Raw genomic sequence first — 60,948 nt, 5'->3', positions numbered from 1 at the left:
CAACGCACTAAATGTAGCTGCTCCAAAAAATTACAATTAATTAATAAAAATACAAAATTTTAACTAAGAAAATAAATAAAACAAACAAAAATAAACATGTTATGCAGGCAAGCACTGCTACTCCGTCCACTTCCGCCCTCAGACTCTTATGACGTAACAGGCGGGTGCTCAGACTGTCATGATGTATGGTTCAACAACAACAACAACAACGCGACGTTCTTATCCTCACAATATGAAAATTATATATTAACGACATAAAAAAATAAACAATATATTTTTATATGTTAAAATATATTTATATTAATAATATACACAGTAATATATATATATCAATATTGTTGTATTGTTGATATTATTAAATATAGTAATCAATAATAATAAATATAACTATTATTATTATATGTTAAATAAATATTACAAGTAGTATTTTCAAATCGTACACTAGTACTTTAATACTGCTTCTCTTTGTGTGTGTCTATGCGAGTGTGATATGTAAATATAGGTTGTGTATGTGTGTGTGTTGGTTTGGTCTCGCGTCAAGATGGCGGTGGCTCCTGACAGCAGAGTGCTCTCCTACAGTGTTTATAAATGGAGCTCGTACTCCTCTACATATTTACCCGAGTGAGTAACGCACACCAAACGTTCATGTCGTGTGCTTATATCTGTACTTTTACATATAAACACTCAAGCGATGTTTTATTATACAATCATTTGAATCAGGTCCGTGGTTTTAAGTAACGGGCCGAGACACGGATACAGACACATACAGCAGCAGACGTGTATTTATTGCAAACATCACAAGAAAATTCTGCAGATTTAAAACTTTTTTGCGCAGCTAGTTAGACATGGATCTGAAAATAGCGCCAGATTTGGCGCAAACGTGTGTAAATGTGCTGATGTAACAGTCATGTTAGCATTTACCTCAGTTAGCTTATGCTAAGCTAGCGCTTGTATGCTAAAAACAAGCGCTTCAGAGTGTTTAACCTGTCATTAAACAGCTAGTTATAATCTTTTTAACAAATGTCAAGTTGTTTAACCGTGATGCATTTGCTATTTATTTAAAAATACAAATAAGAGTTAAAGCCTTTAGCCTATTAGCTTTATGGCTAGTTTACTAATGAAATGTTTTATATTAGTCTGCACAGTGTGGAAAGTAATTTCTTGATTTAGTTAATTTTCGCTTTTTTCCTAATGATATCTGGAATAAATATAACACAAACTCGCTGGGCTGTTGTAAAGTGTATAATACATGAAGATGTTATGGTGGGAAATGCTAAACTCTGGGAATATGACACCTCTTTTTAATCTTCTGGTAATGTTGTTAAACTAAACTGAGTTAGTCTGTAGATATTTGTAACTAGTATTTTGTTCCAGTGTGATGTTTTTGTTGTGTTGCATATGTTTCACTTTCAAAACATATTGAGCATCCTATGATGTCAAAAATGCTGTCAAGGTAGGCAGCCCACATTGAAACAGTCAGTGAGTTAGTTATTTGTGGTTTAACATAATAAGTAACGTGGATCACATGTTACTAATTTCAGTTTTCTTTAACTTTCTATATTGGATGCAAAAGCTAAAGGCCAATATGAGTTTCAATATGAGTTAACAGTAAATTTTCGGAAACTTTCCATGGGAACTTAATCTGGGAAATTTTTGAAAATATTTCAAATTGAAAACTTTATGGGAATAATTTGGGGAATGTATATAAATTATATCATATACAAACATGAATAAACAATGCAAGGTAATACACATTTTGGTAAGGAGCGTCACATTTCCGGCTGACGTCAGAGGTATTCAGACCAATCACAACGTACAGATTAGCTGGCTTTTCAAATCCGTGCATTTCAGGAATAGAGTGAAATCTGGAGCTACAAAAATTTACAGTTTGTGGAAAATAATGTGTTTTTTACCATAAACCACGCAAACACATTGTATTATACCAATATAAATATAGTCATCTTTCAAAAACACAAAAAATAGTAATGTGTCCAAACTTTTGGGTGTTTGTTTGTGCTTTTTTTAATCATTTCACCTAAATGTTTTCTCAGTCATTGTATTTGTCTTTACAATGTATGTTATTGCACACTAGTTTACACACGGCACAATGAAGTTTTAAACAAATATATGTAAATGTATACAAAAATGTTTTATATTGTTGTAAATAAACTTTTTGACCCAAGTTATTTTGTTAAAACTAAGAGAAAAGTATATTTGACCTCATCTGAGCAAGACTAAAAAGTTGAAATGTTTCACTCATCTGCGTTCTATTATTTGTTTGCAGGAATATTTTAGTGGACAAACCTAGTGATCAGTCTTCCAGATGGTCATCAGAGAGCAACTACCCTCCACAGGTAAAATCAAATGTAAAATCAAACATCTTCTCAAATGTTAGCCATCAATTTTTTTTTACTAAAATAAATTTCCTTGTGTAGGTACCAAGATTTCAAGAGTCTGTACCAATACCAGTGAAAAGTCATGGTTATCGATTAAAAAAAATTATTTGTAGCAAAGCAAAACACAAAAACATGCAAATTAAACAACACACTATTTTATTAATAAAGTTAAAAATCAATATAAAATAAAAATATAAAAGCATTGCCATTAGGGCTGCTTGATAATGGGCAAAATCATAATCACAGTTATTTTGGGGAAAAATCATAATTGCGATTGTTTAAAACGATTACTCTGTGACTTTGAAAACATGCATTTATTTAACCTTTATGTGTTTGCAATAGACTACACTTGTCAAAGCTGTGATGCCTTTGAAGTGCCTTAAAAACACATCAGGACACAATTTATATTTTAATCGCACAAATTTTTTTTCAGCGATAATCTTGTATTTTTAATTGGTTGGATCAAAAATTGAAACTGAAAATCAAAAACAATACAGAATTGCCATTCTGTATTTACTTTACATTTATATAGGGATGGATATCATTAACATTTTAACGGTATTACTACCCTTACCGATATAGTTTATTGTTCCGGTACTTTAACGGTATTCTTATAAATACTTTACTTTCTATACATTTATACTTTTAACAACTCTAGTTGCTTGTGTTGTGTCTTTTAATTTATATTAGTAACCATTTCTGGACTAATTTCAGAGGTTTAAATTTTTTTGTGGGTTGAAACTTCATTCATGGACAGTGTGCATTGCTTTCATGTTATTTTGGGAAGAGGAAGCCTTTATTCTTTGCTGGCCTTGTGGCACAGACCATACATGGCAGACAGACTTGTGGTTACACAATAAGGAAATCGAAAGTGCGTGTTGGCGGTACAGTAGCACGCAACCTCAACTTTTAACCTCCTACCCAAACTCAAAGGCCTTTGTTTTCTCATTTGTGTCCTTCCACTTTCGCCCTTTCACTTAACAAAAGAGCCAAAGTACATTTGCCACACACACCCTCCACCCGACACAGACAAAAAGTTTACGAAAAGAAGCATTCTAGTTAGTTCCTGTAATAGAAAAATGCTTATGAGCACTCTTTAAATCAAACTGTTACAGAAATGATATGAGGTCGTAGCGTTGTCAGTCCGACATTTCTCATAGTGTATTGTTCAGCATTACCTAACAGCCGTTGTCGGTCTAAAGTAATTGAATTGTTTTAAAGATCGTGCCTTGAGCAATAGATTAATACCTCTCCTGTCCGACTGAATCTGAAGAGGATGTTGTCACTCGCAGTCATCTGCGGTTTTGTTCAAGTGCCTTCTTTCTGATAAGTATGTTTGCGCTATATATAGACCGTTTCATCGGACGCATTCATTATTTGAATTAAAGGAACAATAAGTAGGAGTGTGAAATTGTATTTTGCATTCAAACGAACAGTGCTCCCTAGCGCCTCGTTTTTCCAAATGCTTGGCAAGTGCTTTTTGTTCCTCTCTGCTATTATAGTTTATCAGTACGGCGGAACAACATGGAAGCCTCCTTAGACTTACTGTGGGTTCACACCAGCCGCGGAAGAGGCGGCAAAAACGCGCTATTTGCGCGTAGTTGGACGCTTGAACATTTGAGTTCACTCGCTTAATTCTCGCGTGAAAGCCGCAGGTGAAATTCTAGTCATTCGAGAAATTCACGCGGAAATCCGCGTCATGGGAGGGGCTTCTGCGACTCCGCGGAGACTACACCACTCCGCTCGCTTCCTGTAATCACGTCACTACTACAGCAAGCTCCTGATTGGTTAACGCGGCGCGGAATTCCGCCAAAGTTCAGATTTTTGAACTCGCGCGTTTCCCGCGGCAATGCTCGGGGCGTTCCGCGCCATCCGCGTCGCGGCTACCGTGTGTACCGCGCCGCAGGATGCCTAATCGCGTGTTTGCATTGACTTAACAGGTAAATCCTCCGCGCTTGCCGCCTGTTCCGCGGCTGGTGTGAATGCACAGTTACCCGTTCAATGTAAGTTAAGAGAAGAAATTCTAAGCTTACAAAGAAAAGTCAGCTCCCTGGCAGAGGTCGTTTGACACAAATGAGGACATATTTATGAAAAAAGACATTGATTTTGATTAATAAAACACTTAAAACCCTACTTACTGTCCCTTTAAGGTAATCTACTTGATATTTATTTAGCTTGTTATCAGAAATAAACTACTCTTAAAAGGACTCTGTTGTCATTGATTCTTTGCAAAGTTTACCGGTTTATGCAAAACTTTTTGTTACTGCTAAAACCGGCTATATTCTTTGTTGTCTCTGAACATTGAACTAGAATTGAAAAGCATTTTGAGATTGCAAGCATACATCTTCTTACAAAGATGTGAATAATGTAGCACAACCAGTTCTGGAGGTGTTTAATGATGAAACTTAAAACTGGAAGTATAGGTCATGTTTTACAGTCGAACGCAAGCATACTTTATTTGACGTGACCAGGCATTGGACTCATGCAATACCTCTCCTGACCTACAGGGGTCCATTGGGCGCAGTTAAGTTGGTCTAAAGGGCTGATGCCATGAATTAAAACTCGTGTAGACATCTTCATGACCTCTTCGTACAATCTCTCATATATGGCCTCCACTGTCGATAAGGCTGTGACGATGCATCGCGTTTCCCATAAAAAATATGCGATTCTGTGTTGCATGCACAGCTCTTTTATGTACTACAACTCTTTGATCAGTAGGAAGTCTTTATCAATCTAAAATCATTATGGTGTGGTTTCCCAGACAGGACTTATCCTAGTCACAGTCTAAAATGCACGTTTGAGCTACTTGAATTTTAAAACACCTTGCATTGACATACATTAACATATATATCAGTACCGTTATTTTGTCTCAAGATGCACACCAGTATTGTTTTTGTAAGGTTCGTTTGTAAAAACTACTTAAATGTCCTAAATAACTAAGTCCTAGTCCTGGATTAATCTAAACCCTGTACGGGAAACAGCCCCTTTGAGTTTGAGTCATTTATAACATGCATTTGAAAGAGCAACCCTTGTTAAACACAATTATTATAAATATTCTTTATTATCATAAAAACTATTTGAAGATTAATATATATGCTTCTAGACATTTCCTGGAATATCATTTGTAATGGTACTTCTTCTGCGGCACAAATGGAGTTTCTGCACCAGAGCGCCCTCTGGCTTTTGGATGTGGTGGCATTTTACCATAATTCATTCAAATTCATTCACTCAGAACGCGCGTTTACACGATTAATTGTCTCAGCCCTAATTGTTGATGTAGCTTGCACGCGTTCTGGTTTATTTTTTTTCAGTTTTCTACCTTGTGAATTGCTGCCCCCAGTGCACTGTTGCCACTTTGTGGATAAACTTAAATATAATGCTAATATGCGTCCAGTTACAAAAATCTGCCGATGCATGAACTAATCTGATGGCAGTATTTACTAGGGCTAGGTATCGATTCAGATGTTCCAGATCGATTCAATTTAGATTCACAAGCTATTGATTTGATTTTCGATTCGGATTCTCAGATCGATTTTTATACTCTATTCTCGATTCAACTCCATGAATATAGATTTAATATTACTACAGCATTTCACCTCTGCATTAGCTTTGTTCTTGTTTACAACACTATCGTCGTTGTCTTTTTGCAAAATCTAAAATTCTTCCATACCTCAGACTTTTTATGTGAAGGTGGCATCAACGTCGATGAAGCACTGAATGAATGAATGAATGACAGACTCGTTAATTAGGTTTACGTTAATCTTACGTTCAATGTTTGCGGAAATAAAAATAAAAATAGTTTTGTGGCCTTTGAGAATACATTTTGAATCGACCACATAAAAAAAACGAATAAACAAAAAATACGATTTTTCCCAACCCTAGTATTTACATCGCGCTGTACGCTGACCCTCGTGTATGCGTAAAAACTGAACTATAACCAGGCCTTAATGCTTAGGTTTGTGATTTTGTTCAAATCCTCAATCCTGAATATGATCAGTAAAAAATTGTAACACTTGCCACTAAACAAATCCTGTGTGAGCATGTTCAATGTATTGTTTTCTGTTCTTATCTGCTGTTATTGTGGTTTCTCATAGGGGTGGGCCGATCCACTTTTTCCATTAGCGATCCGATTTCGATTCCTAAATTCTGAGTATCGACCGATCCCGATCCAATTCTTGTATTTTTCTTGATCCATTTAGAAATGTGTGTGTGTGTGTGTACACACATAAATATATATAAGGTTATTGTGTTTGCGTGTGTCTTGTGTGTGTATGACGCGTTTTATTCACTGCTACTCCAGTGCATTAACTCCGCGAGCACCAGATCAACCAGAGTTTTTGTGACCTTAAATATCTTCATATATGCAATTGTTTTTCACATAAAGCTGTTGAATATATTAGGAAGACTTTGAATATAGTGTGTAAAAATGTTTATGGTGCTTATATGGTGTTTATGGTTGTAATAGTCTGACTTTTCTATAGCATGATAGTAACAACAATGAGTAACGCACAGTATCGAATTTGGATCGGCCCCGTTATTCCGATATCCGATCCAGCAAAAAAGGTCTGGATCGGCTCGATATCCGATCCAAAGTATTGGATCGGCCCACCCCTAGTTTCTCAGCCATGATTGAGCAGAATTTTTAAAGTATGAGCTGTTAAAGGCGCAGTGTGTACATTTTAGCCGCGTTTAGTGGTGAGGTTGCGAATTGCAACCAATGGCTCAGTTGACTGCTCACCCCTCGCTTTTGAAATGCATAGAGAAGCTACGGAAGCCACCACCGGACAAACATGTCATTTTCGGAGACAACTTAATAAAAAAACTTTGTCCGTTAAGGGCTTCTGTAGAAACATGGTGGCACAAAATGGCGACTTCCATGTAAGGGGACCCTCGGTATGTAGATAAAAACGGCTCATTCTAAGGTAATAAAAACATAACGGTTCATTATAAAAGGTCTTTATACAACCCTGACAATATAGTTTTGTATATTACTTTGCATTTTTGTCAAGAGACCCTTCTTAAAATTACACACTGCACCTTTAAACATATTTTATTTGTTGGCTGTGATTTTTGTTCATGTGTATTAGCTCAAACAGAGACTAATATTGAAGGCATTTTCTTCCACCTGTAGTACTTAATCTTAAAACTGGAGAGACCAGCTATCGTCCTGAGCATCACCTACGGCAAGTACGAGAAAACCCACGTGTGCAACTTAAAGAAGTTCAAAGTGTTTGGAGGCATGAGCGAGGAAAACATGACAGAACTGTTGTCCAGGTGAGAGCGGATGGAAGCGATTGTACGTGATTACAATCTGCTTAATGTGCACTGTGAGGTAATCTTTATGTAAGATCTGCCTTTCAAACCATAGCGTTAGGACGGTCATCAGTGTCATATCTCAGCTCACAGCTCTCTTTGCTTTGTTTGTTTTGCTGTCAAACATTTTCACGAGCTTTGGGATGGGCTGTTGTTTCACATGGGGAATTTGTTGGGGAATTGGCTTCTCGTAATGCGATGAGGTCACTTACCGTGTTTCTGATCTAATCCTAGTGGCCTTAAGAATGACTCTAACAAGGAGACATTCACACTAAAGCACAAGATCGATGAGCAGATGTTTCCCTGCAGGTTCATTAAAATAGGTGAGTGTTTACAGTACAAAGAAGCTAAAGGCCACGTGAGCTCACAGACTAATACATCAACCATCACGTGATTTCAGAGGAAGACAATGAATTTTTTTCAGAACGCTTTTGAATGACTCTGCAAGTCTTTGAATGAACAATTACGTACTTGTGTTGAACTGATTCATTTCTCAAATCACGTAATGCAGAGTTGACCAAACCCACTGGCAAACATATTGGCTGTTTTAGATGCGAGACATTACATGAAGTCACTGCTGGGGATTTTACAGATTTTTTATTGATATTACGTTTTGACGCAATTTTATGTAAATCGAGGAATCAAGTTCATTACAGTCAAAGTGAAACATCAAAGTGCAGACATCATCTGATTACACAGCAGGGTTTTTTCTGCATTGAAAATGAAACGGTAGAATTTTTAATAAATGATAAAAATCTAATCGAATTTTAAACAAATCATGAGAATGTTATGAATAGTTAAAAGAGAAAGAATAGTTGAATTGTTTCATTTAACATGTCATGTAAGATTATGACTGTGTACTTAAACTACAATCAAATACAACAAAACATTATAAAAATGTCTGAACATAGGTTTTAGGTTTAGTTTTCACATTTAGGCTACCATTCAATTTCTAAACTGTGCCTAGTTCATGCATAAATGTGAATTTATTTTATATTTATATAATTTTGATAACTCTCCTTTAGTGCACTTAACTCTTTCACCGCCAGCGTTTTTAAAAAAAGTTGCCAGCCAGCGCCAGCGTTTTTCATGATTTTCACCAAAGTTTAATGCCTTCCAGAAAATGTTCTTCTTTAAATATATAGACATACAATATACCAAATGAAAGAACAGACCCTCTGCTTTCAAACAAAAAACCTGTTTCATCCTACCTTTAGTGGTTCTTTTGCAATCAGCTTTTGAATATGGGTAGGTTTTTGCAAAAACACCATATTTTGAGCAAAAAGCAGAGATAATTCCATTTTTATGACGGACTTTTCATAGAGATCCGATTCAGAGCGATCTTTAAAACAGACACGGACATGCAGCAGCTTGCCACAGGGCAATACTTCCGGTTTGAAAAAGTTGATAATAACGGTATTGCGGAAAGACGGAAAATCTCGTCAATGGCGGGGAAGCGTTTTCTCTTAATTGACGAGATATCTCGTCAATGGCGGGGAAAGAGTTAAATAAGAAATGTCGTTTTTTTTTACCAGATGTTCTTGCATCTTATAAAAAATGTTATTGCAAAGAGAATGTTAATAAAGTATTTAGCCGATCTCCGCGTCTGCCAGTACCACTTTTAGCATAGTTTAGCATAATCCATTGAATCCGATTAGACCATTAGCATCGCGCAAAAAAAATAACCAAAGAGTTTTGATATATTTCCTATTTGAAACTTGACTTTTCTGTAGTTTCGTTGTGTACTAAAACAAACAGAAATTGAAAAGTTGCGATATTCTAGGCCGATGTGGCTAGGAACTCTAATCAGATTCAATGGATTATGCTAAAAGTTGGACCGCCAGACCCGAAGATTGGCTGAGTGAATTCCAAAACTCTAAAAATCATATATTTAATTAACTCTAGAGTTGGAAAATGAGCATATTTGAATAAAAAGTGTAGTGTCCCTTTTAGGTGAAGAGTAAAAAAATGTAACTTGTGAATCGGTCAGATGTTCGAAATTTTTTTAAATAAATCGAATTAAATTTTTTGTCATATTGCCCGCCCTACATGTAGTGTTTTTGAACCAGTTTTATTTAATAACCTGTAGGGATGTTCACATTGACAGTTTAACCGTTAACCGAAGGTAAGAATTTATGACCGATTAACATTATCAGTTAAAAGAAAAAATATTTGTTAACGCACGGTGTGTGTCTTCATGAGCCAACAGACATTTTGCCACTTTTCTATCTTTAATTTGTGAATGTCATGTAAATGACACAAATTGTTGATAAAGTAATAATTTGTGTGAGAAATCATTTGTGTGCGTGTTTGGAAGCTGAACGGAGACACTCACGTGTCCGCGCAAGATGACGCGGTCCGTCTCCGTCTCGCGCTCTTTGATAAGGTAATGTTGCGTGAATATCTGATAATGTATGAATCCTGGTTCTGTTGTTGATCTGTCGCTGCTGTTTGCACGTTCAAATGAAATCTTTTGTTTTTACTAAGTCACAGTCAACCGTCAACTGTATTTTTACATGACAACTTCATATTAAAATCTTATAAGTTAACGGTTAATGTTCGGTTTATAAGCTGCGGTTGTCGGTCGGGAAAATTAACTGATATGAACATCCCTCATAACCTGTAAATGTGTTAGGTCATGTAAACACCTTGATGTTTTTTATAACGTCATAAATCAGGTTGATTAACGTCATAAATCAGGTTGATTCCAGCTAAACCTATTTGACACGTCATAGGTTCGAATCCCAGGAAATTTGGATAAAATTAATAAATGGAATAAAATGGATTTACAGTGAATACAATATTTCAAAACATAAACCTGCATTTCGTTTACTATTTTATGTGTGTTTGATTTGTATACAGTGCCTCTGATGTCATGGGGGCCTAGCTTTAACTTCAGCATTTGGTACATTGAGTTACATGGAATTGAAGATCCAGATGTTGTCCAACCCTGCCTTAACTGGTACAGCAAGGTGAGTTGTGTCCTAACATCCGCATGCACCAGTATTGTTTTTTATAGGGACGTCCCATGAAGTAATGAAAGGGTTCACGGTCGGTATCACAATGATGTCAAAGCGTATCCAGCATATCATCAGGCCACTCTGATCAATCATGTCATCATTGTATTACATTTCCCTTTTAAGCAATAGTGTCTGTAAATAAAGGAAGTGATTTAGCAATAGATTACAGCTAAGTCGATTCGGTAAACGACGTCATTGTCTATGCACGTCATCACCATTACTAGTTTTTTTTTATTACCAAGCTGTTCCATTAATAATGCATTCATTTTTGCAGCCATTCACACACAGTTTCGCATTAAAATTAAACTCATTACAACAAATGCCTTTCTCCTGGACAGTACCGTGAACAGGAGGCCATCCGTCTGTGCCTGAAACACTTCCGGCAACACAACTACACAGAAGCCTTCGAGTCCCTGCAGAAGAAAACACGCATCGCCCTGGAGCACCCCATGCTCACGCATCTTCACGAGCGCCTGGTCCTCAGAGGAGACTTTGATGCCTGCGAGGAGCTCATAGACAAAGCCGTGAGAGGTACCTCACCCCAAACAAACTATAGGAAGGAGAATGGGTTATAAGGTTTTAAGGGCTTTAGAAATTATTTATAGTTATATTTAAAGGAACAGTATGTAAGAAATGTATATTATAAAATGGCCCTGATATGTCACTAGACATTAAGAAATAATTTTCATTTCAAATACTTATATCACTTACAACAGTGGCCTGGCCAGGATATTCTCATTTAAAAAGTGGAGTTGCAGCCCTCAACTGATGTTTATGTAGTTGTAAGATTGCAGTACCAGTTTGGGCCACAATTCTACATACTGTTCCTTTAAAGGAATTTTTTTTTTTTACAAAGTCAGCGTCAAGGCACGTTTGTGTCAAAATTTTTCAAATAACTGTGACTCAGAGATTTACTCTGCATTCTTGCTAATAAAATAGTGATTAATGGATTTACAAATGGCTTAATTTTATTTAGACATTTAAGACGTTTGTTTGCTGTACTGCTCTAATCCAAAAATGGATTTTATTAGAAATAACAGAGTCATTTTAACAGATGCTCCATGGCATTTTACATAACACAGTGAGTCATAAAGACAAAAAGAATTACCAGCATGCTGCTTTTTGACACAAATCTGTGGGCGATTTCATCAAACACAGTTGAGTAAGTGTTGTGATTCCCATAACTTTGTTAGTAATGTGTTTTCTTTACTATTTAAGTTGCGGTGCGAGTTCACTTGGCTATGATTAAGCTTGCACATATCTGCATGCATCTTACCCGTCCTTGCATTTGCTTTTTTCAAAACATTTGCATAAATGATTACTTAAAGGGTAACATTTGAATAATTTGACTTATTTGAAAATGTTTTTAGCTTCCGGTCTGAGGGTGGAGCATGGTGTACTCGCTTGTTTTGAGCTTAAAAGGCCAGATATATTGCTGGAGGTTGACTAATCGTTGTACTGTCGGTTTCTAGTAGGCATTCCCACTCGACTGCTGTAGTCGATCGTATACTGCAGCTTATATTGATTGCACTGCTGTTAGCAGTCACTACGTCACGTCGCTGGCTGCTCATTTGTTTAAAAACTTTCCATTAAATACTTATAACGTGTCCAAACCAGACGTGATGCAATATGCTTCAAGCGATAGGCAATTTGTCTGTCTATGCCTAAAGAGAAAAAAAAATCATTGTACGACAGTCAATCACAAAACACAACCAATCAGAAAATTTTTCTCTGTTTGTCCAGCTAAAGTGTCTGCATGCATACAGAGACACATTCCTTGATTTATATGCCGTTCCATGTGAAAGTTGAGGAGTTTGTTAAACATTTCTGAACGTTTGTATTCTCTCCTCGTCAATGTTTGATTATTAAAGGTCACGTTTTTAGTGATCCATTTTTTAAACTTTAGTTATTGTGTAATGTTGCTGTTAGAGCATAAATAATATCTGTAAAATAATAAAGCTCAAAGTTCACTGCCAGGCGATATATTTTCTTTAACATAATTCCCCTTTCAAAGCCTACAGCGAACGTCCGGTTGGACTACAGCCCTTTACTTCCTGGATGAATGACGTCAATATAAGAGTTTTTGACTAAACTTCGCCAACATGAATATATCAGTCGCTGGCTAAGCTCAAATGGCTACACACTAAACAAGCTACACAATCATAAGGTGTTACGTATTTCTAAAGGAGGGACTTCGAACACCGAATCCACTGTTTAAGATTCGGCCGAAACCGAATACCGAATCCTACTCGCATCCTTATGCCATTAACACGGTAAAACACATTAATGAAGTAAACAACGTCCACAGCTGTGTATTTTTTCATTTTATTTGATTTTAATTGTAAAAAAAAGATAGGCAACATTATGCCAGGATGACAAGTGGGAAAAACTATTTTGACAATTATCATAAGCCTATGCATAATGAAAGCAATGCGGTTTGATGCGCTATTTTTTTCCAGGTGCGTCCACGAAATGTGAACCGCGGAAAAAATGCTTATCTCCACTTCGGCACCCGATGTGTGTAATCAACAGCCACGTGACGTCGACCAGCGTAGCGCAAGCCTAGGGTTCGGTTCGGTGAAAAAAATCTAAGATTCGGCCGAACCCCGTCATAAAGCCCAGTATTCGGCCGAATCCTGGATTCGGTGCATCCCTACTATAGAGAAAAGTAAATTGTGTGAAGTTTTTTACACACGAAACATCAAAACATGTTATATTGCGCACCGTAAACGCAAGGCTTCGAAAACATAGGAAAAATGGGACCTTTAATATTCATTATGCACAGAACTTTCATTGATTGAGATCTCAGAAATCTTTTTTTTTTTGGTGATACTTTAAAAAAGTTTTAATCAATTTAATCCAAAAATAGTTCTATGATGTTTAGATAAAATAAATTGTAATCTTCTCTAGTCTTCCTTAACACAATTAGACTTTATTATCTCTATGAATATAGCCATGTAAGCTGGCATGACATTTAAAGAGGACATGTCATGAAAATCTGACTTAAATTTCATGTTTAAGTGCTATAATTTGGTCCCCAGTGCTTTTATCTAGTGCTTCTATTTGGTAAACTATTTTCTGCAAGCATGTGAAAAAATAAAACACTAAATTTTGGCTCCCCTTGTGATGTCAGAAGGGGATAATACTGCCCCTTAATATGCACTATCCAACCAGAGCACTACCATTTAGTGCAGAGATCAGCTCATTTGCATTTAAAAGGACACACCCAAAAACGGCACATTTTTGCTCATACCTTCAAAGTGGAAGTTTTTAACGTTATAATAAATTATCTATATGGTATTTTGAGCTAAAACTTCGCATAGGTACTCTTGGAACACTAAAGATTTATTTTACATCTTAAAGTCTTGTGAAATGTCCCCTTTAAAAAAAAGAGAGAAAAAAGATTCATTATGCGCAGAGCTTTCATTGAATGAGATCTGAATGTGGGCGGAGCTATCAGGGCGGCGCTAATGCCGCAGAAATAGAAACTGAATCGCTAATCGCAGCATTGCATCGCATCTGATTAGGACAAAAACTCATTTAAACATGAAAAAGGTACATCATTTTGCGGCATCACATCATGTCTGGTTAGGACGTGGTGTTAAGGTTGCTGTTGAATAATGCATGGTTTGTCATTGACCTGTATCTTAAAAGTAAAGTAACTGCGTAAGTATTTAGTAACCTGTAATTAAATTGTTTCCCAGAATGCATTATTAAATTAAAATGCCACTTGACTTGTTGTCTTCTCTCTTCCAGATGGTTTGTTTAATCAGTACATCAGTCAACAGGATTATAAGCCACGCTGGAGTCAAATCATCCCCAAATGTAACAAAGGTAAAACCGCAGCACACTAAACACAAGATTCAATGTGACTGCTGGACTGTAGGGAATCCATGCTTGCTGTATTAAATAACTTCTCTCTCTTTAATGCATGACAGATTAAGGGTTATTGATATTTAATTCCCTCTCCTACGCCTCGCTTGCTGGCTTTGTTCCTGTATCGTGTTTTTATGTCCCTAACACATGTTCCCACCTTCTCACCTCTCCATACACTTCCTACGCCTCTTTCTCTCATGTAGGTGATGGCGATGATAACAGGCCCGGCATGAGAGGAGGTCATCAAATGGTCATCGATGTTCAGACAGGTACGTTTCACACCGCAATCTCTCAGTGGGCGTAACTTCGCCTGTTCTGGCTTGCATGTATTGGAATGCAAAAGATGCCAGTTAAGGGCGCGAATGTGTGTGTAAACCCGTTTTCGCGGGTTCAATCGATGCCCACAACCCTCCTGCGGCCCCTTATACTCGAATCGACCTCAAGTAACCCCACCACAGCTGAGCTTCGCTCAATAGCTCAAACAACTGTCTGCTTATCACCATGGTGACATCAGCCTCTCAACTCTTATAAAACAGGCTGTGGCTTTGTTGAGCTTCCTTTCAAGATTGATGTTATGTTTTTTTAAAACCTCGATAGAACCGTAATGCTTGCATTTATATAACTTCTCACATAGGTGTACAACACCCCACCCACTCACAATCTCTCTTTGTGTTTACCACATTGTCTGGCAGAAACGGTGTATCTGTTCGGAGGATGGGATGGAACGCAGGATTTGGCAGACTTCTGGGCCTACAGCGTGAAGGACAACCAATGGGCTTGCATCTCAAGGGACACAGAGAAAGAGGTAAAACTGAAAGCGAAAGACAAGAGGGAGTTTTCGATAATGACCTGGTTGAATTGCACAGAAATCCCCTAGACTTTTCCCTCGTTGGGTTTCGCATGCTTCGCTCTTTGTGTGCGAGCGCATTGATAGACGTGCGCATTCATCTGTAGTTCACATAGATGGAGACTGTTGACTCACAGTAATAGTTTGTGAACGAGAAAGAACAGTGATTGTGATGGCAAATGTGTACAGGGACGGCACTGCTGACAACAAATGTTATAATGAAGATGGACTTATTACTATCTTGACCACTTTGTAACTTATTTTAGCCAGGAATAACCCACTGACTTTCTGACCAGTGAGAAATGACTATTTAATTGAAAATTTAAAATATGCCAGTAATAAATAACTCTATAATGTCATGATGCAAGATCCACATCAGATTAAAAAGGTCAATTGTTATTTTGAGAAAGCTCTTGCCATTACCGGTCAATGTGTGTCACATTGAGAAGTAACGATTACCGGTTTAATAGTTAACCGCTTTAACAATGTCCAATGGTTAATATTACCGCGTCATTATTTTAATTACCGTTTAATGTGCCAGTGTCACGGTTCGAAAACCCTTGTCCAGCATCAACCAATTTAAGAAATAACGTGAGACAAACACATTCATTCATGTCTGCTCCCATGTGTTTGTGATTACAGTGATTCACGGACTGAATTTAAATCCCAAAAAATGTAATTTCGGAAAATCTAGTTGTACTGACGCATGTTTACTTAATATTTCTTTACATAGATCCATCTTTTTTCTATTCATTTTCCATTTAATGATGTGATCTGATGAGTTTAAAGGTCCGTTTGTTTCTTCAGTGATTGCTGTTAGCTCAGGTGTTGTGCAGCTTTACTCCTGGGTCATAAAGTTCACCCCATTTCTTACAACATACGCAGACAGCTGATTTGTCTTGTGTTCATATGAAAATCTCATTTACTTGTGTTTTATCTGAACTAGATGAACATGTATCTCACAACCCCAAATGTCTTGTCAATTAAGAGAAAACATTTGCATAAAAAAGTGTTCCTGATTAATTTTTATGTTAATCTGCAATACTGCGATTATCCATTAGATGGCTAACTCAATTTATTAAAGGACTGAAGCCAAAATGTTATTTACTAATTTTAAACTCTGTGTATGTTTTGATAGTCGATCTGAATCTGATCTTTAACAAAATTCCTTCACAAAAATGCAATTAAGTTTTTTTGCACATTTAAAAAAAATAAATAACCATATTTAAGAGTTTAGAAGCAGATAAAAAAATCTATTCTTTCATTTGATATATTTGTATGTTTATATATTTAAAGAAGAAAATTTTCCTGAATCATTTTGTGAAACTTAATTAAAATATTGACGGGCAAGGCTGGCGGGGAATGAGTTAATGTTAATGTTATTTATTTTTAATGTTTATGCGAACAAAAATGCACTTACATGTATATTCAATTTTAAATTTGGTTTGCGTCAGTACTTTTTAATTTTTTTTTTTTAATTGTTCACAAAGCTACGATAATATTGATAACCAACTATAAGCGTGATGTAAAATGTTCAACGTTTCATCTCTAGTGTCACAGAAGGCTAAAGCCTTGTTTATGGTCGCGCTTTGGTCCGCAATGCAAGCCTCCGCGGATCGCGCGCGCGTCTCATCAAACGGACGAGGCGTTTATAGTTGACGCGCTCGCTGTTGCACTATTTTTTGAACCACCAGGGGGCGACGCGAGCAATAAAGTCAAAAACAAACGCAAAGAAGAGGCGCGGAAAGTTACAAAAAATGCCGTGCACAGCGCCACGTGAAATGGGGTCTCGCGCACCCAACGCGCGCGACCGCCCAGTCCGCGTTGACGTCATTTTTACCGCGCGCACCAACGCGCCCGTGCGGACGCGTCGAGTATAAACAATACTTCCGTCAGTTGTATAATGGCGCTTTTCCATTGCATAGTATACAACGGTTTGGTTTAGTTTGGGTCGGGTCAGCTTACTTTTATGAGCTTTTCCACTGGGTGCAGTACGTAGTACCCGATACATTTTTGGTACCACCTTGGTCGGGGTTCCAAGCGTTCCGACCTGATACCAAATGTAAACCTTGTAGATCACTGATTGGTCTAAGAGAATCGTACCTACAGCGTCATCGTTATAATGTAAAAGATTAGCTTTACCTTCATGCTAGCTTGCGCTGTCTCAAGTAAGCCTGTTGTCGTCTGTGCTTTGCTATAAGTTCCCAAACTCCCTTTTTTAGCGATGAAAAACATCCACAGATTGAAAATCAGGGACACCGTACCAGTTTTTTCCAGACTTGCAGTTTGTGGCGGCACATTCGCGATGAGCACGTCAGCATTATATGCTTAAATGGAACTTCAATGAGGCTCAGCAGAGCGCGTCGACTGACGCCATGGGTGTTTGTACAGAAACTGTCATGTGAGCGAGAGGTAGTGCAAACAAACGCAAGGTGCAAACATCTATTTGTGGTGGTCAATTTTAATTTTGTGGCGGACTGAGAAATAAATGAATGTATGGGGATGTACAACGACGTATGATGTCACAGCAGTAGGCAGCACAAATATAAAAACACGCCTGGAAAATCTAACCACGCCAAAGTGAGGTTTGCTGACCCAAACCAAACCGTGGGGTACTATGCAATGGAAAAGCACCATAAGTTGTGGTGTTGATAAATCGTGTCTCTTTCAGAACGGACCCAGCGCACGATCCTGCCACAAGATGTGCATCGACTCGCAGCGGAGGCAGATCTACACGCTCGGCCGTTATCTGGACTCCGCCGTAAGAAACAGCAAGTCCCTCAAGAGCGACTTTTACTGCTATGACATCGATGGCAACACGTGGACCCTGCTCAGCGAGGACACGTCTGCAGACGGAGGGCCCAAACTTGTGTTCGACCACCAGGTATGCACTTATGAAACTTGTATACTCACAAAACACAAGGTGTCTCCCTTTTAGAGATATGAAATAATTCAATTTCGAGTTGGGTAAAAGTTTATGTCTTGCTCATTCACTCAGATGTGCATGGACTCGGATAAGCACATGATCTATACCTTCGGCGGACGCATTTTGACCTGTAACGGCAGCGTGGATGACAGCAGGACGACAGATCCTCAGTTCAGCGGACTCTACGCGTATCACTGTCAGACTAGCAGCTGGAGCCTGCTCAGAGAAGACTCGTGTAACGCCGGACCAGAGGACATCCAATCGCGAATCGGACACTGCATGCTCTTCCACACGGTTCGTCCCTATAGTAACCATCCTTAAAGCGCATACAGTCCCAGCTGCTGCTTGGATAAATTACACGGCACGTCCTGTAGTTATATATTGGGATTCTGATGTGCTCGTTTTTTGAAATGTTTATATAAATAATGTTTTATAAACATTCATTGTGCTTCCTTTGTTTCCATTAGAGAAATCGCTGCCTGTATGTTTTCGGAGGTCAGAGGTCCAAAACGTACTTGAACGATTTCTTCAGTTACGATGTCGATGGTGACCATGTGGAAATCATCTCGGATGGCACGAAGAAGGACTCGGGCATGGGTATGATTATGGAAGTTATCAATATGTATTCGTCATTTTAAAAGTATGTCTGGCGGATGCTTTTCATCATCTGTGTCTTCTGGGAAATCGAACACGTGACTTGCGTGGCTAATGCAGTGCTCAAATATAAGCATAATTTTAGATCTGAAATACACAGGTGTGATGTGTGCGTCTCAGTCACGTAATGATGACTCATATAATGTCATGCTCTGAGACTCATCAAAAGGAGAGTGGAGGAATTTATATTTTAAATATTAGCGGTGACATCATGTTTGAAAATAGAGTTGAATCAGGTGAGGATTATGTCATTGCAATCATGTGTTTTACTGTAGCTTGCTGTCATCAGTCTGACATCATGGGTCTTCCTGGTACTTCTGCTAATCTACAGGTCTGGATTGTGACAACAAACATGATTATATTGATTGACATTTTTCATCATGTTCTTAAATGGGCAGGCAAGGTTTAGAGTTACGGGAGTAACAAAAACACATCGTTTTAATATTTAAAGTTCATTTATTTTAAATAATTGTTTCTAAACATTTTAGAAATGATACAAAGTACTATATAGAACTGAATTGTGGAGTTACACAATTAAATAGTTTTTGCAAATTTTTGTGTTAAGGATTATTTGGGGGGGACTAACACCAGGGTTCCCACAGGTCCTTGAAATCTTTGAAAGTTTGTGAATCTGGGGGGAAAAAATTCAAGGCCCTGGGAAGTTTTTGAAAATGTACATACATAGATACAGGTCATTGAAAGTGCTTGAATCTATTTTATGCAAGAAGTTTTATGAAAAAGAAAAATCCACATAATTCCCTGTGTAGTGTAGGATAATATCATAAAAATTCTAGACTTTAAGCACACGTGCTTAACTGTTTGCTTTAAATGATTATATATTCTGTATGTGACTGTTGATTCATACCAAAATGCTTTTTTGCATAGTTGTGTTTGACACATGAAAACGTCTCGGGTTACGTATGTAACTGTTGTTCACTGAGAAGGGAACGAGGCGCTGTGTCTCCCTTGTCATACTTCCTGCGTCCCTGTAACGCCGTCTTTGGCAATATTTCAGATAGCGATATACTTCCTGACTCCCGCGTCACCATGTCTTTGTCATTAAGCCTCACCATTGGTTGAATTTGATATACACATTCAGACGCACTTACCCCTGGAGGCGTCCCCAAAGTGTCACCGCAGTGACGCAGCGCGAGTCCCCTCGAAAGGAAACTGTAACAATGTATCTTAAAAAGTCACACGATGTAACCTTGCTCTCACTTGAAATGTGTTCCCACATTTAGTCCTTGAATTTGAGGGTATTGGACCTGGAAAGTCCTTGAAAGGTCCTTGAATTTGAAGTCAACTAAGGTGTGGGAACCCTGTACCACAATTATGTTACTACTATTACTCATAGTAATACATTTATGTGAGCAATAATGATAAAGGTCCTTTGCGATCTAAACGTAGCATGTTTCGCAGAAGCGCACAGTAAATGTGAAAGCAGGTCTTGAGAGCAGTTCCTGCCCCCTATTGAAACAAAAAAGAAGATAAACAAAACGTACCAATCTGGTGAAATTCTCAGAACTTTAAATGACTTCTAGAGAACCGACTTGAGTTCTTAGAAAATACTTCACCCACGCACTTGTGGTGATCTGCTCACCTAACACACACACACACACACACACACACACACACACACACACACACACACACACACACACACACACACACACACACACACACAAGAGTCGCGCGCTCGCGCTAGCTGCGCATGCGTAGTCATGAACACAATAAAGATTTATAATAAAGCAGATCTTTGTTTTCTTTTGATCTTAATGTCTACACACCCACACAGCGTCCCCGAAAATAGTTTTCTTCACTTTCTTTATAATCAGCAATGATTGAGGAGATGTTGTCCCTGAATTGAACAGCCGGTTTGCTGCGAATAATGACAGAGAGAGAGAGGAAAGGTGAACAAGTGCAAGTGCTCTGTAAAGCGAGAGCGAGAGAGAGACTGTGCAGACACAGGCCAGTGACACACTTCCTGTACCCATAAACAGATTGTGTAAAATCTCAATGGGCGACTTTGACGCAATGAGAGAATATAAAAAGACCTCTGTGTTCTGTCTGTTATCACATTAGAGAGAGAGAGAGAGAGAGAGAGATGTGTGTGCGATGAGGACGGGCGAGAGAAGGCAGTAGAAAGAGACAAAAATAAAACTGAACATCATAACACAATTTACCAGGAAATAAAAACGGTGAACCCAAACAGTGTAACCAGACCTAATGTTTACAACTTCTCTAAATAAAGGTCTCCATCATCTAAAGCAGCAAGTAAGAAACAGATCAGATGTTTAATTTATAAAACTGTGCATGGAATCCTTACTAATAGTCTATGTACGCACAAAAGTCAAAAATGCAAACGGCAAAAATAATAAATGGATAGTTTATTACCCAAAAATGAAAATAATGTAAGTAATGTCTCACCCTCATGTCGTTCCAAACTCGTAAGACCGCCGTTCATCTTCAGAACACAGTTTAAGATGTTTTATGTTTAGTCCGAGAGCTTGTTGACCCTTCATTGAAAATCTATGAACGTATACTGTCCATATCCAGAAAGGTAATAATAACATCATCAAAGTAGTCCATGTGACATCAGTGGGCCAGTTAGAATGTGTTGAAGCATCAAAAATACATTTTGATCCAAAAATAACAAAAATTACGACTTTATTCAGCATTGTCTTCTCTTTCGCGTCTGTTGTGAAGCGCATGTGCGAGACTCAAGTCATGTGATTGCAGTAAAGCGGATGACGTACAACGCGGCTGACGTGTTATCTGGTGCACCCCAGCTGTTCTTTGGGGTTTTTTTGTGCGCTCGCGCTTCGTTTACAAGCTGAGGGAGACGCACGCTGTAAGTTTGAAAAAAAAAAAAACTTTGCAAAACATGTCTGAGGATAACACGTCATCTGCGTCACTGCAGTCACGTGACTTTGCTTAAAACAAAGCAATGTTCCCTTTTATAAATCACAGATCACCTGAAAGTGTGCGTACATGAATCTTCCTTAGATCCCTCCCTGCAAGCCCCAAGTTTTTATTTATTTTTTATAGATCACAACCTTTGCATGGATAGTGGCATGCAAACGTTTACGGCCCCTGGTGCGTTTTAAAAGCACTGCATTGGTTAAACAAAGTTGATCATCGAAAATGAATTTTAATGTATTTGATCGCAATTTTCGGCATCAGAAAAGTAACATAATGTATTGATATGATGTACCTTTACTTTGACACTTTACGCGTCCTCATTCCTTGACGTAACATCCATCTATGCATTTACACCAAAGCATTTTCGTTTATTTTTGTGTGCTAGTGTCAGCAAGTGAATGCAAAGCAGCAACAAAGCGGTTGTTGCAGCAAAAACACAGCCAAAGATGCAAAAGACGTTTGGAAATATTTTGTTTTTGGAAAATGGATTGGGCAAACAGAACTTTGACTGTTGCTATTATAAGCTTGATTTAATATGACTTCTTTCCCTCATTATTTATTTTCCTTTATTTAAGAGTTTGAGTAAATGTTCATGTTTGGTTGCATTTGTAAGTTATTAAAGATGTAACTGCTTAACTAGGCTCATAATAATAAATTATCGACAAATTAATAAAATTAAACCGTAATTGCATCGAAGAAATGTTTGAATTGCATCGCTGGCGGAGATCACTGATACTGTATCATATCCCAATGAACTTGGGTAGTAAATCTTATATCTGAACAGGTGTCTTCTGAATCACAGCATGGTCTCGTCTAGACGATCTGTGTTTACATGTTTGTTTTTGTGTTACAGTGCCAATGACTGGGTTCACGCAGCGGGCCACCATTGACCCGGAGCTCAACGAGATTCATGTCCTATCTGGACTCAGCAAAGACAAAGACAAGCGCGAGGAGAATGTACGCAACTCCTTCTGGATCTACGACATCGCACGCAACAACTGGTGCGTACAAACGCTCTTCATCTGTGTAGCATCATGCGGTGAATACTAATTCGGTCTGTGGGCTGTGGTCCGAACCTTGCCTCAGTAAACCACAACGTGGTTTCCAATACTCCTGAAGGAAGAAAATCTTTCGATTTATGATGAGAAAATCTGTTTGAATTTTTGTATGGTGGGTTTTTTTTTTACTTTTTTAGTTCACTGAACAAGGCCATAGATGGAGCCGTTTACACCCACAAATGTTCATCATATAAACGTAACACAATTTTTCAGTTCTCACACATCATATTTATGTATTTCAAATAATGGCAACGCCAAAGAACTCGTATTTGAAAGGCCCATGTGACCTTCAGAAAGGCAGTTTGTGACCATCAAACAGGAACAGAATGTTCTCTACTCGCGTGTGGCTCTGGCTGCTTGTGTGTTTGTATTAAATGTGCTCTGTGTTTAAATGTGGGGAAAATACTCTTTGTTCTTTTTGTACACTTATTGACACAGTTGCTTTTTTGCATCTAGAAAATCAGACCATCAGTGTTTCCTTTGGATCTGCTGCACTGGTTTCTGTCATTTGTTCACAAGTCTTTAGCCAAGAGTTTTTTTTAAGGCCAAGTCTGGTCACCAAAAATAAACAACTTTTAGACAAGTTATTTTTGTGTAATTGGCCATTCAATCAGAAATTATCTCATCGTCTCTGTAGTTAATGAATGGGTAACTTTGGAAACGAGTATTTTGTTTTCCTTTACCATAAAACATCGTGTTAGTCGATGTTGTGAAATATAAACAGATAACCTCATCATTTTACAGGTAGAAAAATGAGCAACGGAGAGCCCACATTACTTTAATCTAAACAGTGTTGTAATATTTCAAGACTACTCGCTTTATATTTAAAGATGTGTGCTGTATAAGGTATCTAAAGTGTTGTAGATTAAATCAAGTCACAATTTATTATCAGTGCCACAATCATTGTGGCTTATTTTATGTGGTTGTGTCTGTGAAAACCAAGCGTGATAACCCAGTGTGTGTTTGGGTGCAGGTCTTGTGTGTATAAGAATGACCAGGCTGTGAAAGAGAACTCCACCAAGGCTTTGCAGGAAGAGGAACCTTGTCCTCGTTTTGCTCACCAGCTAGTCTACGATGAGCTGCACAAGGTAACATTACTTTACTTTATATAATTATTTATGCATAATTGACAAGGTTTAGGATCTGTTTTCGTATAGCTGCAGGTGTTTGGATCTGTTATCTCATAGCTGCAGGTGTTTGGATCTGTTATCGCATAGCTGCAGGTGTTAATCCTGTTGTCGCATAACTCCAGGTGTTTAGTCCCGTTGTCACATGACTGCTGGTGTTTAGATCGGTTATGGCATAGCTGCAGGTGTTATGATCGGTTATGGTATAGCTGCAGGTGTTTAGATCGGTCATCGCATAGCTGCAGGTGTTTAGATCGGTTATCGAATAGCTGCAGGTGTTTAGTCTCGATGTCACATGACTGCCGGTGTTTGGCCCCGTTCTCCCATGACTGCAGGTGTTTAGTCCCATTGTCGCATGACTGCAGGTGTTTAGATCGGTATGGCATAGCTGCAGGTGTTTAGATCGTTTATCGCATAGCTGCAGGTGTTTGGATATGTTATCGCATAGCTGCAGGTGTTTGGATATGTTATCGTATAGCTGCAGGTGTTTAGATCAGTTATGGCATAGCTGCAGCCGGTGTTTAGAGCGGTTATCGCATAGCTGCAGGTGTTTAGTCCCGATGTCACATGACTGCCGGTGTTTGGCCCTGTTCTCCCATGACTGCAGGTGTTTAGTCCCATTGTCGCATGACTGCAGGTGTTTAGATCGGTTATTGTATAACTGCAGGTGTTTAGATCGGTTATGGCATAGCTGCAGGTGTTTGGATTGGTTATCGCATAGCTGCAGGTGTTTGGATTGGTCATCGCATAGCTGCAGGTGTTTGGATATGTTATCGTATAGCTGCAGGTGTTTGGATATGTTATTGTATAGCTGCAGGTGTTTAGATCGGTTATGGCATAGCTGCAGGTGTTTAGATCGGTTATCGCATAGCTGCAGGTGTTAATCCTGTTGTCCTTTTACTGCAGGTGTTTAGTCCCGATGTCACATGACTGCTGGTGTTTGGTCTGGTTCTCCCATGCAGGTGTTTAGACCCCCTTTTGCCAGTGTTCAATCTCGTTGTCGCATGACTGCAGGTGTTTAGATCGGTTATTGTATAACTGCAGGTGTTTAGATCGGTTATGGCATAGCTGCAGGTGTTTGGATTGGTTATCGCATAGCTGCAGGTGTTTGGATTGGTCATCGCATAGCTGCATGTGTTTGGATATGTTATCGTATAGCTGCAGGTGTTTGGATATGTTATCGTATAGCTGCAGGTGTTTGGATATGTTATCGTATAGCTGCAGGTGTTTAGATCAGTTATGGCATAGCTGCAGCCGGTGTTTAGAGCGGTTATCGCATAGCTGCAGGTGTTTAGTCCCGATGTCACATGACTGCCGGTGTTTGGCCCTGTTCTCCCATGACTGCAGGTGTTTAGTCCCATTGTCGCATGACTGCAGGTGTTTAGATCGGTTATTGTATAACTGCAGGTGTTTAGATCGGTTATGGCATAGCTGCAGGTGTTTGGATTGGTTATCGCATAGCTGCAGGTGTTTGGATTGGTCATCGCATAGCTGCAGGTGTTTGGATATGTTATCGTATAGCTGCAGGTGTTTGGATATGTTATCGTATAGCTGCAGGTGTTTAGATCGGTTATGGCATAGCTGCAGGTGTTTAGATCGGTTATCGCATAGCTGCAGGTGTTAATCCTGTTGTCCTTTTACTGCAGGTGTTTAGTCCCGATGTCACATGACTGCTGGTGTTTGGTCTGGTTCTCCCATGCAGGTGTTTAGACCCCCTTTTGCCAGTGTTCAATCTCGTTGTCGCATGACTGCAGGTGTTTAGATCGGTTATTGTATAACTGCAGGTGTTTAGATCGGTTATGGCATAGCTGCAGGTGTTTGGATTGGTTATCGCATAGCTGCAGGTGTTTGGATTGGTCATCGCATAGCTGCATGTGTTTGGATATGTTATCGTATAGCTGCAGGTGTTTGGATATGTTATGGCATAGCTGCAGGTGTTTAGATCGGTTATCGCATAGCTGCAGGTGTTAATCCTGTTGTCCCATGACTGCAGGTGTTTAGTCCCGATGTCACATGACTGCTGGTGTTTGGTCTGGTTCTCCCATGCAGGTGTTTAGACCCCCTTTTGCCAGTGTTCAATCTCGTTGTTGCATTACTGCAGGTGTTTAGTCCCATTAGTGCATAACTGCAGGTGTTTAGACACGTTGTCGCATAACTGCAGGTGTTTAGACCCCCTGTTGAATAACTGCAGGTGTTCAGACTTGTTATAAATGCACATTTGGACTTTTATCATAATTTATGAAAAACTGTTGGGGTTTAGATTTGTTTGATTGCAGGAGTTCAGACCTGTAAATGCATTTTTGCATGTGTTATATAACCATTATATAAATGTATTGTTCAGTAATCTAAAGCAGCTTACAGTGCATTCACCGCATACATTGTTTCCTGGGTCGAACCCAAAGACTTTGCATTGCTAATGCAGTGCTATATAAGTTGCGCTTGAGGTAGACGTAATACAGGAATCATTTAATGCTGTTTGAAAATGTAATTTTTATTTCTACAGGTGCATTACCTTTTTGGTGGAAACCCTGGGAAGTCCAGCTCTCCTAAGATGCGATTAGACGATTTCTGGTCCCTAAAGCTGTGCCGTCCTTCCAAAGAATATCTGCTCCGACACTGCAGATACCTTATTCGCAAATACAGGTGCATCCATACACGCATATACTATGTGTTCGATCTGCTATAATATTAGCTTAAGCCTGTAGTTTAAGTCTCTCTATTGATGTTTATTGTTCAGACCTCAGTTTCAATGCTTAATTGGGAAATCATGGTTAGGAAAATTGTTTAATGGAAAGTCTCATTTCCAAGCCAAATAAAACTTCCAGATTAGTTTTTTCCGAATGACCTTAAGAAAAATATTTAGATGTTAAATTGTTTGTGCCAAAGCACTTTGAAGTAAGAAAGCTTGCTTTAATGCCGCTATGGTTTGTCTGGTCTGAATGTAAACACTTAGGGCTCAGCTGTCATGTTATATAATTGCAGCATTGCAGCTAGTGATTAAATTACTGTAGTAGTTTTCCATTGGTGCATTTGATTTCTGCTCTCATAGTGCCCTCTGGTGGCTGTATATGGTAACTGTACATAATTTCTCTATCAAAATCCTTCGGTTTGTCTTATTTTATTTTAAGCTTGGAAAATCGTATGGCACATTTAAAATATTTAAATTCTGTGTGTTTTTGTAGGTTTGAGGAAAAAGCTCAAACCGAGCCCTTAAATGCACTCAAGTATCTACAGAATGATTTATCTCTTACGGTGGACCACTCGGACCCTGATGAGACTAAAGAGGTCAGGACTCATTTCATTTTAAACCAAACTCTTGCTGATTCTCATTTTATAACATTTTAAATACGTAAAACACACAAGTTTCATGTTTGAGTTATTGTTGCAGGAGGTTTGCCACTTTCAGGTCTCTCCATTTACACTATTTGTTATCTAATCCATCTATTAACCAGCCGCTATGGTTATTCTCTAAACGTTTCCTATTTCATTAATTTGCCAAGTTTAAGATTACCATCTGTGATGTCAAGGCCAATTTCAGTCTCTTTATGGGTCTCACGCTTCATCAGTAACGCCGGCTTGTGTTTATTTCTCGTAGTTCCAGCTCTTGCCCTCCGCTCTCTTCAAATCCAGCTCAGACTTCATTCCTCTCGGTAAGAGATCTGTCCGCTCAGATTAATGTCATGCATGTGAATGTCATTTAAAATTTTGCACTTCTGTTGATACCGATTTTCCTGTTTATTTTTTTAATCCTAGGATTCTCTGACGTGGATCAGACGTACGCCCAGCGCACTCAGCTCTTCGATACGCTCGTCAATTTCTTCCCCGACAATATGACCCCACCCAAGGGTAACCTTGTTGACCTCATCACCCTCTAGCCACACCCACAGCGTAGACCACGCCCTCTTTACATAGTGCTCAGACTCCTCCCACCAAAAAACCAAGTTATTTTTCTATATTTACCACCCGAGGTGTGCCATGCACACCTACTTGTGTTCCTCTTATATTACAGATCACTGATACTTATTTAAAATGCAGAAATATAATTTTCTACTCTGGGGCGCCAGGGTTGTGATTTTGTTTTTGTTTTTATGATGTTTCCAAGTCGAAATCTACATATCTGCCAAAATGCAAACTGACTTTGCTTCTTTTATTTTATTTTTAACAACAACAAAAAAAAACAATAGCTCAGTTTATTTCATTTGAGTTTTCTCTCTGACAGGGTAAAATACAGGTGAGTTATACATTTGAACAGTTTACATTGTTAAAGGGGCAGATTTGATTTGATTTATGGCCGACAGGAGCTCATTACTGCGTCGCTCTCCTAAATCACATTTTTATGGACATACATGCGTGAACCAGTGGAGGAAAAGATCAGATCAGAGGCTGTTAATGGGATCCTGATTATACATTTACATTATATTGTATATCAATTAGGGTCTGTTGTGATGCAGTTTTGATATTGGATTTAATATCCAGGCTTCAAAGTAAACCTGTTGCTGCTATTGGATGCTCTCATGCGACATCAGATTCCAAAACTACGTGTTATCCACAAACCTTTATAATTAATATTTAAACATGTTTATGATAAATGTGTCGTGCACACATTTAGATGCACAAGAAATTGTTTTTTTGTGTGTGTCCGTTTGGCTGCGTGCATGCTGCTTTTTTATGTGTGTTCAGCTGCATGCATTCGGCTGCGTGCGTGTGTGCGGCTACGTGCGTGCGTGCGGCTGCGTGCGTTTGTTCGCAGCGTGCGTGCGTGCGTGTGTGTTTTCGGCTGCGTGCGTGCGTGTGGTCGGCTGCGTGCGTGCGTGCGGTCGGCTGCGTGCGTGCGTGCGGTCGGCTGCGTGCGTGCGTGCGTGCGGTCGGCTGCGTGCGTGCGTGCGGTCTGCTGCGTGCGTGCGGTCTGCTGCGTGCGTGCGTGCGGTCTGCTGCGTGCGTGCGTGCGGTCTGCTGTGTGCGTGCGTGTGTTCGGCTGCGTGCGTGCGTGTGTGTGTGTGGTCGGGTGTGTGCGTGCGTATGTTCGACTGCGTGCGTGTGCTCTGCTGCGTGCATGTGTGTGCTCGGCTGCGTGCGTGCGTGTGCGCGGCTGCGTGCGTGTTCAGCTGCGTGCGTGTTCAGCTGCGTGCGTGCGCGTGCGTGTGTTCGGCTGCGTGCGCGCGTGCGTGCGTGCGTGTGTGTGGCTGCGTGCGTGCGTGAGGCTGCGTGTGTGTAAGAGCAAATATTGATTGCATATGCTTAGTTGCTGTCTATTGTTTTTAGTGCATAATAATAGGCATTTATAGCAACATTTTCACCTAATACCATCATCACAATCATATCCATTAGCGAATGGATTACTGCAATGACAAAAACTGAAAAAGTGGAAGAAATGAATTCCATGAGTTCAATAGAAGTGTAGATTGCTGATTGTATTGACTAAAAGTGTCTACATGTGGCTGCTTTCATCTGATATTTAATATCCATTACATTGCATAGACTGTTGAGTTTTCGGTGTGAAACTTACTGGTACCAACTCCACCTTATTGGGACCACCGAAGAACCCCCTCACTATTTATTGCTGTTGTTATATTAATAATATTATTAATTTTTGCTGAACTTGAGCACATATGATACTGAATGTCTTGTTTCATCTCCCTGTGTGTTGTTATGGATAGGTTTGGTCTTCCGTGTGTTTAGGTGTGTGCGCACTTTGACAGCCGTTTGTCTCCCTATGCACGTGAATATGAAGTAATCGGATCGCTCTTAAATTTTTGGTAACCTCACTCGCGCAAAAGCCTAAAGAGACCAATGAGGTAGTACGCTGTGCTCATTGTGTCATCACAACCTCCCTAAATATCATCTTCAGTCCCCTGAACACTCAGTATTAGCTTTCCGCTCCTGTGCAGTGAGATGTGTTGATGTGGGTGTACGTTTAACCCAGAAGAGTGTGAAAGTTTGACGACCGTTTGTGATTTATAGACTTCATTAAGGGTATTTTCTTTCCTGGAACGGGAACGTTTTGCGTTTGTGATTTATTGGATTACGGGGCTTTCTTTGCCTTTAGTAGTTAGCGTTGTTTTTGTGCCAGGAGGAAAGTAAAAACAAAATCATGAAATAAATAAAAAAACACGAGAGGATGGATATTTACAAGAGACTTTTGTTGCACTCAATGCCAAATACGTTTTCTTGTTTTTGGTGTACATTTCTGCAGTGTCGGAGATGAAGTAATCTTTTCTTTTCCTCTGTCCTGAAAATTCTCATCTCGACGCCGTCCCCGTCTGCTATCGAGCGAGGACGCGGCGAGATGACCGCACTACACTGTGGCTCTCATGAATGTGTAGAAACTATTAAAGAAACTGCATTGTATGTAATGTACATAAAGAATAAAGATTGTATTTTGTTCAAGTTTTCTTACAAAAATCATTTTGTCCGAGTCTTCCTTTATGCACTTGTTGTGTTGACATATTATACCAAAGATGGATAGATGCAGAAAAAAATTAGAGACCACTCACCGCTTTCAATCATGAGCGCATGCAAAGATTAAAAAATCAGCGTTATTCCATCAAATATAATTGTTTTATTCATCCTAAAATAAGCGCAAAACAAAATATATAGGAAATTATATAGAAAAAATTATTTAAAGCTGTTTGCTTTGCAGTTTTCAAGATTTGAAAACATTGCATCTCTTTGTTAATTTCTGCAAAACAAAACATAATTTTTATTACACTCACTGTAAAAAATTCTTTGCTGCCTTAAACTTTTTTGTTAAATCAACTCAGATTTACAAGTCGTGTCAACAGAGATGAGTTGTCACAACTTATAAAATATAGTTGAGAAAGTCAACATTTTATAAGTTATAACAACTCATCTCTAGTCAAGATAAATAACATTTAAGTTGAAATGACTTATAAATCTGAGTTGATTCAAAAAATTTTAAGGCAGCAAAGTATTTTTACAGTGCTGTAAAAAAAATCCTTGTTGCAGTTACATTAAGTTTAGTCAACTTGAATTTACAATATATTTAAACTGTCTTGACCAGTAAGGAGTTGCTATTAATTAAAAAAAGCTGAATTAGCTTAAGTTATTTTAACTTTATTTTTATAACATATAGCAACTCCTCATCTCCTTGTCAAGAAAGTTCAAATGATGTAAATTCAAGTTGATTAAACTTAAAAATTTAAGTGCAACAAGGAATTTATACAGTGTAGGAATTTGGCGGAAACGTTGGCAGTAGTTGAATGAACAAAATGATCAATAATTTCTAAATAATCTTGAAGTGGCCTCTTAAAGGAAACATATCATGAAAATCTGACTTTTTTCATGTTTAAGTGCTATAATTGGGTCCCCAGTGCTTCTATCAATCTAGAAAATGTGAAAAAGATCAACCCAGTAACTTAGTTTTGGTAAACCATTCTCGGAAAGCATGTGAAAAATAGCTCATTGAAATTTGGCTCCCCTTGTGATGTCAGAAAGGGATAATAACGCCCCTTAATCTGCACTATTCACCCACCGCACCGTCATTTAGTGCAGAGATCAGCTCATTTGCATTTTAAGGACCCCCAAAATGGCACATTTTTGCTCACATTTAAAAAGAGTCAATTTTAACATGTTATAATAAATTATCTATATGGTATTTTGAGCTAAAACTTTACAAGAACAACTAAGATGTATTTTACATTTAAAAAAGTCTTGTGCAATGTCCCCTTTAATATTTTTCTGTCTGTAAATACAAAATATTGGACTTTATACTGTGCACGTTCTTGGACATTAAAGACACTTTCTTAAAAAAATCACAACTTTTATTTTTATTTAAATTCATGGCCGCCCCCAGACAGAAACATGTGACAGAGATGCGGCTTCCAGTGTATCAGACCCCTGTCGTTTGCACACACGAGCAAACTGACTTAAAATATAGGATATAGCTTAAACAAATCAAACAAAATACTTTGGTGAATACAGATCAGTTAAAATGAGTCCCCATCAGAATTGGTGTGGTGCATGCAAATACATAAAACATTTAATGTTTACTTAAATCAATAACATAAATAAAACTCCTACACAAAGAGAAAAGACAAAGAACACATCAAGATTCACGGGTAAAGTTAATCAGTTTGAGTTTGGTGTTTCAGTTAACAAAACTGTAACCACTCAAATAATGCAAAAATCATCTGTACATAAAATAGGGTTTTGTCTCGAAACATTGTGCGCCTCCACTGTTCAACATATTGTACAGTATACACCTCGGGTTACAATACTAAAGAGTATTTACAGGTTATTCTGTATATCTGTATATTGCCTGTAGTTTACCAGGATGATTTATCCATAGGTCACAGTGTTGTTTGTCTATTAGTGTTAATTATATCTAGGAAGTATAAAAAATGTATGTACAACACTGAAGTATTCACATACTGAAGATGTGCATCATGAAACTTAAAATTATATCTATAAGTGAGACTAACTCAATTTTAATTGTGAATTTTCTGTGAAACCAAAACTTGCCAGTGACTAGAAAATCAAAAATGAGCTTTGATTTAAAAAAGAAAATCGTCAACAAAGTCCCATGCAATATCAATTCAAACCATATCATTCTTACTGCATTCAATAATAAAAATATCAGTAATAATATTGCAAAAAAAATATTTTACCCTACGTATAATTTGTGCTACTGTTTGTGTGGTGTATATAAGTGAGTTGTTAAAGTCTGATGAATTGGTATGAATTTGTACGAAGTGAATTATACAAAAACGTATGATTATCATAAATAGCAATATTAAACCTTGCCGCTAACCCCAACGTCATGGGGCGAAAGCAAATCGTACAAAAATGTATGAGTGTGGTTATATGAATTTATATGAATTAGTGACCTCATAAAATACGTAATAATACGAGTTTTTATGAGCATTTCTTAAGAGATTTCTTTACTAGTCCACAAGAATGCTCACTGTGTGAGCTTAGGGTTGCAAAATTCTGGGAATATTCAAGGCTGGAAACTTTCTATGGGAAAAAAAATCTGTATTACCTTGCATGCTTGTCTGCTTATGACCAAACAAAATGTTTATTTATGTTTGTATATGATATAGTTTATATAAATTTCCAAATAATTCCCATAAATTCCAGTTAAGTTTCCAATTTAGAATATTTCCAAAATTACCCAGATTCAGTTCCCATGGGAAGTTTTGGAAATTTACCGGAAACTTTTCACTCCTTTGCAATCCTATGTGAGCTATTATCTGCGTGCGATAAACACAAAGTAAGGCACTTACTTTAAAAAAAAAAAAGCCACAGACTGTGCTTTGATCCATGTACGGAAGTCTGAATTTTCCTGTTCCGTAGATGCGGCACACATTGTGCCCAATGTAAATATTTTCACTGTCGCTATAGCGCGTTTGACCTTTAACTACTTAATTACAGCATATACATCAAGGCACCATGGCCGTTTTAATAGTCCTTGTTCAGCAATCTATGCTTTCCTCACATTCTGGTTGTAAAAACAGCTCATGCGGGGTCTTTACAAGTGGGTGTCTTCTTCATCTACCATGTCCTCTTTCAGCAGGTTGTCTATGGGGACGATCCAACTGTCATTGAACTCCCCATTCAATGGCGGTTTCTTCTCTTGCATCTCCGGTTGTACCTCCATCACCTCCAGCGTGGGGTTGTCATGGTAACCGTTCTCCACCGTCTGTAGCTCTTCCGTCAGGTGTTGCTTTAATGGCAAAGGAATTCATTGGATGTTAGACCCTTTGGTTTCGCTAGTGTCTTTAGACTATAGCTGTGCCCCAAATGACATACGAGACAGTACGCAGTATGTGCTCAACCATGTAGAAGAGGTGTATCATCCCAAATGGAACACAGCGTTGTTTTACTAAACTGAAGTATTTTCAGTAGTTTAGTCTTTAGTTGAATGAGTGCACTACTTAAAACTGTTTATACTACAAAATGGTGTATAATGTATTACGTATGCAATTTGGCGCGCACCTTATGACTACATAATGCAAAATTATAACACATGGAAATGTTATCCAATTTTAATGGAGGAGATATTTCATTTCTCACTGATTCTCACGAGTAGCTGGAAAAAGTAGTTTTCGTCTCGTCTCGTCTCACTTACGTATCGTCTCACTTACGTATCGTCTCACTTAAGAGTACATATATTCACTACATAACGCATTACTTTATAAATGTACACACTAATATTTGAATTTCTTTTTTAAAAAAGTAATGCAAGTTACTTTTCAGTTTAATTAATGTAGTCACTTAGAATTACGCCTGAGCAGGAACAGTTTGAGTCAGAAACGGAGATGGCAGGCCAGAACTTGACATTTTTGCAATGAAAATATGCAATTTCTGAAACCAGAACTTCTCAATTATAGAAAACACCTACAAGGCCTGAAAGAGATCAAGCCTCAGCCAAGCAAGAAAAAGTAACTTAAAAGTAACGCAAGTATTAGTTTACATGAAATTAGTTACTTTTTTGTGAAGTAACTGAATATTGTAATGCATTACTTTTAAAAGTAACTTTCCCCAACATTGCATATATTACTTTTTTTTTTAAATGTAATATATCGCCATCGCCATGTTGGATCCTAGATAAGTTTATAAGATGGTTATATAGTTTTAATATAAAGTTGTTAGTTTAATATAAAATGATTTTTTTACGGTTTAAAGGTTCAGTAGCCCTTCGATTATTAGTTGCTTAATGTTATTGGGTCGCATTTGCTAAGAATGCTTACGCATGAATTTGTGCGTGAGATGTGCGTATGGACGTTTTAACGAACAAATCATGATTCAACAAAAACTTTCGTATCAACATTTCTTTTAAATGTACAACAATAAATATATTTTTTATTATTATATTTATATTATAATATTTTCTATATGATATACATTATCTATATTATTATTATTATTAGATGCACATCTCTGTCATATTAATAAATGTCTTTGTTATCGTATCCAATACTTTAATGTTACTCCGATGGACACAATGCACTGGCTTCCTCCGGCGACAGCAAAACCTCCCAAATAAAAAATGTTAAGCAAAACGTAACTTTATCGATAATAAATATGATCATGAACTTCTTTTCTAGCTTTTTTGCTTTGGCTACAAACTGCTCTTGAAGCCCTTACATGGAGCTGGTTTGGGTGTGTATTATGCAAATTGCCAACCTTGTACACTTCAAATTCAAACCTAAGAACAACTATAAGAATAAATTCATGCGCATACGCACCTGTTGTGAATTAGGCGGAAAGTTTTTGTTTACGAAAAATTAGTGATTAGTGAATGAGACCCAATGATTGTTGGTTGCATGTTATACAGTTTTGCATTGATTTCTCTTTATGTCTGGAAGTGATTGAGATGTTTACCTGGTTCTTTCTGTAAGATCTGCGATGATATGTGCAGTAAGCAGCGAAACAGCACAGGATAAGCACCAATGCGCCACATGAAGCCAGAATGATGATTAATGTGTCTGGTATTGTCTCATCCTTTTTTTCATCCTTCTGCAGAGATAAGAGGAGCTCTGTATGATAATGAACCACAGTCCTGAGGGATTCATAATAGAGGCGTCTCAAAATACCCTTACCTGTTCTGTGTTTGTAGGGGGTTTGTTGGGATGATCTTGTAATTCTGGATTGAGATAATGAAGACAATTACTTTGACTTTTTGTTAAACTAATGCATCATTTGTCTGGAATGGTCATGACAACAGTAGCTCTACCAAGTGAGTGAGTTTGGGCCAGGACTATCGGTCCTGTTTTTGCATGTTTTTATATTCTGTAAAATCACAAAGTTTACCTTATAAGTAGCAACAATCAAATTTGGATGTGGAAAGTAAATGAAAATTGAAGTACTTGTACAAATGTGGATCTAGTAAATGTAAACATACAAAAAATGTCCTCACCGTCCACTGTTACTATTACAGTAAATGTATTGCCCTGTTGGTTCACTGAGCAATTGCCTGTGTTTTTCTGAAGAATCATGTTGCAGGTTTCTTTCAGGCCTTTTGTCTGAGTGAATAAAAACAGAAAGATTTCAACAGTAGCTCACTGGATGTATTACTATTACCACACTGCATATGTTTACATGCAACCAAATAATTTGTTTGTAATCTTATTGATGGATCAGTTACACTAAATTGTCTTCATGTAAACACATTAATCGATCCGAATGAAATTTTGATCAGATTGAAAGGGATATGTGATCCTACACAGAAGACAATTAACTCTTTCCCCGCCAATGACGAGATTTTCCGTCTTTCCGCAATACCGCTATTATCCACCAGGTGGCGCCCTTCCGCAACTTTTTAAACCCGGAAGTATTGCCTATGGCATGCTGCTGCATGTCCGTGTCTGTTTTAAAGATCGCTCTGAATGGGATCTCTATGAAAAGTCCGTCACAAAAATGGAATTATCTCTGCTTTTTGCTCAAAATGTGGTGTTTTTGCAGAAACCTACCCATAATCAAAAGCTGATTGCAAAAGAACCACTAAAGGTAGGATGTAACGGTTTTTTGTTTGAAAGAACATTTTCTGGAAGGCATTAAACTTTGGTGAAAATCATGAAAAACACTGGCGCTGGCTGGCAACTTTTTTAAAAATGCTGGCGGTGAAAGAGTTAAGCATGTAAATGCGTGAATCGTAGTATTTTCTTAATCCGATCCAAAAAAATTAAATCCAAACGGCTCCAGGATGATAAACAAAGGTCTTCTGAGGGTAATCCGCGCGGTGTTATTGTAGAAATATCCATATTTAAAACTTTATTAACGAAAATAACTATCTTCCGGTAGCGCCGCCATCTTAGTCGCGTCCGCATTCAGGATGAGAGCTTACGCAGCCTACGGAGGCTACTCTGCTGCTGCTCTGTGCCCCCGCCCTCAGAATTTGTCATACGTCACTAAGAAAAGTGCGTACACTACGCTAATACTCTCTCCTGAATGCGGACGCGACTAAGATGGCGGCGCTACAGGAAGGTATTTATTTTCATTAATAAAGTTTTAAATATGGATATTTCTACAACAACACTGCGTGGATTACCCTCAGAAGACCTTTGTTTATCATCCTGGAGCCGTTTGGATTTAATTTGTGAAGGATGGACGCACTTTTTTAGACTTGAAGGTCGTGGACCCCGTAACATTACATTCCGCGAGGCTGTCAACTACATGCAATTGTCTCAGACTGTATTAATTCGAACTGAAAGCGCTCACTGTCTGTTTGTAAGGAATTGAGCTGTAGCTCATTTGCATTTAAAGGTACAGACATTAAATTTGAGCTGAAACTTCACAAACACATTCTGGGCACACCTGATACTTATAATAGGTGTACTTTATAAAGGGAATGGAGGCACGTGCTGGACATTCTGCCGAGGTCATGGGTTTTTTCGTAATATTACATGAAGCAATAAAATGTCGTTGTGATATTCGGAAAAAACATTCATTGCACTTCTCCAACCCAACTTACATTCATCCAGAGATGAAGCTTTAACTCAATAATAGATTGTGTGCATTATTACAAAGTCTGCAGCTTTTTGGCAGAGAATTAAGCTACTTTAAAGCAGTTTCGACAGGTTGTTTTTTTGTTCATTAGTTATTGGATGGGTTTGGGCTGTGCATTACGATAATTTTGGGCTTGTTTGGAATAGCAACTGTGCTGGTTTTGTTACGTGGATCTTGCAACCCTTGCTGTGCAGACATTTTGTTCGGATTATATAGAACGTACATGTAAACAAACTTTTGAATCAGATTTGAATCATATTATAAATATAAACTGTTCCTTTGTAATCTGCAGTCGGATCGTTTTAGTCAGATTGAAATATGGTGCATGTAAACATAAACCAAAATCCTGCAGGGAAGAAAACATAAGTCATTTCACAAATATAGACACGAAGAATGAAAACAAATATGCAAAAAATTGTCTAGTATATTACAATTTCTTTGAGTTTTTCAGCTTGACGTGGGTCTGTTTGTTGACTTGGAGAAACTGTAGAATGTGTTGCTGTAGGGTTGAATGGTTTAGGACCTGAAAAAGAAATACTTTTATAATAGGGTAGTTTGTCTAAAATTACAAGTCATAGTTGAACTCACCCTTATGTTTTGTCAGACTCATAGATTTTAAAAAGAGAATTGTGAAAAGTCACTGTTCTTGGTATTGGTCACTAAAATTTTGGTATCATGAAAATCCTACTTGTATTATAGAAGACAAATCATATTCAATTAAGAAGTTTTTTTTAGTCTTTAAAACTTGACAGCCTGTGGTCACTGTTGCATTAAAGGGACACAAGGCAGCATTTTTATGTTAATAAATCATCTTCGTAAGTCGGTATATGGTTAAATGACTCATTACCGGACGAAGAAGACTCTCTCGCCCCCCCCTACCGTCTGTAGGAAGAATACCCCACTTGCAAGATCTCTGTATCCGACCTGGTGTCCTTCAGTCCAACATGATCTCACAAATTTCCATGGGATAGTCACAAAATTGTGTGCTCATTTTCCGTGGCATTCTCACGGATTGGTTACTCAACTGCTTTTTCCTATTTTCAAACTATTTTCCCTTCGGTTTAGGGTTAGATTTGGTGTTTGCATTAGTATTTCACTTTAACTATTTGTTTATACTATTTTTTTCTGATTTATTCTTTTATATTTTCTAAACTTTAAACAATTGTTGCCTGGAGTTGGGTTTGGGTAGGGATGTCATTTCATGTAAATCTAACCCTAAACCGAAGCGAAAATGTTAAGAAAGTAGGAAAAAACAGTTGAGTAACCAATCGGTGAGAATGACACGGAAAAAGACAGTCCGTAGCAGGGTCACGGTAAAATGCGGAGATCCGTGAGAATGCCACGGAAAAATTAGCACAAAATTCCGTGACTATGCCACGGAAATTCGTGAGATCAGGTTGTTCAGTCTCGCAAAGTCTCAGATATCGCGAGAAGCAGGATCACTTTACGGCAAACAACACAGAGGCAGGCGAGCGAAACACGACTAGCGATGGTTGAAAATGGCAGAGCCGGGGATGAAGCAGCGAAAACCCTTGACGGAAGATTCCAAGAAATGAAAAAGAGCTTCAGACCTAATATATATATATTAGGGTGACCATACGTCCCATTCTTCCCGGACGCGTCCAGGACAGGATTTCGGGTGCGTCTTCCGGAAGTCATATTTGTCGACCGCATACGTCATAGAGGATTATTATTATTAATATTACAGAAAAGCAACAGTTACATTTTAAGGTAAGAACAAAACTACGATTGCATGTCTTATGTATTTAACTGAATGGCGTATGCTGTCAACAAATACGACTTCCGGAAGACGCACCAAAACCCTGGCCAGGATGTGTCTGGGAACAATATATATACGGATAGATAGATAGAAAGATGGATGGATAAATAGATGTAGAAGGATAATATTTGTCCAGAGTTATATTAGTAAATTTATTTAAAATACATTTTTAAAATTAAGTAAAAATTATAAATAAATAAATATAGACAAGCAAAGGGAAAACGTCAATCGTCCAGATTAACTTATAGACCATAAATTAATCTGGACGATTGACGTTTTCCCTTTGCTTGTATATGTATTTTCAAATACTTAATACGTTTTTATACAGGTGGTTTTTAGTTATTTTACAAAGATAAACTGTATTTTAAAATAATATTACTGTATAATATACAGAGCAATTAAATAAAATAACTAATAAAAGCCGTATATTTACAGGGATTGACCTGAAATTGTATTTCAAGTATTTTCACATAATTTATCCGTTATAACAATTATTAACAGTAATATTCTGTAATTTAATGAATTAGGACTGTAAAAGATTCTCTGTATTTTTACGGTTTTTGTATGTAATTTTGAAAAACATTTTTTACCATAATTTGACGGAATTTCTCTGGCAACTTTGCTGCCAGAGATTTACCGTTTTTTTACGGATTTTTTTTTTACAGTGTATTTATTTATTTATTTATAATTATATTATTCTCATGCCCACTCTCCCAATAAAAAACAAAACATGAAAGCAGTAGTTTGCCTCGTTCATATCGGTCATTCACGGTGAAAATACTACTATGCATGACAACAAAAAAATCAGTTGGAAAGGAAATATTATTTCACTGTAAAAAAATTCCGTAGAAATTGCAGCTGGGTTGCCGGTAATTTACCGTAGATTTAAATTTATGTTATTTACTGGCAAAATTTTGTTCAAAGTTGAATGAACATTTACAAGTCTTTGTCTTTACAGATTAAAACTAAAAAAACAGCATCAAGCAAAACGTTCTGGGAAACAAAATCTGAAGCAAAAAACAGAAAAAGGTTGATGATGAGTTCTGGTTCCCAGAATGCTTTGCATGAGACTGTTATTGTATAGTTTTATTCTGTAAAGATAAAGACTTGTTAATATTTAAAATGTATTTGACTTTGAACAAACTCTTGCCAGCAGGGGCGTCAGTTTGTGTTAAAAAGTGGTGGGGACAAAATATAGATATATTTTTGCTTGTTTTATGCACAAAATCACTTAAATTTGATATTTTTGGTCTAAAAACTAGATTTTTGCTCATCAAGAAAAAGCATCTTAATTTAAGAATTTTTTTATATTTTTACTGAAAACAAGACAAAAATACTAAGAATTTCTGCAGATGGGGTGAGAAAATTTTGCTTAAATTACGTTTTTAAGGAAAAAAGAAATCTTATTTTTAGATTTTTTTTCTCACTCCATTGGCAGATATTTTTGCTTGTTTTAATCACAAATTCATTTATATTGTATTTTTTTTGTCTAAAAACTAGACTTATTTTCTAAGGTCATTTTGCTCATCAAGAAAAAGAAAAGAAATCTTGATTTAAGAATTTTTTGATATTTCTACTGAAAACAAGACAAAAATACTAAGTAAGAAAGTAATTTTTGCAGTGTAAGTCGCACAAGTATTGTTTGATTTTTCAGAACATTTTAACCAAATTTTTTCAAAAAGTGGTAGGGACAAAATCAGCCATTTCAAAAAGTGGTGGGGACATGTCCCCAGCGTCCCCAGTGTAAATGACACCTATGCTTGCCAGTAAATAACATAAATGTAGATCTACGGTAAATTACCGGCAACCCAGCTGCAATAACATTGTAATTTATACAGATTTTTTTTACAGTGTACCTAACTCAGACATAACTGGATTGGAAATAAGCTGATAAACTTGGTTCCGAGGGGGGAGGGACAACAGTTGGTTTTTACGACAGTGTGTTTGAAGGCATTTACTTTCAGACACTAGGGGGAGCTCGTAGAGAAATAATACGCAGACTTGCCTGGTTTCCCTTTAATGTATAAGAATATTTCTTTTAGCAATTGGCACGTATATGACAAGGTGACTAATTTGTATGACGACATTGGCACGTTTTTGTACGATTTGCTTTCTCTTCTGTGAAGTTAAGGTTAGGGTAACGTTAATCGTACGTAGTTGATCGATTCCCGAATTCATACAAATTAGCCAGCTCGTAAAATACGAACAAATTCCATTGAGATCAGGCTGAAATGTCTCATTTTGTCTTCCACAAAAGGACTTTTGAATGGGTTTTAACAACATAAGGGTGAGTGATGACAGTGTAATGATGTGAAGGAGATCTTACCTACACTACTGGTGTTATGCCTTGGTGTATTGGAATCAGGAGAACTGGCTTGCAGGATTGAAACAGCAGAATTAGTTTGCGTGGATGGTTGAGTAGATGTGGTCTGTGTGGTTTGTTCATTAAAATTGGATTGCGGGAGTAATTCAGTAGTTTCGTTTTCCGTGGTTAGTTTAGTAGTTGGGGTTTGCGTGGTTGGTTCATTAGTTTTGTTTTTTGTGATTAGTTCAGTAGTTGGTGTTTGCGTGTTTAGTTCAGTAGTTGATGTTTGCATGTTTAGTTCAGTAGTTGATGTTTGCATGATTGGTGCGGGAGTTGGGGTGTTCGTGGTTAGTTCAGTAGCTGTGGTTTGCGTGGTTGGTTCACTAGTTTTGGTTTTTGTGGTTAGTTCAGTAGCTGTGGTTTGCGTGCTTAGTTCAGCAGTTGTGGTTTGCAAGGTTTGTTTAGTAGTCGGGTTTCCCGTGATTGGTTTAGAAGTTGGGGTTTGCGTGATTGTTTCAGTTTTAGTAGTTTGCGTGGTTAGTTCAATAGTTGTGATTTGCGTGGTTGGGTTAGTAGAAACGGTTTGCGTGGTTGGTTGAGTAGTATTGGATTGAGGGGTTGGTGCAGCAGGATCGGATTGTGTGCCATGAAGGAGGACACCTAGGAGGAAAACAGAAAGTATATGTTAGGGAAGGTTGTAATTACAATACACTTATGTGCAAATAAGTTCATGTTCATTCCCACATGCATCATTACAGAAGTAATAGCCAATGTGACACATTTTGAGTTAAGTAAGTGATTTTTCTTTCTGTTAATTTAGCTTCTTGTAATGCTATTATGTCTTGGTGTCATGTTGGAGTGAGAGTTCACTTCTATTTTTTATCAAACTGGACAATAACTGAGGAAGTAACACACCTACTCTTATGGGCGGAACCACAGATGCCATAACACAATGGTGTCCAAATCTGTTTCATGGTCTCTGGAGACTTAAAACAAAGGCCTTTCTAATGACTGTCAAGTTCATAATTAGATATTTGCTTATACACAGACCAACAGCTTACTGTTATTGTTCCAGTATTGCCACTGGTTTACATATGCACAGACATTAATTAACAAACATAAGAAGAAGAATCGACTAACTCGAAGTTAATAACATAAAGTGCAAAAGTGTCTCTACATCCCAAAAAAATGCTGGGTTATTTTTAACCCAGCCCTGGGTCAAAAAGGTTCAGTTCGCTGGGTTGTTTTAACCCATTGTTGGATTAAATATAAACATTTAATTTCAACCTGCTGGGCTCGTCCAATGTAAATCTCTTTTCTTGGACTACAACAAACACAAGGATTGTGGGAAACAGATTACTTCCTGGGATTGATGATGTAGTAAAGATCGACATTATCATAATTCCAATTCCCAATAAAGTTAACTCCTGTTAGCATTGCAGTGTGAGTGAATCTTTCAAACATGGTAAGGAGCGACATATTCCTGGCTGACGTCAGAGGTATTCAGACCAATCACAACATACAGATTAGCTGGCCAATCAGAGACACAGAGCTTTTCAAATCAATAAGCTTTATACAAAATCAAAGCGATATATCTGGAGCTACAAAAATGTACGGTATGTGGAAAATAATGTAAACAAAAGTTTCCTGTGTCTCTTTTATGCTTTAGTTTTAGTTATAGAGCAGTTTTATGTAAATTACATTTGCCAACAAGGTTGCACTGTGTAATTTAAATTAATGAATATAAATTTATTACATTTACAATCCTGTGAAAATTATCCCGGGCCACTGTGTGTAACAAAATAAACGTATAACTTAATGTAATAAAGCACTTGTTGACTCGGGGTGTCATGATGACCGTGTTTTTAATATTAATTGTCCCAAGACTGTAATAAATGATCTAATGATCTGTGTTTTTGCACAAATATTATTCATTGCTGCTGTTGTTGCATTTAACAAGAACTCCTCAGAGGCCACCCAAGATGAAGGTCTTGTAAATCTCGACCGAGTGGATTTTCATGACAATCAGTAGTGGTTGTTGTAGCAACAGTGCATTGTTGTTGTCAGCATTGGATTGGGGGGTAGTGACAAGACGAGTGTTTATTTATGTAGATTGGCTAATGGTTCCTTTTTTCGGCTTCTTGACTATTCCCCATCTTATCATGCAGCCTTGTGTTACCATAATATTCCCCTTGATAATCAGCACAGCTGCCTACGCTCCTAAAAATAAAGGTGTTTAAAAAGGAAATAACCATTTATTTTATACCTTTGTATAATCTGAAGAACCTTTCGTTACCACAAAGAAGAAAGTTTCTTTAGATTAACGATTATTTATGGAACCATTTAGCCTAAAATGGTTCTTCGTGAAGAAGATGTGTTTTCACCGATCGGATCACAAGTGGATGAGAGAGACACATTACGTTTACACCTGGTATTTAAATACGTCTCTTTTGTCCACTTTCGACCGCTTATGTCCTGAATACTGTGAGGGGACGGTCCGTGGGCGAGTCTCTCTGCTGTCATTCAAACGCGAGCGGGAATAATTATGAGTTTATATGGACGCAAACTAATATTATGTCGGAGTCGGCTGCTTGTTTAGCAAGTATACATGCTGCACAGTGTTTTTTGTACGTTTATATGTTGGAGCTTTCTCTGAATTTTCAGCGCAATTGATGAAATAGGATCGCGCAACTTTCACGCTTTCAAAACGAAACTACGGAGAACACCCCGCAGTAGTTTTATCAATGAAAGGATAAAAATAGCGCTGTTCACCGTATGTTCCCGCCAGAAGTCAAAAAAAGACGTAAAACTTGTGTTTAATATCTCAGATTAGATAAATGGGCGGAGAGAAGGCGGTCGCGTGTGGCTGTTCGAACACATTCAACCACATATGCGTTCCACAACTCCAAAGCGATCCGATCGAAAGTGGTTTCGACTACCTCTGAATGTGGTTGAAAGTGGTCGAAAGTGGACGCGTTCAAAACGTTTTAAACACCGTTTACACCTGGCATTAACGTCGTCCACTTGTTATCCGATCGACGAAAACGCATGTTAATGCCAAGTGTAAACAGCCTCTTAGAGACCTAACCAAGGGGCAACCTTCCGATCTCTTTCATGAAGCCAAAACGGAAGTGACATAGACTGCAATTCATCGACTGGCCACTAGAGGCTCCAAAAGGGGTGATTTTAAATTTCAACATTAGCTTTCAGAGATCATGGACCCTGCCTTGAAGTTAAATTAATCATTTTTTACACAATCTCTGCTACAAATGAACGCTTAAAGTTTGTTTGTGGGACCTACTGTTATCAACAATTACACCGAAAGTGACAGGAGTGCAAATGTTACAACTTACCCCCGTTATTGGAAGAAGTGAAAATGATAAAAAGAAAAGACGGTGGTATGTGCAAACAGGGACAGGGTGTGCGGACCCTCCTGATGAAGATAGTCGTATCATGCGGACGGCCCGCAGTATATACTTTGGGCATAAGTCCCCCCATAGTATGTAGGACTTTTGGGGCCCCTACTTCCCCATCCTCGACCAATGATGGTGTCCAGTAATTGGACAGGCCCATTGGCCCTATGTGAGGAGGTGGGTAGTTTGGGGGAGGGGGTGATGCTCACCATGAATAAAAGACAGACAGCTTAAAGCAGGGAGGAGATGAGAGGGCTGGTAGGAGGCTGGTCGGTGTCACCAGGCGTTCCTCAAAAGCATTCCTCATGGGACGCATTCAAATGTCATTATGCTGTGCTAATTGAACTGTATCCAGTGGCTGCATGGTGGCTACATTCACAGTCACATTGGACTTTTTTCCAATTGATATGTTAATTGGATGGATGAAAATGATGGATGGTTAATTGAATGATTTAATGAGCAAAAATCACACAATCTAATTTCTAATTTGGGCCACTTTAATGAAGATATACTGTAAATACTTCAGATACGCATCTGATTCTTGACAGGCAGAGGAAAATAACCAGTTATATTGACAGGAACACCGGATTGTTTACTTTGTTCAGATTTACTTTTTCGAGTCAATAAAGCACATGTGTGTTTTTTCTTATAAAGATATTTAGAAATTAAATAGCATAGTTCAGAGTTAAAGCTATCGTTGACTTAAAGGTGCAGTGTGTAATTTTTTAAAAAGATCTCTTGACAGAAATGCAAAAATCATATACAAAACTATATTATCAGGGGTGTATCATAATGAACCGTTATGTGTCCTTTTTATCTACATGCACTGAGGGTCCCCTTACATGGAAGTCGCCATTTTGTGCCACCATGTTTCTACAGAAGCCCTTAACGGACAAACTTTTTTTACTAAGCTGTCGCCGACGATGAGATGTTTGTCCAGTGGCGGCTGCCGTAGCCATTGGTTGCAATTCGCAACCTCACCACTTGATGCCGCTAAAATTTACACACTGCACATTTAAAGGTCCAATGTGTAGGAGTGTGGAGACAGATGCGAGTACATAATGTTTTAGATGTCCTGTTTGCAATTGTGTCATTTATAAGAATTGTACAAAGTGCACCAAATATAGATGCATCGTCTGTTTGCAAAGGCCTGTGGCCATCGCGTCCTGTTTGAAAGAAGCACAAAGAAAAGCCTGCGGCTGTGATCGCAGTGAACAGTGTGTAGACAGACAAGAGTAAATAAGGCTTTAGATGTCCGGTTTGCTGCACTCAGGTTTAGAATAAAACAAAAAAGACTTCACTGAGGAAGAGAGAACAGAACAAGCCAGAGGCGTCATCCCATTAAAACTTTTTAAGTCAAGTGAACTTTTTAAGAATCAGTTTCACGATCAGTTCTTCGCTGTTTTACTCATATGCTTTTTTCTGGATGCATTGAATTAAAATTGAATTATACTAAATCTAGATGCAACAGCGCTGGTGCCATGTGCACGGTCGTGGATTAACTGTGTACAAAGATGATCATTCAAAGTTCATTTCTTAATGTTTATATCTAGATTTACCACTAGAGGGGGCGCTGAATCATTATGTGCACTGACTCTGAGGTCAAATATGATAAAATGCGTTTTTTTTTAATATATGTAGGTAACACTTTCAATAAGGTTATGTTAATGCATAAGCTAAAATGAGCTTACAATAACTGTATTGACATTAACTTAGTAAGGAAAAATGAACAACGGACCATTAAATTATAGCAAAATAACTTATAACCAAGATGACTATGCGGTACGACACTAAACGGTGTGCCGTTACACCGCGGGTGTGCATTATTTTCAAATAAGACAAAGGACCGTTGTCAATTATTCTGCTTATACCACGGTTACCACAAACATTGCTCTGGTGCCTATTATTAAGACATTTGACAAGTTAGGTGTGCTGTTATCAAAAAATAATGCATACCCATGGAACATTTCTAAGCCAATCAGAATACAGCATTCAACAGACCCGTGGTATAACAAGAATTAATACACGTTGTAAAACTATATTATTCACTGTTTGTGAAAATGAAGTGCTTTCAAAGCAATTAAATAATAATAAAAATGTATAACCGCACCTTAAGGTAAATCAACTTTTATTATTCACTGTTTGTGCAGTGTTTATCATTATAGCCAATCACAGACATCACGTGACGTGAGTTTCTCATTAATGTGTAAAATAGCAATAAAATCATTCATAACTGCTTTTTTTTGTCTGTGTAGTCTATGATAATATGCGTATAAAAGGTTTTAATGTTTAATTGATGTTAATAATGATGATTGCACTATGAGCTGTGCACACTGTGCCCCCTTAAAACAAAAGTGCATCATTTTGTTTTTATTGGGAGTGGACTTAATAAAAACTAGTCACTTTAAAGTTTTAAATGATGTGTAATTCATGCATGTCCACAATCAGAGTAATTTAAGTCTATTTGGGTAGTGATTAAAAAAGAAGGTTGTGTGGTGCCTGCGCCACAAGATGATGTTTTAAAAGTTTGTTTTTTATAGTCCGTAAAACTTTAACTGAACGAAACTTTTCTGAAGATGTTAAAGAAACCATAGAGTCTGATAAAGAACCTTTGAGGAACATTTATTTTGAAGAGTGTATAAGGACAAGCTGTTAAAAGCGCATGATTAAATGTTGGGTTTATGAAGAGAGGGGAGGCCTGGGTTAGAGGTTGGATTAGATGGGAGTCGAGGGCTGTGGTGGTGCCAGTTGCAGACGTTATAAGTTAAGAAGAGGAGGAGGGGAGGGAAGGACAGAGGGCCATCTTTAGATTCTCAAGATACCTCACTCTCTTCTTTATTTTCCTCCCCGAACTTTCTGTCACTCATGAATTGAACTGAATTACACCTCCTCTTCGTGGAAAGTGTGTGAAAGTATGGACACCATGAAAGCAAAATTTGAGCTTTGTCTTTTAGTTTCAGATGAAATGCAGAACATTTTCCGCTGACTAGCAGTAGCTGGTAGCAATTCATGCTTCACATGTGCCATTTAAAAAAAAGTAACCATTCCAACTTCCTGTTTCAGCAGGAAATTCATCAAGCATAAAAAACGCCCTGTTCAATTCTTTTCATGGGATCTTTAAACAAATTCTACATCTGTTCCAATAAGCATCTACTCTTTAAAATCAATCTCTTATTCTTTGATTTATCTCAGAGAGAATTTGCGTTATTGGAGAGAACTCGGCAAGAGAGAAGGACAGGAAGTTACAGCCACACCTTCCCTGGGAACAAGGATGTTGACAGAACACTTTCATACCCCATTGTTCAACATTTTCCCAAGACTTGTGTGAGACACCCGTCAGGCCGCATCTATACCAGAGTTTTGCCAAAGGACACATAGTTGCTATCACTTTAGATTGGCTTGTTTAAAAGTCAAGGCCTTTTCTGATTGAGGTAAACATAATGCAACACAAGGGATCCTTAAATCCTGAATCCGTCAAATGTGAGATCAAACAATTGCGTGATTAAAATATCCTTTATATTGTTTGCACTACTATTGATGGCGTCCACTTAAAAAAAAGGCTGACCAGGGAAAAGTAAGGTCAGAAATGCTTACAATACTTCTTACAGGGTTGATTAAACAAAACAGGACAGTTGATGTAATGAGTGTTGTGTGGACAGGCAGGTGCGACGCTTATAATTAAAAAACAACAATCCTCCTTCACGCGCCTCTTCAGCTAATCACGCACTTCATTTCTTATTGTGCCACCACAGTGTTTGTGAATTCAGCAAAGCAGCTGACAGAAAGGTTGAGACTGACACAGATGCTGAGTTCCCACAGGACTTATTTTGCCACTTTAACAAAATATTTACTCCGACACCTGCGCCCAGTTCCGTTGAAATTGTTGCCACTTGGTTTCCATTGAGAAACTCTTAAGTAGGCTAAATTAATCTCAAATATTTCCATTTATTTGTACAACATAACAGGTAAGTAAAAGGTTAAATATCATTTTGCAACTTATAAAAATGTATATCTGTAGAGTTTTAATCAAAAGACTGTAGCCAAAACATTTAGCCATTTAGTAAACGCTTTTTTCCAAAGATTATGAAACAATAAAACGATTTATCATCTAACCATTTAATGCGGATCATTATTTAAGAAAGACTGATAATATTTTTATCGGAACATTTTAAAGAGATCAATAAAAAAGTGTTGTACATTAAGTTGGACATCGCGTTTTTTAAAAAGAGGAAAGTTAACGTACTTAACGTATTTAACGGTTTTAACTGTTGTGACGTTATCATTAATTACGTAGCAACCACTGAGAGAACGAATTTAAAAACAACTCTAACTGTTTTCACCTTTGAATTAGGTGTATTGCTAACACTTTACAAAAAGGTATTACCTGTTAACACGAATTAATAAATTGGCATTAACTAAAGTCTAAAAAAAATGATATTAGCCTACTCATTGTTAGTTTATGAAGCTTAATGTTACAAACACAACCTTGTTGTCCAAATAAACTTCAGGAAATATCTACAAATATTTTCAATATTGACACACTGATTTGCCATTATTAATGTACAGTAACTCACCCAGTAGAATGATTGTCCACATTATTTCCATCTTCATTTCTTTAGTGTGATGCTCGATCCGCATTCAATGAGCCCAGAAAAAGTTTTGCGTTAAAACGTGGAGACTCCGATCTGTTCCGTTTATTTTCTTCAGTTTGTATCTGAACTAAATTAGTTTGCAGCTGGTACTCTTTCTTTTTTTTAGGAAGAGTGCTTTTGTTTGCGTCTCAACCCCACCCGGACGGCCCGGGGATTTGGAGGCAAAGTTTTTGCTGGGTTTCCTTGGCTGCGCGGATTGTGATCTATTCAAACTAGCGCGGAGTCTGTGGAGTGAGACTGGAGACGTGCTGTGCCTCGTGCGCACACTGCTGCTGGTGAGGATCTATGAGATCTTTCAGTTTATTGTGTGCTGTAGATGGGGATCCAATGAAGAAGATTGGGTTGGATTTCACTGGGCAGGCACAAGACTCACCCATGAATAATTTGGTCCACTGACTGTATGGACACAAGGTGATGCTAAATATTAGGAGGCGTGGCCAGAATAATGATGATATTATTATATATAAATATTTATAGTGAAAGTATAGGCTACTTCTTGTGAAAAATATTAATTTATGAACTTTCAGAAAAAAATCTATCCCTAGCTGTCACTTTGGCAGTACAATTTGTGCCTAGAAAGTTCATATTAGTACTTCAAATGTACATATTGGTACATATTTGTACCTAAATAGTAGTGATAGACTGATACACTGAAAATCAATTTATTTAAGCTACATAAAAAAATAGAAAAACAAAACAAATAACTTTTGTTTAATTGTAGCTTAAATTGATTGCGACCACTTACCTTAAAAATTAAGTAAATTGAATGAATAATTTTTTTCAGTGTATATTTCAACCGATATTTTGATTTATTTTATTAGCGCCATCGGCCGATAAATCTTTTCAATCGGCCAATTTCTCCATTACTTAAATCTGTTGTTTGTAATCAAAAAACACTAAATTTAAAGCCAAAGTTTGACAGACCGTAAAACGACCAATCATTATTCACTTTTTAACATGACTTTATATTGTGTTACACACAACACAACAATGGTTAAACAAACTTATTAAAACAGTTGCATGCAATGTCAAATCCACATTAGTTATGTCTTATTATGTAAATTTTTAATTATGTAAATATGACTTACTGTTAAAGGGTATATTTATAAATGTTATGCATAACAAATGTTTATGTAGTTTCACTTTTTGTCTCGGCCATACAGCTTTCTTAATATCGGTTTCGGCCATTAAAACCCCGTATCGGTCGAACACTACTAAATAGTACAAATTATGACCTTTTTAAAGGAATAGTTTACAAAAAAATTACAATTCTGTCATCATTTACCGTATTTTCCGGATATAAGTCACTCCGGAGTATAAGTCGCATCAGTCAAAAAGTCGCACTGGACTATACATCACGTTTATTTAGAAAAGGATTTCACAAAATCCAAGCCGTAGAACAGACATTTAATCTGGAAAGGCAAGATATTCAACTAAACAATAGCACAGAACAGCAGGCTGAATAGGTGTCCGTACATGTTAACGTAACATTAACAGTTATTTACACGATACGCAATAGCATACAGAACATACCTGGATGGCTGAATAGGCTAAATTAACACGACAATCCAAATCAAGTTCAAAAAGGTTGGAAGAAATATGTTGATTTGTCTGGGAAAGCCATGTGTAAGCGCAGCTGCTTGGAAGGGGGCTGTCTGGATTTAGGCTGTGAAGGCCAGGTCTGACCCTACAAGCGTGTGCCAAGTCACCAAGCCAATAACCATGACAACGAGACTTCAAAGCTGCCGTTTGAAAATTGCTGTTTACTCTTAAGTGCCATAAAAGACAAGACCTCCATTCAACCTATCGTGACCTCCACTCGTTGCCATCGACTTGTGCTCCATTAATTATGGCATTAACTCAGTGAGGAGCCCTCAGCTGTAACTGGTTAATAGGAAATGTTAGATGAGAGCGGTGACAAAGCTCCTGTCATGTCATGTGTGATTGTTATGAATGGTGGAGAGGAAATGTTTTGGGTGCTGTTTAAAGGGAGATAAACGCTTGGGTGTTGGTCTTACTTCCTGGGCGTCTCTGTCTGTCCTGAAATAGTTGCTGTTTGCACTTTCAATTTTCTTTGCTGGGAACTTTTGGAGAATCAGTATAGTAGTGGTATGTATGTAGGATAATATATTTTAAAGTTAAATTTAAACAGCAGCACAATCGTACTACCTTATAATGCCGACAAAAACCTACTTGAGGGGCCAACGAGTTTAACCGTAAACTGGTTTTTTTTTAATGCGGTTTGGCTGTTCGTTGACACAACCACAACGTTTTGTGATACTGAAACTTTGAAGATGGGTTTCAAAGTGCACGTCTCCGTGTTAACTATGTAAATTCGAATCTGGGATGATGGTGATGTCATGCGCACGGGTAAATTCACGAGTAAAGCCAAAACAAAAATGGCGGCCTGCAGGAATGTGTTTGTGCTACTCAAGATACTGAGTTTATTTGTGCATCTCCAACCAATTAACAATTTTGTCGCCTTGTAGTAATAAATCCACATCATCGTCTGTCTAAACACAACTGTATGATGCTTTTGCCATCTTGATTGTTTGTATTTATGCTCTGTAGAAGAATGCACAAGTGCGCAAGCTTGCAGTGTTTCTTTACAAAGTAACATCGCCATCTACTGGCCTGGTATGCGTAATACATTGGATTTAGTCATCTTTACGGATCTGTGTAAATGTGGATCTATTTGACAGAAATAAAAAGAAATAACTTTTTTGTTTTTACTACATTGTTGTCGTGTAAACTTTTTGTAGCATTTTGTTGTGCCACATTTTCAAGGGTGCCCCCTGACACTTTTCGCATCGAGGAGAGTAACGGAGCGCATGTTAAACAGCCTGAGGTCACGAGGCTGCCGCTGTACTGTGCACTCTCATGTCTGGCTCTTCGCCTCTCATCACTCCTCACAGGGGTTTTGTCACAGGGAGAGCGCGCGTTGGCAGCGCCTCATTAAAAAGTGACAATGGTGGGGCATTCCAGGAATGTGGGCTCTCATTCACTCTCTCCCTCTTTAGATGCATGGAGACGCCGTGCCAAGCACTGACAAGGCAGAGGGGAATCCTCCTTCCCAATGATGAATAAGATTCCTTAAGATTCTTTATAGATCTCAACTTGAGATTTATAGTAGGCATTTCAAAACTTTGGAATTTTGTACTATGCATGGTAGATGTCAATGCAGTTTGCATATTGTATTTTCTATTTTAACATTGCCATTCTTTGTGCTTTTATGCTAGTTTTTGACTCACTGAATCATTTATCCAGACGAGCTTTTAAAGACTTATTTTCACAAAATGTTTTTTGTTAAGTGTACTACGTATAACTCAGCTAACAGGTAACGTTCCCATAACTTTGTCTAACGTTCTCTAATGGTTTTCTTTAAGTTATCAAAAAGTTCTTGCAACTTATCAAAATACAGGATGATGGTCGACCTGCTGGGCATTGCTGCCTGACGCACCTCCACCGGTGCCTTTGTGCAGTTGTTTTCCACCTCTTTAGGGCATGAAACGGGTCATCAGCCGGGGACCACCAGTCATGGATGTTTCGCTCCTTTAACCCCAGTACATCTCCTGGTGGCGGAGCGATGGCAGGGATCACTCCCTGCCACCCCCTGCTTATGCCCTAGGTGTCACTTGGCCCCCAACTCCTATACTTCCTCCTTAGCCACAGCCAAAAGCTGCCCCTTTCTGCCTCCTCTGCCAGTTCTTTAATGGCTTTTCGACACCCTGCTCCTGTACATCCCATCTCGCGGAGCAGGCGAACTGTTGAGGCCCCTACAAAGCCCCTACATCCCACTTCAACAGGATATGTGGTGGCTTTCCACCCAGCCTCTCTGCAGTCTTCTACCAGGTCTGCATACTTGGCACGTTTCCGCTCATTAGCAGCCTCCATTCCTTCCTCCCATGGGACGGTGAGCTCCACCAACAAGATGGTTTTAGTTGGCTCTGACCACAGGATGAGGTCTGGCCGGAGCAAAGTTTCTGTGATCTCCCTGCCAGATAAGAGAACTCCAAATGTTGCTCTCTGGTAAAGTTGGTTGCTTCTTTCTCCGGCCCTTGCGAACTGGATGGATCTACTCGTTGGCACGGAAGGTCTCCTATTGGCCTCCTGTCTGCATGACTCTGCTACCTCTGCTAATTTGTTCAACACAAGATCGTGTCGCCACCTGTAGCGGCCTTGAGACAATGCCGTCTTGCAACCGGACAGGATGTGTTGGAGGCTTGCATTGCTGGTGCTGCAAAGGGGACAAAGTTCCTCGGTGCCGAACCATTGGTGGAGGTTTCTGGGACAAGGTAGGGTGTCATAGGTGGATCTAATCAGGAAACTGAGCCTGGCTTGGGGGATCTTCCACAGATCAGACCATGACAAATGCCTATCCATGACACCTTCCCATGACATCCAACGTGCCTGCTGACTCTGAGACACCGCCTTGATGTTAAGGCGCTCCTGCTCGGTCCTTGTCACTTCTGCCACCACCATGGCTCTCCGCTCTTCTTTGGAGGCCTTTGACCAGAAGAGGGGGGTCTTGCTCCTTCCAAGGCCTGCTCGTCCCTCCTGGACTCTGCCAACTACTTCGCGATGTTTCAGCCTGCTAATTGCCATGTCCACTTCTTTCTGGGCTTTCCACTTCCTCCCTGTTTGTATGGTAGGGCCAGCTGCTCTCACTAGTTGGTCAGTGGATTCCCTCAGCTCCAGTACCATCCTAGCCTTCTCCTGCTTGTATCCAAGGCCTATGGATCGCAGTGGCAGCTGTAGTGTGTTCCTGCCAAAGAGGCCTACATCTGATAGGCATCTCGGCAGACCCAACCACTTCCTGATGAATGAGTTTACCAGCCCATCCATCTTGTCTGCCACGGAGGAGGGAACTTCGCTCATCTTCAGAGGCCACATCACCCTTGGGTACAGTATGAACTGGTAGCTCCACACTTTATACTTGCCGGGGAGCTGACTCTGATTGATCCTGGCGAGGCCATCTGCGAGCTGCTTCCTCACTGTCTCCCCCATCTGCCTATCAGAGAGGTCTGCTGTATAAGTGCGGCCCAGGCTACGAACGGGCTGGTTTGCCAGCAAGGGGATTTCTTCCCCACCTGCGACAAAGACAATCTGGTCACTTCTAACCCCTTTCCTCAGGGATAGGCTGCGTGATTTGGAGGGTTTGATCTTCATCCTCGCCCACCCCACAAGCTCGTCAATCCTCTTCAACAGTCTTCTTGTACATGCTGCTGTCTGTAGTATGGTGGTAATATCATCCATATAGCCTCTCACTGGTGGTAGCTTTTGGCCTGATGGTAGCTTCATGCCTCCAACCATCACCCTTGCTCCAATCAGGATGATCTCAAAGGCTGCTACAAACAGGATGGGAGAGATTGAACATCCCATGGCAATGCCCACTTCCAGCTTTTGCCAGCCTGTTGTGAAGTCCTGATGGGTGCAGCACATCTTCATGTCCTCAAAGTACTTAGCCACAAGGTCACGAATCCCGACAGGGATGTAGAAAAAGTCCAAGGCATACTCGATGAGTTGGTGGGGGACGGACCCGTATGCATTGGCCAGATCCAGCCATACCACATGAAGGTCACCTTTGTCTCTTTTTGCTCTTTGGATCTGATCCCATATGACTGCGGAGTGTTCCACGCATCCTGGGAAGCCTGGTACACCTGCCTTCTGGCAGCTTGTGTCGATGTACCCATTGCTTATGAGATAGGTGGTCAACCTCTTGGCCATGACGGAGAAGAAAACCTTGCCTTCAACATTCAAGAGTGCAATGCTCCTAAACTGGCTAATGGTGGTCGAGTTTGTTTCCTTCGGGATGAATACTGTAACAGCTCGTTGCCACTCTGAAGGGATGACTTTGTTCTTCCAGGCCACTCTCAGGAGATTCCACAGATATTTCTGGACCCCTGGGCAGTACTTGTACAGCTTGTACGATACCCCATTGGGCCCTGGAGCTGAGGCTGCTCTTGCTTTCCTTACAACTTCTGCTACCTCACTGAGCTTGGGGGGATCTTCGTTGAACAGGAAGGTTGGAGGGGCTGGACGAGGAACATAACCTGGTGATCCCAGCGGCGATGACTTTTCTGGGTCACTGTACTGCTTACTTATGAAACTCTCCAGTTGTGATTGTGTTATTTCCAGCTTCCCATTTCTTTTGTCCTCCAGTAGCTGTCTCGCATGCTTGAAGGGGTTTTTGAAGAAGTTGCTCCTCTCCTTCTCCTTCCGCCTTCTTCGCTTGCGGATACGCTCTGCCCTCCGAAGGCTGGCTAAATTTTCCTTCACCTCCTCCCACAGTGGCTTCAGGCCCTCCTTCTCCTCTTTGCTTGCCTTTCTCCACTGCTTTCGGAGATGGCGACGCCTTTTCACAAGTTGCTCAATCTCTCTCTCTCTCCTCCCCTTTTGCTTTGAACCCTTTTGCTTCCCAGCCACTACTCCAAACCTGCTTCTGCATTCCTCGTACAGGACGTCTCCAATGCGATTCAGCTTGGTTTCCACCTGGCCACGCAGTGACTGCTCCAGAATAATGCTGAGGTCATCATCGAGCTGCTGCCACACTGCTACTTCATTTGCCTTTGGCCATTTAATTAGCTGCCTCCGCCCGGGTTCTTTCTCTGTCCTCTGGCCTGGCTCCTGGTTGCTGGGGTTAATTGCTAATGGTGTCCTAAGGGTGTTTTCTTCTGTTCCACCCTCAGAGGAATATGAATTGGCCAAGGACTCTCCTGTGTTCTCCACCTGCCTTCCTTCAGCAACGCTGGAACCCTCAGCACTGTGGTTAGCGACCTGGCTTTGGGCTCCACTTGTCTGACCTGCGGTTGCAGAGCAATGTTGCTGCTTTTCCCCCACCTGACACTTCTTCTTCCCTTGGTGAATCCTTAAACCTCTGAAGGTAACGACTAACTTGTCTAACGTTCTCTAATGGTTTTCTTTAAGTTATCAAAAAGTTCTTGCAATAACATTAGTAGAATGTTTTCCTAACGTTATCTGCATGATCTATTGATAAATGTTCTTAAAACATTAATATAAAAACAGACTGAACAGTTTTAAAAACGTTTTAAATAACCATCTTATAACCAATAACGTTCATACAACGTCTAATATACTGGACATTTTAAACATTCTCAGAACGTTTAAACATATTGTTTTTGTAACCTATTATGAACGATAGGAAAAAGTTTTTAAAACATTAATATAACAACACAGACTTAATTGTTTTGAATAACATTCTTATAACCAAACATTAAAGTCCATACAACGTCTAATAAACTGGATGTTTTAAACATTTTAAGAACATTTAAACATATTGTTTTTGTAACCTATTAGGAATGTTAGGATAACGTTTTTAAAACATTAATATAACAACACAGAATGAATCGTTTTGAATAATGTTCTTATAACCAAACATTAATGTTCATACAACGTCTAATAAACTGGATGTTTTAAACATTTTCAGAACGTTTAAACATTTTGTTTTTGTAACCTATTATGAACGTTAGGAAAACGTTCTTAAAGCATTAATATAACAATAAACCCTACCATTTTGAATAACGTTCTTATAACCAAACATTAACGTCCATACAACATCTAATAAACTGGACGTTTTAAACATTATAAGAACGTTCTAAGAACGTTTAAACATATTGTTTTTATAACCTATTATGAACATTAGGAAAACGTTCTTAAAACATTAATATAACAACAGACTGACCCTTTCTAAAAACGTTTTAAATAACGTTCTTATAAACAAACAATAACATTCATACAACGTCTAATAAACTGGACATTTTAAACATTCTATGAACATTTAAACATATTGTTTTTGTAACCTATTATGAACGTAAGGAAAAAGTTTTTAAAACATTAATATAACAACACAGACTTAATTGTTTTGAATAACATTCTTATAACCAAACATTAATGTTCATACAACGTCAAATAAACTGGATGTTTTAAACATTTTAAGAACATTTAAACATATTGTTTTTGTAACCTATTAGGAATGTTAGGATAACGTTTTTAAAACATTAATATAACAACACCGAATGAATCATTTTGAATAATGTTCTTATAACCAAACATTAATGTTCATACAACGTCTTATAAACTGGACGTTTTAAACATTTTCAGAACGTTTAAACATAGTTTTTGTAACCTATTATGAACGTAAGGAAAACGTTTTTAAAACATTAATATAACAACACAGACTGAATCATTTTGAATAACGTTCTTATAACCAAATAGTAATGTTCATACAACGTCTAATATACTGGACATTTTAAACATTCTAAGAACGTTTAAACATATTGTTTTTGTAACCTATTATGAACATTAGGAAAACGTTTTTAAAACATTAATATAACAACACAGACTGAATCATTTTGAATAACGTTCTTATAACCAAATATTAATGTTCATACAACGTCTAATATACTGGACATTTTAAACATTCTAAGAACGTTTAAACATATTGTTTTTGTAACCTATTATGAACGTAAGGAAAAAGTTTTTAAAACATTAATATAACAACACAGACTGAATCATTTTGAATAACATTCTTATAACCAAACATTAATGTTCATACAACGTCAAATAAACTGGATGTTTTAAACATTTTAAGAACATTTAAACATATTGTTTTTGTAACCTATTATGAATGTTAGGATAACGTTTTTAAAACATTAATATAACAACACAGACTGAATCATTTTGAATATCGTTCTTATAACCAAATATTAATGTTCATACAACGTCTAATATACTGGACATTTTAAACATTCTAAGAACGTTTAAACATATTGTTTTTGTAACCTATTATGAACGTAAGGAAAAAGTTTTTAAAACATTAATATAACAACACAGAATGAATCATTTTGAATAACATTCTTATAACCAAACATTAATGTTCATACAACGTCAAATAAACTGGATGTTTTAAACATTTTAAGAACGTTTAAACATATTGTTTTGTAATCTATTATGAACGTTAGGAAAACGTTTTTTAAACATTAATATAACAACACAGAATGAATCGTTTTGAATAACGTTCTTGTAATCAAACATTAACGTCCATACAACGTCTAATAAACTGGACGTTTTAAACATTTTAAGAACGTTTAAACATATTGTTTTTGTAACCTATTATGAATGTTAGTGAAATGTTTGTAGAACGTTAATATAACAACAGACTGAACCGGTTTGAATAACGTTCTTATAACCAAATAATAACGTTAATACAACGTCTAATAAACTGGACGTTTTAAACGTTCTAAGAACATTTAAACATTGTTTTTATTACCTATTATGAACGTTAGGAAAAATTTTTAAAACATTTATAACACAACAGACTGAACTGTCCTAAAAACTTTTTGAATAACGTTCTTATAACCAAACAATAACGTTCATACAGCGTCTAATAACTGGACGTTTTAAACGTTCTAAGAACTTTTAAACATTGTTTTTATAACCTATTATGAATGTTAGGAAAACGTTCTTAAAGCATTAATATAACAATAAACTGAACCATTTTGAATAACGTTCTTATAACGTTTAAAACGTCCAGTTTATTAGATGTTGTATGGACGTTAATGTTTGGTTATAAGAACGTTTAAACATATTGTTTTTATAACCTGTTATGACCGGTAGGAAAACTTTCTTAAAACATTGATATAACAAAAGACTGAACCGTTTTAAAAACGTTTTGAATAACGTTCTTTTAATAATGTTAATGCAACATCTAAAAACAGGATTTTTAACGTTCTAAGAATGTAAAAAAGAAACGTTTTTAAAACTTAAGTTAAACTATCTGGTAACGTTTTTATAACACAAAATTGTTAGCTGGGAAAGAGTAAAGAGTGAAATGATAAATGCACAGATTAAACAGAGACGACTGTCAGACTAACAGGTGGTCAATGTGCATCTGTGCACACCCTTTTTTAAACCAGCTTAAAGGGGCAACGTGTCACACACAAGAATGCAACAAATTCAAAACATGTCCGACATTCCTACTCATGTTTGACTCCTGAACATATTGCATTGTGTCTCCGAATGACCAACCTGACATAGTATCGAAATGAATCCTAGCGTTTAAAGTCTTTGTTTATGCTGTGATAACTGTGTGCGTTTGTGCGTCACCTGTGTATGTGCAACTATCCTTGAGAATGTGTTTTAGGAGTTGACGGCACACAGAACACTCTGCACCTCCTTATCAGAGGCCTGGTACCAACCGGAGTCGATCCCCGAGAGAAGAAACAGCTCCCCGTGTATGTGTGCGTGTGATAAAGCGTTTGAACGAGTAACTCCCCCAATGTTATCACCCAGAGTTTTTCTTCATGATCTCCCGCCGACGGTAACATTCTCCACAAATCTCACCTCTTTCATACCAAACCACTTCAGGTTTAATGTGTTTTAAAACCTTCCCATTTCATAAAGACAGGGGGTCGACTGTAGTAAAAAAATTAGGAGATTTAGCAGTTTCCGTTCCACAGGGTCAGGCACCCATATGGGAAAAATATATTTTCAAATATAATTTTAAATATACAACGGGGAAAATAAGAATTTGACACATCAGCATTTTTATCAGTAAGGGGATTTCTAAGTGGGCCATCAAGCCAAATATTGAATTCATACAAAGAAATCAGAAATAGATTTAAGTATACAAGTTGAGTCATAATAAATAAATTTAAATGACACAGTGAATAAAGGAAAAACAAATATAGTTTGAAATATGTTTATAAAAATGTTTTTTCAACAAATTTTTTTTGGCCATTTTTGTAATTTCTTTTAAAGCATTTAGATTTACTTCACATATAGTTATAATTTTATATTTTATAAATTTTATACAAACTTTTATATATTGGCCATGAAGATATATTTTTGCCATATGGGTTATAAAATTATACATAATGTAAAATTATACATAAAAAATACATTTTGAAATGTTAATATGTTAATATATGAAGGTTTAACTAAATATATTTTCAAATTCAAAAATATATTTAATTAAGCTTTACTTTTTACAAAATTTATTTAGCATTTAAAACATAATTTGGCCAAGTAAATAAATGTTTTTTTTTTTTGCCATATAGGTTAAAAACATGACTATGATTTTAAAGTATACTGAGATGTCTTTCTGGTTATTATTTTTTTTCTTGTTATTTATAGCTCAGTGTTGTTACAGCGCAAAAGCTCATGGGTCG

The 60,948-nt window shown here is 38.0% G+C and overlaps 2 protein-coding genes across 2 annotated transcripts; one reads left to right on the top strand and one right to left on the bottom strand.

Annotated features, from left to right (window-relative positions):
- Nucleotides 1-465: 465 nt before the first annotated feature.
- Nucleotides 466-28,224, top strand: mkln1 (muskelin 1, intracellular mediator containing kelch motifs). Its single transcript, XM_065285091.2, has 18 exons — nucleotides 466-621; nucleotides 2,285-2,354; nucleotides 7,528-7,670; nucleotides 7,944-8,032; nucleotides 10,572-10,681; nucleotides 11,068-11,260; nucleotides 14,486-14,563; nucleotides 14,809-14,874; nucleotides 15,298-15,410; nucleotides 18,124-18,336; nucleotides 18,451-18,672; nucleotides 18,846-18,975; nucleotides 22,808-22,955; nucleotides 23,986-24,100; nucleotides 26,643-26,782; nucleotides 27,322-27,424; nucleotides 27,735-27,789; nucleotides 27,893-28,224. Exons 1-18 carry the CDS (start codon nucleotides 542-544, stop codon nucleotides 28,012-28,014), a joined length of 2,190 nt encoding a protein of 729 aa, XP_065141163.2. The 5' UTR covers nucleotides 466-541; the 3' UTR covers nucleotides 28,015-28,224.
- Nucleotides 28,225-31,889: 3,665 nt separating this feature from the next.
- On the bottom strand, nucleotides 31,890-51,282 carry podxl (podocalyxin-like). The gene is made up of 8 exons (XM_065285092.2): nucleotides 51,045-51,282; nucleotides 49,682-50,155; nucleotides 41,716-42,354; nucleotides 38,041-38,132; nucleotides 36,021-36,126; nucleotides 35,704-35,747; nucleotides 35,486-35,620; nucleotides 31,890-33,824 (listed from the first exon to the last, which is right to left on the bottom strand). The coding sequence occupies exons 2-8, from the start codon at nucleotides 49,743-49,745 to the stop codon at nucleotides 33,630-33,632; spliced, it is 1,275 nt and encodes a 424-aa protein (XP_065141164.2). The 5' UTR covers nucleotides 49,746-50,155; nucleotides 51,045-51,282; the 3' UTR covers nucleotides 31,890-33,629.
- Between the last annotated feature and the right edge of the window lie 9,666 nt (nucleotides 51,283-60,948).

This window comes from Paramisgurnus dabryanus, chromosome 1, assembly GCF_030506205.2.
Source record: "Paramisgurnus dabryanus chromosome 1, PD_genome_1.1, whole genome shotgun sequence".
In the NCBI taxonomy this organism is placed as follows: domain Eukaryota; kingdom Metazoa; phylum Chordata; class Actinopteri; order Cypriniformes; family Cobitidae; genus Paramisgurnus; species Paramisgurnus dabryanus.
Note: the sequence above shows the minus strand (reverse complement) of the source record. Positions and strands in the feature narration are given on the sequence as shown.

Coding starts and splice junctions, on each gene's coding strand:
- podxl (XM_065285092.2), bottom strand. CDS start 49,745: ATGCGGATCGAGCATCACACTAAAGAAATGAAGATGGAAATAATGTGG. Junction 36,127..38,040: donor CTGAAAAACTCAAAGAAATT/GTAATATACTAG, acceptor TTATTCACTCAG/ACAAAAGGCCTGAAAGAAAC. Junction 35,748..36,020: donor TGTAATAGTAACAGTGGACG/GTGAGGACATTT, acceptor ATCTCAATCCAG/AATTACAAGATCATCCCAAC.
- mkln1 (XM_065285091.2), top strand. CDS start 542: ATGGCGGTGGCTCCTGACAGCAGAGTGCTCTCCTACAGTGTTTATAAA. Junction 8,033..10,571: donor CTGCAGGTTCATTAAAATAG/GTGAGTGTTTAC, acceptor ATTTGTATACAG/TGCCTCTGATGTCATGGGGG. Junction 18,337..18,450: donor AACTTGTGTTCGACCACCAG/GTATGCACTTAT, acceptor TCATTCACTCAG/ATGTGCATGGACTCGGATAA.